The sequence below is a fragment of the Hevea brasiliensis genome, chromosome 5, assembly GCF_030052815.1.
Source record: "Hevea brasiliensis isolate MT/VB/25A 57/8 chromosome 5, ASM3005281v1, whole genome shotgun sequence".
Classification (NCBI taxonomy): domain Eukaryota; kingdom Viridiplantae; phylum Streptophyta; class Magnoliopsida; order Malpighiales; family Euphorbiaceae; genus Hevea; species Hevea brasiliensis.
Genome location: NC_079497.1, coordinates 102,818,993 through 102,891,081, shown reverse-complemented (window position 1 = coordinate 102,891,081; position 72,089 = coordinate 102,818,993). Strand labels below are relative to the sequence as shown.

General features: G+C 34.8%; 2 protein-coding genes and 1 long non-coding RNA gene across 3 annotated transcripts; 2 read left to right on the top strand and 1 right to left on the bottom strand.

The window, feature by feature from the left end:
- Nucleotides 1-32,880: 32,880 nt before the first annotated feature.
- Nucleotides 32,881-33,881, top strand: LOC131179947 (uncharacterized). The gene is made up of 2 exons (XR_009148948.1): nt 32,881-33,213; nt 33,289-33,881. It is a non-coding gene; the product is annotated as an uncharacterized LOC131179947 (long non-coding RNA).
- Nucleotides 33,882-34,151: 270 nt separating this feature from the next.
- LOC110653483 (probable pectinesterase/pectinesterase inhibitor 17) lies at nt 34,152-36,740 on the bottom strand. The gene is made up of 2 exons (XM_021809136.2): nt 35,836-36,740; nt 34,152-35,003 (listed from the first exon to the last, which is right to left on the bottom strand). The coding sequence occupies exons 1-2, from the start codon at nt 36,704-36,706 to the stop codon at nt 34,312-34,314; spliced, it is 1,563 nt and encodes a 520-aa protein (XP_021664828.2). The 5' UTR covers nt 36,707-36,740; the 3' UTR covers nt 34,152-34,311.
- A 23,803-nt stretch (nt 36,741-60,543) lies between these two features.
- Nucleotides 60,544-66,879, top strand: LOC110653482 (uncharacterized). Its single transcript, XM_021809134.2, has 4 exons — nt 60,544-60,810; nt 61,673-61,767; nt 64,348-64,619; nt 65,706-66,879. Exons 1-4 carry the CDS (start codon nt 60,781-60,783, stop codon nt 66,512-66,514), a joined length of 1,206 nt encoding a protein of 401 aa, XP_021664826.2. The 5' UTR covers nt 60,544-60,780; the 3' UTR covers nt 66,515-66,879.
- The last annotated feature ends 5,210 nt before the right edge of the window (nt 66,880-72,089 follow it).

The following is a 72,089-nucleotide window of genomic DNA, read 5'->3' as shown; positions in this document are numbered from 1 at the left end:
CTGATCTTAAGTGTTCAAGTCAAATTTCCAATTTTAATCAAGTCCCGTTCAACATTTCTTCCCTACCGATCTCATGCTTATTGTGCTTTCCGATCTCTTACGCTTAGATTAATAATTGCATTTAGTTCTTGTTTTGCTATGCTCAGACAATCAAATACTTAGGCAATTCAGAGATTTTCCAATCACATCCAATCATTGAACAAAGAGCGATTTCATTTCATACCAACATTTGTACAAGTCATTCGGCTGGGGGATCACCCCCAGCCTGATCTACATTTTGCTCATTTTCTCTCTCACCCTCGGCCTCCTCTTCGCTTTCCTCCTCGCCTCCGGGAGCCAGGTCGGCCATCCAAGAGAAGTCCTCCTCTGGGTAACGCTCGAGCTCACCAAGAGATCCTTGTGAGCGTTCACATAAGCACCGCTATTCTGTCACCATCTCTTCATCTTTTGCCTTAAGCTCCTCGAAGGTGAGCGACACGAGCAGCCGTTGGCCTGAGCGCTGGACTTCTCCAAGAGCATGATCCCTTTAAGCGAACATGAGTCTGTTCGCCACTTATCCTCATAGTACTTCATACGCCTCAATTTGAGATATGTAATCTCGAGCGGATGAGAGTTGGGATCGGAGGATGCCACTTCTTGACTCTTCTTCTCGACCTCCTTACCCAAAGCGGTGAGCCTTTTCCCGACTACGTGCTGGTTCACGGTGCACTCTACATTCGAACTCATGGATCGGGTCCGATGTCGTCAAGATTGTCCGGAAGCGATGCATCCCGATCCTCCCAAGGCGGATAGAAGACCCCAAGACTTTGGCAAACCGGGGTTCTCCAACGATCCGGTTATCCTCCGTGGAAGCGATCGACTTGAGCGCCATGAGAAGGGGGCCTCGCAGAAGGTCGAGAAGGACCCCCTTCTGTGCTTGGAGCAACTGGAGGAGGTCGAGGTGGCTCTTCTCGTCGAGGAGGAGATCGGACAGCTTCTGCGATCGGTGGTCCTGAAGGTCAGGGCGGGCCTCCTTGTGTCTCCCCAGGTTCATGACCGGGTGTTTGAAGCAGCTCCGAACGCTTCATCTCTTTCACCTTCCGGGAAACCTCTCTTTCTTTCTTTCGCTTCCTGGAACCCTCACCACCCTCCATACCTGCACAAAGAAGAGGTCAGTGAGATCGCTAAGGTCCTGAGATCTGAGATGTAGAAAATACCAATGCCGAGGTCAGAGAGCGGAAGTTCGCGATCTTGGCCGGTGATCAGCTGTATGGTCCAATGGTGCAGCTCGGCAGTCACCGCATCTAAACAGGAGAACTTTTGAGTGGCCGCCTGATTCTTCAGTTCCATCACTATTAGGCTTTCCTCCTTGTTCAGGGTAATACGCTTCGGGAATCGAGAGGAATTAATGCTTTGACCGGACCAGGGCTGATTAAGGGATCGGAATAATAGAGATTGGAAGATGGGAGATCAGCATGAGAGATCGGAATAGGAGCGTGTCAAGAAGATCGAAAAGGGGGAGGGATCGGAAGGCAAAAAGAATAAGACAAATCCCAAATAACCGTCGTCAGAATCAGAGCCGAGGTAGTTAAAGCGTTGCAGACGAGATCTCCATCACACGCCTAAGAATCGCCCGCAATGCTGACAGGTGCCACGGTATGTCATGACAGTCCTGTACATCCCAATCTCCACCGTTGATCTCACTTGTAAGGACGAACCCGGAACCCTTGGATCAAGAGAGAAGACGACAAGACCAGCGTCTTTCGCTCTTAGCCCTCAGATCGATCCGGATAAGAGGATTTGAGACCGTCAGATTAAAAGAAGAAAAGGACGAATATTCTGAAGAATAATCTCAGCCGTTCATTTTGGTTCTCTTTAATTCTCAAGCATCCGATCATGTCCTTCAAAATCCAGACCCTCCATCTCCCTCAAAATAAATCCTGACCCTTCATGGGGAGCACCCGATTCCTATAAATACCTGCCTGAAAACTGTTCAAGAGGACGGAAAAAAAAAAAAGACAAAAAGGCAGTGACCATAGTGGAAGAACTCTGAAAACTTAATTACTCTGCTATTTTAGCTTTCATAAGAAAAACTTTAGAAACCAGTTTTCTGAAGCGTTTTCTTGCAAAGGGATTCTTGAATACTGAAATTCTTCATTTTTAGTCCGTTCATTATCCTGTGACATTCTCACTTTCTGTCTTTGTTATCTCCTATTTCCATTCATATTGTCCAAGCTCAACTCCATTCAAGCTTGGTTATTTTGACCCGTTTACATTTTAACAAATAATCCTTCATTTCGAGGCGAACCTTAGTCCTCCAGCTATCAACCTACAGTCCTATTATTTTCTGTGATTCCATAGTTAGTTTAGTAGACTCGACTTCCTACAGGTGAGTGCTATATCGTTATTTTATCAAATGTTCTTCTTTATTCACGTATTTCATTTATTCTTTTTCTGTTTGTAATTTTCACCAAGTTTATACTGTATTTTAAGCACGAAGACGGTCATTTCTGAGTTTACTTCTTTGTTAACCAGTCTATTCTTTGATTAATCTTTATCGCTTCTTAGCACAGGAGTTTTGGTCCCGAATAGTGTAGAAGTAACTAAACAAAATGTAGGTAACGGCAACTTAAAAGTCCTTTTATAATGATAAAAGGTCTAAATAATAAGACAGGGAAATGGTGAAGCCGAATCACTAGGAAAATTCAATAGGTCATTAGGCAAGACGTCATAAGACAAAATGAAACCAAACCTTGGATAACTAAATAGAATAAATCGGGCATTTATAGGTATTGGTAAAGTGACCACTTGAGAGGTCGGTCTAGCATCCCCCGTCTAGTCATAAGGTACCAATTAGTTAAAAGAAGCCTTATCCCCAGCACCTTTGAACGCCAGAATCCTTAGCTTTAGGTCCTTATGACATGTAGCTGAAATTAAAATTCGGGAGATCGGAAAGGTCCCTTTCAGGCTCCTGTTAATTTAAAAGAGATCGGAGGAGAGTTCTTATCCGATTCTCAACTTAAAATTCCAATAGATATTTAAAAGAGATCGGAGGAGAGTTCTTATCCGATTCGCAGCTCAAAATTTTAATAAATACTTAAAAGAGATCGGAAGAGGGTTCTTATCCGTTTCTCGATCTAAAATTTCCATAAACATTTAAAAAAAGATCGGAGGAGAATTCTTATCCGATTCTCAATCCTAAATTTTAATAAATACTTAAAAGAGATCGGAGGAGAATTCTTATCCGATTCTCAATCCTAAATTTTAAATACTTCAAAAGAGACCGGAGGAGGTTTCTTATCCGATCTCCACTCAGAATTTAAGAGAGATCGGAGGAGAGTTCTTATCCGATTCTCACACCTAATTTTAACCTATACGCAAGACAATCCCAAAACCAAAAATGATATGCGACGTCAATTCACTAAGGTTGTCTCATTTACTGATGTATCTGGGTAATCCAAATTTAGTGAAAAATCAAATGTTCCTTTTGTCAAAAGGATTAACATGTCCATTCAAGCCCTCCTAACTAATGCAAAGTTAAATCTACTTACCCTTATTAAGGGACGAGGTGGGGTGCCTAACACCTTCCCCACCCATTTACGGACCCCAAACCTAGAATCTCTGCCTTGAAGTGGTTTCATTTCAATTTATCTTCATAAACGGTTTTCTTTAATTTCCCTCAAAATTAAAGTGGCGACTCCTCACTCTTTCCCACTTCGGTGAGGGTTCGTTCAGGCGACCGCAAAACACCTTGCGACAGCTTGGCGACTCCGCTGGGGAGTCAGAGTCCAAATTTAACCCCGGTCTAGAGGTCTAAAAAGTAGATTTAATTTTCCAATCAAATTATAGTTAGGTGGGCTCACCCGGAGATAGTTTACGTGTTAATTTTTGTTTATTCCTACTAATTGTTCCGCTTGTTTTGCTTGTTTTATCCTCCTACAGTGCTCTTCGTTTTGAAAAAAAGGGAAAAAGGAAAAGTGGGAAGAATAAAATCCCCCTGAATTGGGAAGAGGTAAAGGTGTCCCCTCACACACTGAACACTCACACGATGCCCTCACACACTTCGGTCCTATACCCGGGCTTTCTTACCCTTTTAGGAAAGTAGGAGGGGGTCATGTAGCGGTACCCGTGGGTTTTACCCCGTTAGTATCCGTGAAGGCTTCTGCTCAGATTGAAACTCGTTCTATCCACTGTGATACTCGTGGAATTTTCCCGATAATATCATGGTTATAGAACGGGCTCTTATTCTACATGAGGGGCAATTTGGGAACCTGTGGCTTTTAGAAAATTAGACCTTGAGCTAAACTATCACAATAGCTGAAAGCCGTAGTAAGCTACCTTATAAGATAGAACTATCCAATTAGGTAGCACTCATCCGGTATCAGGAGTCTCCCTATGCTAGGACAAAAGGGGCATACTTACTCTTACCCTATTCTGTTTATTTTACTTTGTTCTTATTTTTAAGGGTAATCTTGAATCATGTTGTTAAGAAAACCTGCACATTTTCCTACTTTGATAAATGTATAGGTACCACTCTGCCAACAATATAATACAAGATTACCTGAATTTATCCTGCTAACGAGTTTTTCCACAGGCATCACCAAACCAAAAGTCTGTAAAAAGGATAGGCATCATTTTTATCATGGCATCCTCGAGTCAGTCGGCAGAAGAAGTTCAGAATGCTAAACTTTGGTCCAAATCAACTCATACTCCAGTACCCCCGCAAAATGATGTTTCCAAGGCACATGCTAGCTTACTACCTTAATGGGATCCGAATAAAATTGAGGTCAGAATGAACAACCTCGAGGGTCTGTCTAATGGTTGGAGGTCGCTTCCCGATCAGGTCAAGGCACGATTTGAAAAGAAATACGGGAGAATTGCAATCCTAATGCGAGTTAAGGTCCAAATCCCGGCATTAAAGGCCATGCTGTCATTTTGAAGTCCTAAGTACGGGGTATTCTCTTTCAATGACATTGATACAGTTCCCACTATGGAAGAATATCAGGCATTACTAGAGATTCCTTACTCAACACAGAATCGGATCTACCTACACCTTGAGCATAGGTAGACCTGGAAATGATTAACACATTTGTTGGGTATTCCTTCGGAGGAGGCAAAGTCAAAAGAAACTGTAAAAGGGAACACGCATGGATGGTATTGGACCTACCTCGAGAAGCGATTAGATCAATACCTCCAAGAGAAACAGTGGGATCAAGCTTTAATAGCACTCGCATTGGGAATCTATGGCCTGATTTTGTTCCCGGGACCATTAGGAATCATAACCTGCAGCACGGTGGTAGTATTCTGGGCGGTAGAAAGGCAGGAGGTCAATCCGATACCGGCAATTCTTGCGGAGACCTTATTAACCCTTACCTACTGCAGACAACAGGGTAAAGGGTCCATCAAGTGTTGTTCTCAATTGTTATATCTCTGGATTATCAGTCACATATGCCCTGTGGAGACAAAGGGATTGACTTGGTACCTTGACCAGCCTCCCATCGAGAAGATGACCCGGTTAATAATCAGTCCGAAGAATGAACAGCAGTGGCGGGAACAGATTTTGAGTTTCAATAGCCATGATTATTGTTGGAGGAAGTCAGGGCGTCGTGCCAATCCGTTTTGATCAACACGGAGGTAATCGGTGTCCCTGATCGGAGTAACCGGATACACAAGTTACACTCCGGCATTGGTAATGAGGCAGTTTGGCTCAACACAGACCAGAATCGACATTGAAGAATACCACCAAGGTCATTTCTACCATGGGCTCAAGGAAGAGGAAGGGTTGAAAATGGCTCGCAGATCCTGGGAAAACATCTCTCTGATAGAAAGGTCGCCTAAAGGTCCAAGTGCCACACGCGATTATCTTGAATGGAGGGCTGACAGAGACCGAGAACACTCAACTGTAGAATTCGAAGACAGCGACCCTCGCCGAAACGTCCTATTAGAAGAAGCTGATAACCGTCTGGATGACTCATTACAAAAGGCAAATACCGAGAATTCACAATTGCAAGAACAAACAAAATAGTTGGAAGACCAACGGCAGCGCCTTAAAAGAAAGGTGAGAAGACTCAGGGAAGAGGCAAGGGCCGAAAAGATAAGGTTCGAAGAGCAGGAAGTACGGTGGGAAAAGGAAAGAGACTCTCTTCAAGCTGAGGTCAAAGAAATGAGAATGCAGAATAGTAAGCTTCAGGAAAAGATGAAATACCAAGAGGTACTCGTTGAAGAGTATAAACAAGAAAACAAAAAGAAGAAGCTCGAATTAAAAGAACAGGCACTACTCATCAACGATATCTTGAAAGAGTGTGCTAAGGAAAGGAAAGAGAAAGAAAAACAAGCTGCTCTCTATCAAGAGCTGAAAGAGAATGTTGACCAGCTGGAGAGAACGATAGCACAGGGAAAACAAGAGCTATTACCTGAATCCGAGTATGCTCTGAAAGCATTCAACCCTGCCAAACAAGAAGAAAGGACATATGAGTATCTCAGAAAATGCCATCTCATTATAAAGAACCTCCCAGAACCTAGGCCGATGTAAAGAATACGGTGTACGAATTATTCAGTTAATGAAATGATTTTTGGACCATTGTTTAGCAAATTTGTGAATGAATAATATGACTCCCGTAGGAACTTCCTCGCTAGGGTTATGTGAAAAATTGAGTGCGCTATATGGACAGGTATCATAAATGCGCATTCAATCTAGTCATTCACGGTCAGACTATCGAACGATGCCATGATAAAATTAATGCAATCATCCTTTCGCAGATTTCATTCTGGCTCCCAAATGCCACTGTATCCTTCGTCCAGACCAGGACTTTTAGTTTCTTTACAAAATTCAAAACTCATTAAAATTTTCTTTTATCCCTACAGGAAATCAACATTGCTTCAAATAAGGCAAGTCTGACCAAACACACGGTTCAACCCAAGCGAGTGTACTTAACAAGATCTCGGACAAGGAAAATAATGGAAGATCAGGAACAAGTACAGAACCTACAAGGGCAGGTTTCCGAATTGAAGGATCAGGTCTCAGAACTTATGAGACTAATGAGGGAAATGTCCCAGAATAAACCCACAGCAGAGCCTAGCCTACCGCTACCTCCTCCACCACCTCCAACAAATGATCCACACCAAGCTTCAACTTCTTTTACCTTTCATTCACCAATTCCGGACCCGACAATCACTGTCAATCCGGCTGCCATGAATAATGACTTACCTTACTCTCATTACCCAACCGTTTCAAACACCGACCCATACCCTTCCATTCTAATCCCTCCAGTTCACTCCACCCCTCATCTCCCAGCTGGCGGAGCATTTCATACAGTGGGAGGAGGAAATAAGACGAGAGAAAACGAGAAACTATCTGCTCTAGAAGAGAGATTGAGAGCGATAGAGGGGCTGAATATGTATGGCTCAGTTGATGTGGCATCACTTAGATTGGTTCCCGATGTGGTGGTGCCACCCAAGTTCAAGGTCCCTGATTTCGACAAGTACACAGGGAATTCAGATCCTCGCATTCACTTGGCCACCTATATCGCCAAGATGTCTGCTCTGACAGAGGATGACAGACTGCTGGTCCACTTCTTTCATGAGAGCCTCTCCGGGGCAGCTTTGAGGTGGTGTATTCAGTTGGACAGGAGCAAACTGCGCTCCTGGAAGGATTTAGCTGATGCCTTCTTAAAGCAGTACAAATTTAACTGCGATGTGGCCCCCACAAGGAGGGATCTTCAAAACACAGTGCAGAGGGACAGGAAAGCTTCAAGGAGTATGCCCAGATGGAGAGAAAAGGCGGTAAGTACACCCTCCAAAGGATCGACAATGAGTCAGGTTTCTATTCATTGAGACTTTGAAAGCCCCCTATTTCAATTTGATGATTGGGAACACTTCCAACAGCTTCTCTGACATCATACAGGCCGGTGAAAGAATAGAGGCCAATCTAAGAATGGGACGGTTGCAGGAGTTGGCTGAGAACCCTGCGAAAAAGACTGCCAGCTTTGGCAAGAAGAAGGAGGGTGATGTGCATTCACACCACAAACAATTATTCCCCATTCCCTCAAAACAATTATCGGCCATATCCTCCCCCTCATGGCCAAACAGTCACAAACATTCCACCTCCTTTCCCTAATTATCCACACCCGCGCCCACAATATCCCCCACCTACAAATTATCAACCAAGACCACCTCCTCCTCCTGCTCAACCAAGACCACCACAAAACAACCCAAGACCCCCAAGAAACCCTGATCCACCTCTTCCCCTCCCACTCAGTGAAATATACCGATACCTTGTCGGTATAAACCAAATTGTACCAGTTCCCCTAGATCCAATTCAGCCTCCATATCCCAGGTGGTATGATGCCACTGCCCGTTGTGAATATCATGGAGGAGCACAAGGGCATTCAACTGATAATTGTGGGGCACTTAGAGGGAGAGTGCACGCTTTAATCAGAAATGGGTGGTTGAAGATTGAGGGAAATAGTTCCCTCCCCAATGTCACCACAAACCCATTGCCCAACCATAATGCGGGTAATGGAGTAAATATGACGGAGCCGGATGAAGAGAGGTTGGCACCAGAGGTGGATGAGTTAGTTTCTCACTTTGAGGAAATTTTTGCCATGGCAATGAGGGAAGGTTATCTTTGCCTTCAGGTATCCGAATCAGGAAAAGGCACGGGATGTCCATACCATGGAAGGACAGGTGATCATAAGTTACAAGACTGTGCGGGATTCCGTCAAGAGGTACAGAATTTGCTGTCCCTCAAAATTTTAAGATGCCAAAGGAGATCGAAAGTGGAGGACGAAGTAAATACCGCCAGGTTTGGCCAAAATACCTCTACCCCCAAATTAACCTACTCTGTCCCCAATGCCCCAGTAACCTCGCCGCCAGTAACGGTTATCCGAGCCCCATCTCAGCTCCCTGTTACCAACACCCACGCCATACCTTAGAACTACAATTTCCAAGTCTTCACTCAAGGAGCGTCAAGCAGTACATCAGCTCCTAATCTTGCCTCACCTCCACCACCACCAAAACCATGTTTTACTCCTCATGAGCATTTTAGAATGACTTACGCCGGACCTACCACCAGTGCTACTCCCCAAGTTAATCCTCAACCTGTCACTACCACAAAATCCTCCTCGCATGAGCAAGAAGTTGAGTTCATAACTCGAAGTGGAAGGTGTTACAGGAACGAAGAGAAAGAAAAGAGAAAAGGGAAAGTAAAGATGGGAGAGTCACTGAAGAACATCGAAGAGGAGGTTGAAAAGACAGAGGAAGTAGAACCTACTGGACATAAAGAAGAGGAGGAGCTGCTGCTCCAAATAATGAAACAAAGTGAGTATGATGTGGTGGAACAGTTGAGGAAGACGCCTGCACGGATTTCACTGCTGTCACTGATCTTGAGCTCAGAGGTACACCGTCAAGCCCTGCAGAAAATTCTGGATCAGGCCTTTGTGAGCCCCGACATCACACCGGGGCAGTTTGAAAAGATAGTGGGACAAATCCAGGCATCCAGTTTTGTCACTTTCTCAGAAGAAGAGATAGACCCTACTGGCTTAACGCACACTAAAGCTCTGCATGTGACGGTGAAATGCAAAGGTTGTATAGTGGCCAAGGTCCTTATTGACAATGGATCAGCGCTCAATGTACTTCCTAATACCACCTTGGCCAGGCTGCCGATTAACCAATCTGATATACGTCAGAGTGCTATGGTAGTAAGAGCCTTTGACGGTACAAGGAGAGAAGTGCTGGGAGACATTGATCTGCCAATCCAAGTCGGTGCATGTACTTTCAACGTCACGTTTCAGGTGATGAACATTGAGCCCGCATATACTATGCTATTGGGAAGACCTTGGATTCATTCAGCAAATGCTGTCCCTTCAACTTTGCACCAAAAGATCAAATATATTATGGACGGCAAAATCATCACAGTGAAAGGAGAGGAGGCCTTGCTAGTCACCAAGCCACAATCACTCCCTTATGTGGAAGCGGCTGAGGAGTCGTTGGAAAGCTCCTTCCAGGCCCTTGAGTTACAAGAAACCAGAAATGGAGGGGCTATGGCTATGGTAGCCAAGATAATGACAAGGAGTGGGTATGAAGAAGGCAAAGGCCTAAGCGCCACATTGCAGGGAATCGTTGAACCCATACCAGCTATCCAGAAGGTAGGCCACTGCAGTTTGGGTTATGAGGAAGATGCCCTTATGGATGGGCATTTCTGGATGAGGAAAATGCTTCGGGATCAAAGGTTTGACCAGGAAATGGGAAAAAGGAAGGTAGTCCCTAGAATCACGGAGATCTTTACCAAACCGGTCATTGAAAATCCGGCAGAGGTAGAAGAATCGCCCGATGAACCATCCATTGGTGTCATCCACTTCGATTCCTTGTATAAAGCTCTAGTCTCACCGATAGCTGAGGGGCAAGAACTGGACAACTGAACGGCGGAGGACATCCCTGTACTCAATTTCGAGTAAAGTACCTTTGGTTATCTACACTTGATCATTTTGTCCATGGTGGCAAGTATAACTCTGTAAATGGACCTTTTTCTTATGGCATAAATATTAATGAATTAATAGCGCATTTTAAATCTTTCTTTGCTTTTGAATTCCATCCTTATAATATGTTCTATTTTCATTCATTCAGGACCATTCATTAATTAACACCTAATAATCCAATAGACTCAGAAATTCCTCTGGTTAATTTTGAAATCCCCATAACTGCCATTACTTCAAGTGATTCTGAGGAAGACCTTACACAAGAAAGCAGTGAAAAGGACGAGCCCTCCCTCGTGCCTTGTGGAGACAAAATGCACACCATAAACTTAGGCACAGAAGAAGTAAAAAGGGAACTTAAGGTAGTGGAGTGTGAAGAATTGGGAGATATGATCAGTTTGCTTAGAGAATTCCTCGACGTATTTTCCTGGAGCTATGATGATATGGTTGGTTTGGACCCCCAGATAGTGATGCACAAAATTCCCCTAATTCCGGGGACAATTCCGGTAAAGCAGAAGTTAAGAAGAATGAATCCCGACACACTGCTCAAAGTTCGGGATGAAGTCAAGAAACAGTATGACGCTGGGTTCCTGGAAGTGGTCAAATACCCCCAATGGGTGGCTAACATCGTCCCGGTAATGAAGAAGGACGGGAGAGTCAGGGTGTGTGTTGACTACAGGGACCTTAATAAAGCAAGCTTGAAAGACGATTTCCCTCTCCCTCACATTGATGTGTTAGTTGACAATGCTGCGAGATTGGGCAGGTGTTCGTGTATTGATGGGGTATCAGGGTACAATCAGATCCCAATGGACGAGGAAGACAAGGATAAAACTGCTTTCATCACTCAATGGGGAGTATTTTGCTATCGGGTCATGCCTTTCGGGTTGAAGAATGCTGGTGCTACCTACCAGCGCACAATGGTCACATTATTCCACGATATGATGCATAAAGAGGTGGAAGTGTATATGGATGATATGATCATTAAATCCAGGGGAAAGGAGAGCCACGTACAGGTGATGAGGAGGGTATTCGAAAGGCTCAGGAGATACCAGCTGAAACTGAATCCTGCCAAATGTATATTCGGAGCTAGATCTGGAAAGTTGTTGGGATTTATAGTAAGCGAGAACAGAATAGAAGTAGATCCAGACAAAGTTCGAGCTATTCAAGAAATGCCATCCCCAAAAACAGAAAGGGAGGTGCGCAGTTTTCTGGGAAAGTTGAACTACATTTCGAGATTTATTTCTAATCTCACTGCCAAAGCTGAGCCTATTTTCAGACTACTCCGGAAGAATAATTCCATCCAATGGGATTCAGTTTGCCAGGAGGCTTTTGAGAAAATTAAGCAATACTTGACCAACCCACCAGTGTTGGTTCCACCCGCAGAAGGGAGGCCTCTTATCCTGTATATGGCGGTCCAACAAAGCTCAATGGGATGTGTTTTGGGACAACATGATGATACTGGCCGAAAGGAGAGAGCCATTTATTACCTGAGCAAGAAATTCAACGATTGTGAGTCAAGATACTCTTTCTTAGAAAAGGCTTGCTGCGCATTAGCCTGGACAGCAAATCGCCTCAAGCACTACATGCTGAATCACAAGACATGGCTCATCTCCAGGATGGATCCTATCAAATATGTATTCGAAAGCCCATTCGTGCCAGGTCGGATAGCCAAGTGGCAGGTCATACTCTCCCAATATGACATAGTCTATATGACCCGGAAGGCAGTGAAAGGTAGCGTGATCGCTGACCTCCTAGCAGAAAATCCCATCCAGGATTATGAAGCTCTGGATTTTGAGTTCCCTGATGAGCATATTAATGAAGTAGACTGCGAAGAAGAGGGGCTAACCGATGTATGGGAAATGTATTTCGACGGAGCTGTCAATTTGTCCGGTAATGGAATTGGAGCTGTATTGATATCCCCAGATGGAAAACATTTCCCGATAGCTGTCAAGTTGAGGTTTGACTGCACCAACAACATCGCGGAATACGAAGCTTGTGTGATGGGTCTACAGGCTGCCATCGAAATGAAAATCAGGAAGTTGGAGGTATACGGAGACTCAGCCCTGATTATTTATCAAGTCAAGGGAGAATGGCAAACTAAGGATCCAAAGCTGATCCCATATCAGAAGTACTTACTGGAGCTGGTTAAGAAATTCGAAGAAATCTCTTTCACTCACCTTAGTAGAGACAAGAATCAATTTGCTGATGCTTTAGCTACTCTAGCCGTTATGGCTCAAATCGAAGAAGGGCAGATGACTCAGATATTGAAGATTAAGGCAAGGAATGAGCCAGCTTATTGCTTCATGATTGAGGAAGAACCCGACGGTAAACCTTGGTATCATGACATCCTGGTCTACTGCAAAACCAGAGAATTCCCTTCGGGGGCAAGCAAAAATGAAAAGAGGATGATTCAGAGATTAGCATTGGGATACTTCCCCAGTGGTGAAACCCTATACAAGAGAGGGTCCAACGGTGAACTGTTGAGATGTGTGGATGCAAAAGAGGCGAAGAAAATCCTTTTTGAGACTCATGAGGGAAATTGTGCAACCCATGCCAATGGGCACATGATGGCTAAGCAAATCATGCGACGGGGATATTTTTGGACTACAATGGAAAAGGATTGCATCGAGTATTTCCGAAAATGCCATAAGTGTCAAATCTATGCAGATCCGATAAATGTGCCGCCTCATAAATTGTTCAACCTCGCCTCACCATGGCCTTTCGCAATGTGGGGCATTGATGTGATTGGTCCCATCAACCCTAAGGCATCCAATGGGCACAGATTTATCCTAGTAGCTATTGACTATTTTTCTAAGTGGGTCGAGGCCACGTCATACGCCCATATCATGCAGAACACGTTTCTCAAATTCCTCAGAAACAATATCATCTGTCGGCATGGTCTCCCCAATAAAATCGTCACTGATAACGCTAAGAATCTGAATGGTCCAAGGATTCAAAAATTGTGTGATCAATACAAAATTCAACACCTCAATTCCTCCCCATACCGTCCCCAGATGAATGGAGCGGTGGAAGCTGCAAACAAAAACCTTAAGAGGATAATCCGGAAAATGACGGTCACGTATAGGGATTGGCATGATATGCTTCCTTACGCTCTTCATGCATACCGGACCGCTGTAAGAACCTCAACCGGGGCAACTCCATAGTCACTGGTTTTCGGGATGGAAGCGGTATCACCTATTGAAGTTGAAATTCCTTCCCTAAGGATTCTGAAGGAATCAGGGATTGATGAGTCAGAATGGATCCAGTCAAGGTTGGATCAGTTAAACTTGCTATATGAGAAAAGGTTAGCAGCAGTATGTCATGGGCAGTTATACCAGATGAGGGTGGCTAGAGCATTTGATAAAAGCGTTCGCCCACGCGAATTCCAACCCGGGGACCTAGTTCTGAAGAAAGTGCTGCCGAATGAAAACGATCCCCAGGGCAAATGGTCACCAACCTACGAGGGACCCTATGTGGTTAAAAAGGCATTTTCTGGAGGAGCCTTGATCTTGACCCACATGGACGGTAAAGAATTTCCGAGACCTGTGAATGCTGACACCGTCAAGAGATACTATGCCTAAAAAAAAAAAAAAAAAAAAAAGGGGAAAAGTAGGAGTGAAAACCCGAAAGGGCGCTCCTAGCAAAATGTGTGAAAGAAGGCGAAAACCCCGAAGGGGCTCTTTTCTGTAAAATGAGTGAAGGATGAAAACCCGAAAGGGCGTCCTGAAAGAGCACGTGAAAAAAAAAAAAAAAAAAAAAAAAAAAAACCTAGGGGTGAAAACCCGAAAGGGTATCCCACGAACCAAAAGGGAGAAATAAGGAACGGGGTATGAAACCGAGAATGGAGAGGCAACCGTCATGGCATGAGGCTTCAGAAAACTTGAAATAATGACAGTTAAGGGATTTCAAAATTAGCCACAGGGAATATGTGAGAGCTATCCTTGTACCCTTCTTCTTTGAAACTTCTTCTTTGAATTTATTAAAACCGTAATAAAATCACACTTCATTTCCCATGTTTCTATGTTTCCCTTATATTTATCTTTCTGCAATCTCGTTATTTAATGCGCTATCTAATCAGTTAAAATTTTTGCCATAAGATTAAGATTTGACAATTGATAACCTCACGTACTTTACTATGAGATTTGCAGGGAATGACAAAAAAAAAAAAAAACTAGAGGTGAAAACCCGGAAGGGCGCTTCTAGTCATATAGACGAAGGGGAAGTAAAAACCCGCAAGGGCGCTTTTTGGGAGAAAGAAAAAAACAGAAAAGGGGCATTTGAAGAAATGGGGTCATAGGTTAAGTCTTGCAACTCGTCATCCATTCATCATTGGTCTTCGGGATTCTGTTAAGTACACTTCATTGGGGAGGAACTTCTCGTGTCCGGATTAGGCTTGCTTTGTAAGTGCAATTTACATTTCCTGTTATCAACCTCTGGTTCCTTGATCTAAGTTGATTTTAATTTCCTGCAATTTAAATTTCCTGTTATCAACCTCTGGTTCCTTGATCTAAGTTGATTTTAATTTCCTGCAAATTAAATTTCCTGTTATCAACCTCTGGTTCCTTGATCTAAGTTGATTTTAATTTCCAGCAAATTAAATTTCCTGTTATCAACCTCTGGTTCCTTGATCTAAGTTGATTTTAATTACCTGCAATTTACATTTCCTGCTATCAACCTCTGGTTCCTTGATCTAAGTTGATCTTAATTTCCAGCAATTTACATTTCCTGTTATCAACCTCTGGTTCCTTGATCTAAGTTGATTTTAATTTCCTGCAATTTAAATTTCCTATTATCAACCTCTGGTTCCTTGATCTAAGTTGATTTTAATTTCCAGCAAATTAAATTTCCTGTTATCAACCTCTGGTCCCTTGATCTAAGTTGATTTTAATTTCCAGCAAATTAAATTTCCTGTTATCAACCTCTAGTTCCTTGATCTAAGTTGATCTTAATTTCCAGCAATTTACATTTCCTGTTATCAACCTCTGGTTCCTTGATATAAGTTGTTTTTAATTACCTGCAATTTACATTTCCTGCTATCAACCTCTGGTTCTTTGATCCAAGTTGATTTTAGTTCAACTTCTGTTGCCAATTTCTAGGTCACCAACTTAAGTGTACTTTAGCTCCCTAACTTCGAACACCTAATCGTCCAAAATATGAGTCTGAATCTTTACATAATTCCTACATGGGAAATTTTCCCTTTAATAGAAATTATGTAAAGAGGGGCAGCTGTTGACATCATATTTTGGCCAATCCCCAAAATCAATAAAACTTTGAAACCGACCCCCAGTACTAAGTCTCCTTTTGACAGCTAATCACATTTCCGATCCCTCTTTGATAGACAGTCACATTTCCGATCTCTCCTCACAAAGAATTGAATCAAAGCTAAGTCCTCACATCAGTCAAAGCCTTACCAGTCTATTAAATCGCTCACCGATCTCTCAAACCCATTGTCGAATCTCCGGACCAGTCAAGTATATTCCTGATCTCTGTTGACAAACGAAATGAACTGACACTAGATCTTTTCTTACCAGTTTTATTGCCGATCTCCCTTTCAAAAGTTTAAGAGCTAAGGTTTTGGTCCGGTTTAATGAGGATTCCGATCTTAAGTGTTCAAGTCAAATTTCCAATTTTAATCAAGTCCCGTTCAGCATTTCTTCCCTACCGATCTCATGCTTATTGTGCTTTCCGATCTCTTACGCTTAGATTAATAATTGCATTTAGTTCTTGTTTTGCTATGCTCAGACAATCAAATACTTAGGCAATTCAGAGATTTTCCAATCACATCCAATCATTGAACAAAGAGCGATTTCATTTCATACCAACATTTGTACAAGTCATTCGGTTGAGGGATCACCCCCAGCCTGATCTACATTTTGCTCATTTTCTCTCTCACCCTCGGCCTCCTCTTCACTTTCCTCCTCGCCTCCGGGAGCCAGGTCAGCCATCCAAGAGAAGTCCTCCTCTGGGTAACGCTTTTGGAGCTCAGCCAAGAGATCCTTGTGAGCGTTCACATAAGCACCGACTATTCCTGTCACCATCTCTTCATCTTTTGCCTTAAGCTCCTCAGTAAGGTGAGCGACCTGAACAGCTTCGTTGGCCCGGAGCGCCTGGACTTCTCCAAGAGCATGATCCCTTTCAGCCAGAACATGAGTCTGTTCGGCCAGCTTATCCTCATAGTACTTCATACGCCCCTCAATTTGAGATATGTAATCCTGAGCGGATGAGAGTTGGGATCGGAGGGATGCCACTTCTTGACTCTTCTTCTCGACCTCCTTACCCAGGCGGTGAGCCTTTTCCCGGACTACGTGCTGGTTCACCAGGCACTCTACATTCAGACTCATGGATCGAGTCAGGATGTCGTCAAGATTGTCTGGAGACAGTCTGTCCCGATCCTCCTGAAGGCAGATAGAAGACCCCAAGACTTTGGCAAAACCGGGGTTCTCCCGAACAGTTCGGTTATCCTCCAGGGAAGCGATCAGCACTTGAGCGCCACGAGAAGGGGGCCTCGCAGAAGGTCAAGAAGGACCCCCTTCTGTGCTTGGAGCAACTGGAGGAGGTCAAGGCGGCTCTTCTCGTCGAGGAGGAGATCGGACAGCTTCTGCGATCGGCGATCCCGAAGGTCGGGGCGGGCCTCCTTGTGTCTCCCCAGGTTCATGACCGGGTGTTTGAAGCAGCTCCAAACGCTTCATCTCTTTCACCTTCCGGGAAATCTCTCTTTCTTTCTTCCGCTTCCTGGAACCCTCACCACCCGCCATACCTGCACAAAGAAGAGGTCAGTGAAATCGCTAAGGTCCTGAGATCTGAGATGTAGAAAATACCAATGCCGAGGTCAGAGAGCGGAAGTTCGCGATCTTGGCTGGTGATCAGCTGTATGGTCCAATGGTGCAGCTCGGCAGTCACCGCATTTAAACAGGAGAACTTCTGAGTGGCCACCTGATTCTTCAGTTCCATCACTATTAGGCTTTCCTCCTTGTTCAGGGTAATACGCTTCGGGAATCGAGAGGAATTAATGCTTTGACCGGACCAGGGCTGATTAAGGGATCGGAATAATAGAGATCGGAAGATGGGAGATCAGCATGAGAGATCGAAATAGGAGCGTGTCAAGAAGATCGAAAAGGGGGAGGGATCGGAAGGCAAAAAGAATAAGATAAATCCCAAATAACCGTCGTCAGAATCAGAGCCGAGGTAGTTAAAGCGTTGCAGACGAGATCTCCACCGCACGCCTAAGAATCGCCCGCAATCTTGTGGTGCCGTGGTATGTCATGACGATCTGTACATCCCAATCTCCACCGTTGATCTCACTTGTAAGGACGAACCCGGAACCCTTGGATCAAGAGAGAAGACGACAAGACCAGCGTCTTTCGCTCTTAGCCCTCAGATCGATCCGGACAAGAGGATTTGAGACCGTCAGATTGAAAGAAGAAAAGGACGAATATTCTGAAGAATAATCTCAGCCGTTCATTTTGGTTCTCTTTAATTCTCAAGCATCCGATCATGTCCTTCAAAATCCAGACCCTCCATCTCCCTCAAAATAAATCCTGACCCTTCATGGGGAGCACCCGATTCCTATAAATACCTGCCTGAAAACTGTTCAAGAGGATGGAAAAAAAAAATAGACAAAAAGGCAGTGACCATAGTGGAAGAACTCTGAAAACTTAATTACTCTGCTATTTTAGCTTTCATAAGAAAAACTTTGGAAACTAGTTTTCTGAAGCGTTTTCTTGCAAAGGGATTCTTGAATACTGAAATTCTTCATTTTCAGTCCGTTCATTATCCTGTGACATTCTCACTTTCTGTCTTTGTTATCTCCTATTTCCATTCATATTGTCCAAGCTCAACTCCATTCAAGCTTGGTTATTTTGACCCGTTTACATTTTAACAAAGAATCCTTCATTTCGAGGCGAACTTTAGTACTCCAACTATCAACCTGCAGTCCTATTATTTTCTGTGATTCCATAGTTAGTTTAGTAGACTCGACTTCCTACAGGTGAGTGCTATATCGTTATTTTATCAAATGTTCTTCTTTATTCACGTATTTCATTTATTCTTTTTCTGTTTGTAATTTTCACCAAGTTTATACTGTATTTTAAGCACGAAGACGGTCATTTCCGAGTTTACTTCTTTGTTAACCAGTCTATTCTTTGATTAATCTTTATCGCTTCTTAGCACAGGAGTTTTGGTCCCGAATAGTGTAGAAGTAACTAAACAAAATGTAGGTAACGGCAACTTAAAAGTCCTTTTATAATGATAAAAGGTCTAAATAATAAGACAGGGAAATGGTGAAGCCGAATCACTAGGAAAATTCAATAGGTCATTAGGCAAGACGTCATAAGACAAAATGAAACCAAACCTTGGATAACTAAATAGAATAAATCGGACATTTATAGGTATTGGTAAAGTGACCACTTGAGAGGTCAGTCTAGCATCCCCCGTCTAGTCATAAGGTACCAATTAGTTAAAAGAAGCCTTATCCCCAGCACCTTTGAACGCCAGAATCCTTAGCTTTAGGTCCTTATGACATGTAGCTGAAATTAAAATTCGGGAGATCGGAAAGGTCCCTTTCAGGCTCCTGTTAATTTAAAAGAGATCGGAGGAGAGTTCTTATCCGATTCTCAACTTAAAATTCCAATAGATATTTAAAAGAGATCGGAGGAGAGTTCTTATCCGATTCGCAACTCAAAATTTTAATAAATACTTAAAAGAGATCGGAAGAGGGTTCTTATCCGTTTCTCGATCTAAAATTTCCATAAACATTTAAAAAGAGATCGGAGGAGAATTCTTATCCGATTCTCAATCCTAAATTTTAATAAATACTTAAAAGAGATCGGAGGAGAATTCTTATCCGATTCTCAATCCTAAATTTTAAATACTTCAAAAGAGACCGGAGGAGGATTCTTATCCGATCTCCACTCAGAATTTAAGAAAGATCGGAGGAGAGTTCTTATCCGATTCTCACACCTAATTTTAACCTATACGCAAGACAATCCCAAAACCAAAAATGATATGCGACGTCAATTCACTAAGGTTGTCTCATTTACTGATGTATCTGGGTAATCCAAATTTAGTGAAAAATCAAATGTTCCTTTTGTCAAAAGGATTAACATGTCCATTCAAGCCCTCCTAACTAATGCAAAGTTAAATCTACTTACCCTTATTAAGGGACGAGGTGGGGTGCCTAACACCTTCCCCACCCGTTTACGGACCCCGAACCTAGAATCTCTGCCTTGAAGTGGTTTCATTTCAATTTATCTTCATAAACGGTTTTCTTTAATTTCTCACAAAATTAAAGTGGCGACTCCTCACTCTTTCCCACTTCGGTGAGGGTTCGTTCAGGCGACCGCAAAACACCTTGCCACAGTGGTCATAATTTAGTCATGAATGAGCACATTTTTATCCATGCTTTTGTGGCATAAAATCTCTTATCAACGTGGAATCAATCAATAATAATTAATACTTATATAGCAACATCTGAAGTTGAGAATAGGGATGGCAATGGATCGGGGTTTTATAGGTAACCGATCCTATTAAATCTAATAGGACAGATTAGGATAGTACATAATCAGGTTCAGTTTGAAAAATAATACCGCAACGAGTTCGGGTTAGATTTTAATTTTACATGTTAGATATTCATTGTCCGAATCTATTTGTATAAGTATTTAATTAAATATAAAATATATTTTTATAATAATTTTTATTTTTTTATTTTAAATAAAATAGAATTTAAATAATTTATAAAATTTTTAAATTTTTAAAATATAAATTATTAATAAAAAAAATTATGTATATTATTAATTAAAATATATAAAATTAAATGGGTTTGGGTATTTTTTTGGTAATAATAATCGGGTTTGGGATGAGTTTGGATAGTTGATGATAAATATTAATCAGATTTAGGACATATTCAGATTTTGAAAATATTAATCAAATTTGGATAAGGTGATTTTCATACGTACCCTAATAATTTTCATGGCATAATTGCATGGGCCAAATTAATAATTATCATTTAAACTAAATCACCTTGCAAGTAAATTTAATTTAAAACTTTTGATATATAAAAATAAATTCTAGAAAATAAAGTAGTTTGTGGATTTTTTAAAAATAAATAATTTTTACTTAAAATAATTAAGCCGAGATTTATATAAATATAATTATTATAAAATTAAAAAAAAATAAATTAAGAATATGTCTCCACCCCCAATATAATTATTTTTAACTCCATCCTGGGATAAATCTAAGCTAAAACATATTTCCTGCAATTTCTTTTTTTTTTTTTTGAATCTCTACATCTAATTTTATCACTGATTTTTCTTCTCTATACATTTTTTTTAAACAGATTTATGTTTGTAGTTAGGGATGACGACGGATTGGAATTTTGTAGGTATTTGACATGATGAATTTGAGTAATGTATAAGTGAATTTAAAATGGGTTCGAATTTAAAGAATAATCCATAATGAGTTTGATTCTAATGTATTCTTTTTAATTAATTATGGTCTAGTTAATTATGGCCCAAGCAATTTCTGGTAACTACCTTTTTTAGCACATAATATACGTAATATCTAAATAGTGGTTTGGCTAATATATATATATATATATATATATATATATATATATATATATATATATATATATATATATATATATATATATATAGCTAATTCAATACACTTAAAATACAAGGGTACGTATCATTTAATGCATATTGTCATGCTTCGCTTGTTTTAGTCTAACGGATAACCTGTTTTATACCTTTATTTGTTAGACTAAAACAGGCGAAGCATGACAATATAGCATGATGAGATTTTATGCATTAAATGATATAAACCCTTGTATTTTAAGTGTGTATTGAATTGGGTCATTGTTGAGAAATTTTTGCCTAGACCTAGTCCACTATGGACTAAAAAGATAAATATGTGGAATTTATATATTTAATAGGTGAGTCCTATCATACATAGTATATCTTAAGTTCATGATAGATCAGGTCTAGGCGAAAAATCCTTAAATGTCATACCTCAAATAAGGGAAATTGACCTGATCCATCATAGACTCAAGATATAAATATGTGAGATCTATATTTTATGTTTTGGATCCATGGTGAATTAAAAGAAAGATTGAATGAGAAAATGACTTATATTTCTCCTTGAGATTATAAAGCTATATATATAGCTAGTGTTTCAAATTAGATCCTAAAATTTTCTAATTACAATCAATTGAGATTATACAGGATTAGCAAACTAAGGTAAGTCTTTAAAGTATACCTTAATTACTTCCCCTCAAGTTGGAGCATACAATTGCGAAATACCCAACTTGACCAGTAACTGATGAAAACGGTGGTGCCTAGGCGCTTTGGTGAAGATGTCCGCCAACTGATGAGTGGATGAAATTGTTGTTGGAGTGATGACTTTGGTTAGAATGTGTTGACGGATAAAGTGGCAATCGATTTCAATATGTTTTATGTGTTCATAAAATACTAGGTTAGTAGCAATGTGAATAAAAGCATGATTATCGCAAAACAAAGGGATTGATGAAATGTGAGACACATGGAGATCTTGTAATAAGCTTTTAAGCCATATAATTTCATTGGTGGTGGTGGCCATTGCTTGATATTCTGCCTTGGCCAAGGAGCGTGAAACTACTGTTTGCTTTTTTGAACGCTATGAGATAGGTAAGGAACCAAGAAAAATGATGTAACTAGCGATGGATTTTTGAGTTGTCAAATAACCTGCCCAATTAGCATCACAATATGCTTGTAATTCTAGTGAATTGTCAGAAGGGAGCAGTATTTGTAACACTCCTATTTGTATAGCCTAGTATATTTCACTATTCCAATGACCGATGTCGGTCCGGACAATTAAGAGGATTAGAACTACACTTAAGACAACTAGATAAGTCCTAAACACAAATAATTAGTAATTATCAATTAGTTAAGTATAAATAAGAAAAACAGAACATAAGAAGTTAAACGAGCCGAGAGTCACAGCGATGAGTGACCTTCTCGGGAGGGACTGCTAGGTCGATTTAAACTCAAATTTCGAATTGTAAAATGTGACATTACGGTCCTTAGGACTATTGCGAACACAGTGGAAAAGAGAAAATCACAAAAAAGAATTGGTAAGCCAGTCAAATAATTAGATCAGGATCCGGAAGAAAAATTGAATTATTTACAAACCGGGTTGAACCGGCAAGGGGCAATTTGATCAATTGACCTCGAGAGCTGACTCCTGACCTAACTGTCAAATAAAATCGAAGAAAAAAAAATTTCACAGTCGGAAATTAAATTAAAGAACTAATGGAAAAATAAATAGAAAAAAAAAAGAAAAAGAAAGTGAAAAGTGATGACATCATGCATGATGCAATAAACACTAATTAAAAAAAATTTTGGATAATTTATGGTCTTCCATAAAGGATAAATTAATAAAAGAAAAAGAAAAGAAAAAAAAAAAGAAGAAGAAGAGTCTTCTTCATTGCCATCCCTCTCTCTCTCACTCTCTCCCTCACCCATAAACCTCCATTAGAGCTCTTTTGTGAGCTTGAAAATAACAAAATCCCACCATAAAAAAATAGTCTACCATAGATAAAACTTATTTGGGCAACTAGAAAGGAAGGTGCAAGGGAAAGAAAGAAAAGAAAACTTGAAGGAAAGGAAGAAGAAAATTCTGCATTCAAGGTAGTAATTCAAACTTCAACCTTTTAGTTTAATTATTGTGTTTGTAGCTTAACTAACTTAGAAATATACTTAAAATGAAATTAAGATAATTGTTGGAGGACTAGAAGTAAATTCGGTTAGCTAGGGTTTGCTATGGTAATGTAGGAATTTACTTGAATTAATAGTGTAGATAAACTTGTATGAGTGTGGAAGTGATATTGATATGCTTTGATTTAGTTAAATGTAACAAAAATATAAATTAGGTTTTGGCATCTAAGGTTTAGAAGACAAAAATTTGGAGAAGTAGTCAAATGTTGTGTTTGACCTTGTTTGAGATGGAGAATGGTCATTTGTGACCAATTGATGTATGTTGGAAGTGTTAGAATTAGGTTTAGATTCAGATTGGATGTGGGCAGTATGCAGGCAGCATGACCAAGGTCCCTTTCAGGGACCAAACTGAAAATTTACCAACCTAATTGATGTGAGGCCAATTGGGAATGAAACTAGACATAAAATGACACATTTTTTATTTAGGAATCATGCCCAAAAAGTGACTACAACTAGTGAACAAATTGACCAAATTCGGATTAGGCAATCTGACCTGTACAAAAATGACCAAATAAACAGTGTTTGTTTATTTGGCCATAACTTGGGCTAGGCAAGTCCAAATGACCTGAAATTTTACCAGTAGAAAAATGAGATATAGCCTAAAACTTTCATGAAGAACATAAATCCAAATTATACCCTTAACCAAGTCATTTAGCCACCCAAAGTTGGTGACTTAAAACTGCCGAACCAATTTTGGTGCCCAGAAATCTGGGTTAGACTAATCCGGCAGCTATGATTCAAATGGCTATAACTTGAGCTATAAAACTCCAAATGGAGTGATTCAAAAAGAGAAATAAAGTTAAGATAATAAGGAAAAATTTCTATGAAAAAACTTAGCCAAATTCTAACAGCAACATAACCAATAGAATAGTGCAACATAAGACACCAAAACTGAAAATTTGCAATTTTGCCTAAAAGACTTAAAGTTTTGAGAAAACAAACAAAACCAACAAAATTAGTGACCAAAATGTGGTATGTGAGTATAGTTGGAATTCCCATACCTATTAAGCCTTAGAAAGTCAACAAATTGACTTGAATAGTGTAGTAAATAGTAACCCCGAAACACAAAATTTAAAGAACGTCAAGTTTAGCATATTAAAGCTAGGTAAAAGTAAATTTGAATTTATTTTTGGATTTATGATAAGTTATGATATTGAAACACTGTTAAACTGTGTGTTTCAGTTGAAAAGAATATCGAAAAAGAACCCAAGGTGTCGAGTCAAGGCCAAAAGGCGACTCGTATAAGGTTTGTGCACAACATAGAATTTCTGTAAATTTTCTTCTGAACATTATTTTGAATAAATTGAGATATTAAATTGTGACACAATTGGATTGAAATGTTTATTATGCTTTTGATTTAAATTGTTGAAAGATTAATTATTTGTGTTTGAAATGGCAATCAATATTTAGTAAATTGTTAAGATAGTTTTGAAACCACAGTGTCATGCCATATATTTGAATACCTCACTAGCATGATTAGTGGGGGAAATCAATTTCGAATTTTGATTCCTTCTCTGGCTGAAGTGTTGAGGTGTGTGCCAGTAGAAGAAGAAAAAGAATGGGTTCCCATATATTTGAGCTAGTTAGCCTTGTGATGTGACTTCTCCTTAGCCTCTGGCTATTAAGATGATATTTGTTTCGAATGGCATGATATAACTGTGTGATTTTATGAAATTTATTTTGAGACTTTTGAAATGAAATTGTTTGGATTAAAATCTTATAAATCATGTTTTGAATTTATATTTCATGTTCAGTTTAATTTTTGAATAAGTATGATTTAAATTTTGCATAAAGGTTATTTTAGTATGTTGTGCACCACTGAGTCCTAGTACTCAGCGATGGCTGTTATTGCTGTCGCAGATATAGAGACTAGAAGAGCAGCAGAGTGAGCTGTTGAGGATTGAGGAGCTACCTACTCTGAAGTTTATCGGGTATATTTTATACCCTGATTGTAAAAACTATTTTGATGTATGTAACTGTATGGACATGTAAAATTGGTTATGAGTAGTTGTATAAAGTTGTATAGAGTTGTATAAAGCTTGTAATAATGTAAATTTTTGGAATGATGTATATAAATTGTTTTATCTTTATTGAAATATGAATGGAAATATTTTGTTTTAGTTTTAATGAAATTGAATTATAGTATTTTGATGATATTGAATTTTGAAAATTGAGAAATGATGTTGAAATTGGTTGGGATGGATGTTGAAATGATGAAGTTGTTGAGATAAATCTTTGGAAGTGTTTTTTTCAAGTATTTAAAGAACTGTTTTCTCAAAATACAGATAGCACTCTGCCGAAATTTTTATAAAATTTGCAAAAAAATAAAATGAGACAAAAATCTTAACTAGTTTTCAAACTCTAATTAAATGTTTTGATACCTATTAGAGAATGCTCACCACTCATAAAAAGTAAGAAAATTTTTTTAAAATCCCTTGTAGGGTACTTAATGAGTTATCGGTAGGTGAAGTTCAGTAGTTCATTAGGTATTCTACGGGATCATGTTATGCCTTACAGAGGGGTAAGGTGTGACAGTATTCCTTGGCCAGGATTACCTTTCAAATATCATAACACACGATATGCTGCATCTAAGTGTGGTTTCCTTGGAGCATAAATAAACTGACTAAGAATGTGTACTGCAAACTAATATCTGGATGAGTAATGGTGAGGTAGAGCACTCGACCAACAAGTCGACGATATTGTTCTAGATTGGCACAAAAATCTGTGATTTCAAAAGAAAGCTTATGTTGCTGCTCCATGGGAGAGGAAACTGGTTTGCAACCTGTGAGTCCACTTTCGGCCAAGATGTCAAGAGCGTACTTGTGTTGACTCAAAGCAATTCCTTTTGGAGAAAAAGCCACTTCAATGCCAAGAAAATACTTGAGTATGCCTAGATCCTTGATATGAAATTTATCATCCAAATAACATTTTAATTTTGCAATTCGATCTAAATCAGTGCCCGTGACTATGACATCATCAACATAGATTAATATGATAACATAAGAGGATCCATGAGAAAAAATAAATAAGGAATGATTAGCTGTAGATTGTTGGAACCCAATAGTAAGTAAAGCAATGGTGAATTTTTTATACCAATTTCTGGATGCTTGTCGTAGACTGTATAGAGACTTTTGCAAGCGATAAACACAGTGCTCCCCCTATTTGGTAAACCCTTGAGGTATTTTCATGTACACTTCCTCCTCTAAGTGGCCATGCAAAAAGGCGTTATTGACGTATAGTTGATGCAACTCTTATTATTTGATCAAAGCAATTGTTAGTAAGCACCGGACAGTGACTAGTTTTGCAACGGGAGCAACAGTCTCATGAAAATCAACTCCCTCAATCTGAGTGTATTCTTTTGCAACCAAATGCACCTTATAGTGCTCAATGCTTCCGTCTGATCGATATTTGATTTTATAGACCCACTTGGAATCAATTGCTCTCTTTCCTAGTGGCAATGATTATAGGGTCTAAGTGCGATTAGCTTCCAAAGTAGAAAATTCTCTTATCATAGCATCCCTCCAATGTTGATGTTTGACTACCTGATGATATGTTTTTGGCTCATCATTTAACGAGATGGTTGATAAGAAAGCAGCATGAGTGGGTGAAAACTTGGAATAAGAAATACAGTGAGAGAGAGGATATACTGTCGAGTTGGTTAAAGGAGTGAGAGAGGCAGTCTGATCATCAGAAGGAGTGAGAGAGGGAGGTAAAGTATAATGATATCCTGATAGTAAATGAGAGACTTTTCTCTGCCTTTTACCCGAAGGATTCTGAGTATTATCATTTGAATTTTCTGATATGTGAGTAGCTGAAGATGGTATCACTGTGGACATAGATGCCATATGAGAATCTGATTCAGCATATGAAATGGACATTGATTCACTTAGAGCAACAGATTGAATATTAGTTGATTCAACTGCATCCAATGTGTAACACCCTCACTGTAACAATTCCGCACATTCTACTGTTCCGGTGACCGGTGTCGGTCCGGATAGCTAGAACGTCTGGAAAAATAATTAGACTAGAGTGAGGAGTCATAAATAACTCAAATATTAATAAGAAAAATTTAGAAAAAATTTTAGAAATAAAATACAATCAAGTCAAATGAGCCGGTGCCCAAGCGATGGGTAACCCAGAGAGAAGTTGCGGTTCTCGCAACTAGGAGCCCTAGACCCGGGGAAAAATTCATAAAATATTTTTTGGGACTCTAGAGAAGGGTCATTGAGGTTCCTATGGCATTAGAATGCCAAGAAAATATTTAGAAAAAATTTTTCAATCGGTACAGACAATTTTGACCCGTTAAGCCAAACGGAGGGCATTTTGGTCATTTCGCCTTCAGAGTTGATTTTTGACCGACTTGTCCAGTTAAGTAAATAATTATTATGATCTAAAATATGAATAAATATTGTTAAAAATTAAATTGAAAATGAGTAAAAAAGAAAAGAAAAGAAAAATGAAAGAAATTGGGAATTATGACATCACATGATGTCATTAACATGCCCCCACCCAATCACAACTTGACAAACTAATTAAAAGAGATAAAAACTAATTAAAAAGAGACAAAATGAAAGACCAAATCTGCACTCCCATCTTCATCCTTGGGCAGCCAAAACGTAGAGAGAGAGAGGAGAGGGTTTCCACCATAGTTCAAGCTTCCAAGCTTGGACCACCATAGTTCAAGCTTCCAAGCTTGGAAACCTTGCTTATCTTGCACCAAAAACCCTAGATCCCTTCAATAAAAATTACCCCCACACCTTGTAGGAGTATTTGGCAGCCAAGAAAAGCCAAGAAAGTGAAGGAATTGCTTGGGAAAATTCTGCTCAAAGAAAGGTTAGTGCTAATTTATGTAAGTATTTCATTTATTTCATGTTAGGAACTTGAAATTGTCATGAAATGGTAAATTAAATGGACTAAATTCATGTGTATGTATACCATGAATTTCAGCAGCCCTAAGGAAGGAATGAATTTGATTGTTTTGATGGACTTAGAGTGAACTAGAGAGTATGTTTAAAGTATATATATATATATATATAAGGAATGAAAGTGATTAATTAAGGTATGTTGTGAACATTTATAATGGGAATTAGGGTTTTGAGGAGTGAAATTTAGACTTGGCTTATGAAATTGTTAAAGAACATTATAATGGTCAATTAGTGACCATTTGAGGTAAGTTCACCATAATTTGAAGAGATTTAGAGTGATGCAAACTGAATTGGTGGGCTGCCTAATGAGTGCAGCAGGGTGGCTGTGAGTCCAGCTCACTTGGACTGCCATATCTTTGGCTGTGTAGGTTCAATTGGTGTTTGGCCAATTGGACATGAAACTAGACTTATAATGGCACAATTTTTCTGAAGAAACCATGCCCAAAAGACCAAAGCAAGTGGACCAAAAATTGGCCCCAATCCGGATACCCTGCAAACTGATTCTGCAGAATTACCAAATGAATAGTAACTGTTCATTTGGCCATAACTCACTGTAGAAATGGTCAATTGACCTGAAATTTTTACAGCAACAAGTTAAGACATAGACAAACAACTTTCATGAAGAAACCTACCCCAAATTATGACCAGAACCTAACCCAAATGGCAGTCACAGTCACTGTTCATTGTACTGTAGATTTGGTAATTCTGTAGTTTTTCCAATCCGGCCAGCTGTGGTTTTTGGACCATATCTGGGGCTACAAAACTCCAAATGGAGTGATTCAAAAAAAGAAATTCAACTAGACAAAATAAGGAACAACTTTCATGTTTACTATTTCCTCAAATTCCCACTGCAATAGTGCTTAATGGAACAGTAAAGTTAGGCTTCAAAAATTGAAAACTCTGCCCTCTTGTTTTAAGCTTAGAAATGGTAATGGTAATCAATTCTAACAAGTTTTAAATGTAAAATGTGGTGCATTGGGAGTGTTAAAACCAATGTACCTATTTTCTATCCAAAAGTCAACATTTTTGTTGATCAATGAGGTGAATAGTGACACCAAAACTTGAAATTCAAAATTTGAAATTAGAAATGCATCTAGGGGACTTTAAATTGCAATTGGCAATTAATACTAGCAAATGTAAAACTCAAAATGTGGGATCTTGGCATAATTAGAATTAATATATCCATTAAGTATAAAAAAGTCAACATTTTGGTTGACTAGTAAGGTGAATAGTAATCAAAATGATTAGTAAATTAAGACGAAGACCTAGAACCAATTCTAAGCTTAAATGCTTAGAATTGTATGACAAATGTGGACTATGCATCCTAGTCAAAATTGTTAAAAAAGAAATTAAGGCCATAAATTTGAAATCCATGAAATATTCATGGATTACTTGAAACATGAAAAATAAGTCACCTAATTGATGTGAATAGATAGTTAGGGCTTATATGCCCATCACAAATGGAATTCATAAAATATTAATAACTCAACTTGAAATATAAAATTTGTGACTACATAAGTAGATTCTTAAATGTATAAATGAGAAAGGAAAAATGTTTTGAATACAATGGTACATGTGAACCGTATTAATGTATGAATGAGACATTAGTTCTCATTATTGTAGAGAGGAGAAGTATTTTGAGTACAATGGTAAAAAAAGGATAATTGATGTGAATTGTGATCATATAAATGATCAAATGAATGTATGAATTATAATTGAAATTTATCATTAAATAATGAAGTCATAAAATACAATATATTAATATTTAATGATATTATGTGCCCTTGTATTGCCTAGACACATGTGTCAGATTGGATAGATTGGCATGCCAATAGGGTATTGTTTTAGCAGTACTGCGAAAGGCTTTATACCCGTTTTTAAGGCCTTATGCCCGTATTTATGGCTTTATGCCCGTATTCATGGCTTTATGCCCGTATTCATGGCTTTATGCCAACATTCATGGCTTTTATGCCCGATTATGTGTTATCATGGCTTTTTAGCCATACTGACTGCATACGTGGTTGATGTTCTGCGTCCCATGGTATGACGGCCCGAGGCACCGCAGTGTCCTGTGCCAACGACCTGTTATCCAGTTTAGTCAGCCTGTCATAGGTTACTTGGGCAGTGTAATTTATTGAAACAAATTAAGACTATTAGTAATTAAAAATGTTAGAAATCAAATAAATGAGTTAATAAGACTTCAAAAGAATTAGTTACAATTATGAAATGATCCAAACCACATAAAAATTGTTAAGTAAAATGATAAAAGAGTTGCAAAAATAGGTATAACTTAACTAAATATTTTAAATGTACCTTCTATTGCCATATAAATATAAACTGAGTATTTTTATTAATTCTGTATGTTGTACATCATCACTGTGAATTTCAGAATTTAACGCTTCCAAAGCGAAACAAATGAGAACAAAAGATAATTAATATTAGACACATTGTATTAAATTAAATTGATTCTTAAATATTCAAATTATGCTTCTTTCTTTCTTTATTTGTATATTTTATTTTCCTGTTATATTATTGCACCACTAAGCAGCAATGCTTAGCGCGATGGATTTGTTTCCTCGCGCAGGTACTTTGACTAAGATTTTTGGAGTCCAGATCTGCAGAAGTGTCTGAAGTATTCAAGGTTGTCACCTCCTCAGCAATGCATGTAGATAGGGCCCATATAGATCCTATTTTGTATTTTGTATAAAATGCTAGATATTGTATTATGATGTAAATTATGAAATTTTGTAATTATTTTGTAAATTATGTAAATTAAGGAAATTTGAAAATTTTGCTTATGTAATTTGAGAATATTTACATATGAATTGAGTATGAATGGAAATGATTATGAAATTAAAATGTATGAATGAGATTTGAAATATGAGAAAATTATGAGAATGATTGATGAGATAATTATGATTAGCATAGATGAGATATTTTTTTTTATTTAAAAATATTGTTGAACCTCAAACAGGTGAATATTGAAATACGCTAAACGATAATAAAATAGGGGAAACTCCACTGGTTTCTCCGTCAAAAAAAATTAATATTAAATTAAACAAATTCAAAATTATTAAAAAAATAAAGTAAGATAAGTTAGGGTGCTCCGGCACCGATTGTAGCACGTCTTGCTCGGCTACACTGTAGTCGAGTGAGGGGTGTTACACAATGGTTGATAAGTCCTAGTTATGTCATCTGCGTTGGATACACTACTAATAGAATTATATGTTTCCAATGCACTAAAAGAAGTATCAGCAACAACAGAAGAATTCATATTAACTAGAGAATCAATGGCTATTGTTGAAATATGATGGGTAATTTTCTTCTAAGAAATCAACATCTCAGGAGACATAAATCATCTTATTCTCCAAGTCAAAGATTTTGTATCCCTTCTTGTCATATGGATATCCAACAAAGATACATAGTCTAGCCCGAGGAGCAAATTTATCATTCACATTTTTATAACAAAGGCAATCGAAGCTCCTTAGGTGTGCATATGATGGCTTATTTCCACGTAACTTCTCATATGGCGTTTTGCTCCGCAAAACATTTAACGGCATGCGATTGATTAAATATGTAGCAGTTAGTACACATTCACCCCAAAACGTGTTAGGTAGACTTGCTTGGAACATCAGTGCATGTGCTACCTCTAAGAGATGTCTATATCTGCGTTCAACTATGCCATTTTGCTGTGGTGTATATGTGCAACTAGTCTGATGCTCCATTCCATTGTCAAAATAAAATTTTGGCAACTCTCCATGAGTAAACTCCAGACCATTATTTGTTCGCAAAATTTTAATTTTCACATTGAACTGGGTTGCAACCCAATTGAAAAATTGTAACAAATATCCCTTAGTTTCTGATTTGTGCTACATAAGAAACACACATGTTGCTTGATTGAAATCATTCACTAACGTCAGAAAATAATATGAACCAGAATGTGACCTGATTCTATATGGTCCCCAAATATCACAGTGAAGTAAATCAAAAGCATACATTGTTTTTTTTATACTAATAGGAAAAGATAATCTCGTTTGTTTTCTTTTGTAACAAGCTTCACAAATTGAGTTGTCCCCACTATCAAAAGAAACATGTAAATCTAGAACTAGAGATAATTTATTCATTAGTAGATGTCCCAAGCGACGATGCCATAAATTTGCAGTAGCAGTGTGCCTCGCCACTAATGCGTTCCCTCCTCTTAGTGGCTCCAAGTAATAAAGACTATTTTGCTCTCTACCTACTCCAATCAGCCTCCTCAAGTGTAAGTCCTATATGACAAAAGAATTTGGCTAGAAAGTTAATGAACAATTTAAATCTTTTATCAATCTGCTGACAGATAATAAATTGAAGCAAAAATTAGGCACTTCGAGTACTCATTCAAGAACCAATTCTTTATCAATAGCAACTCGTCCCAAGGCTTCTACTGTTACCATTTCTCCATTGGGAATTTGAATTGGTGGTATATTTAAGCCAGGAATCATATTTGACAAAGATTCAATTTTATTTGTTATATGATGTGTGGCTCCGGTATCACTTATCCATGCGTCTTTTGTCTTACTAGAAAAGCTTGATGAAGTGGCCATGTTTACTGATGGTTTGTTGAGTGCTGCATCTTGCCCACTTAATAGAGCCAATAATTGTTGATGTTATGCAGAAGTAAGCCCTAGAATTGTAAACTCACTTTCATCTACGATAGTGGTAAAAGCTACTTCTAAGGAGGTTGTCTTGTTCATTGTACCGCTGTCTCATTGTTATTGGGTATATCCACGATTTCCTTGCTTTCCTTGTCTGTTATTTCACTTTCCAGGTTGGCACCAATCCGAAGGATATCCAATTGCCTTGTAATAGAAATCCTTACTGTAATTTGTTTTTCCACAATGTACACAAGGTGGGAATTGATTGCGATTCTCATCTTCAACTTTCTTGGATCGAGTATCACTTCTTTTATATAATAAGGCTGCCACTTCAATGATAGGAGCCCGATTTGTAGCAACTAAATGCTGTTTCTATTCTTGTACAACAATAGCATATTTCCTTCCAGGATTCGGCAATGGATCAATGCTTAATATTTGAGATCGCACTATGGTATATTCTTCATCAAGTCCCATTAGAAAATCAAAGACCTTTTTTTCTTCTCACTGTCCTGCATCTGTTTTGCAGCTCCACATGTACAACCACAAGTGCAGACAGGTACTGGACTGAGTCCTTGCAACTTTCCCCAAACGGCTTTCAATTTTCTGTAATAGGAGGAAACAGATAATTTTTCTTGCTACAACAGTGCTATAACACATCTCAACTCATAGGCTTTTGGAGCTATTCCTTGCGTGAATCTTTCCTCTAAATCCTGTCATAAATCCCTTGCTGTTTCTACATGGACAACATTTCCTTGAAGCTGTTTCACTAAAGCAGTAGTGAGCCAAGAGAGAACAATAGCATTGCACTGGATCCATGACTACAAATATGGAGAATCAGCATCTGGTTTCTTGAATTTTCCATCCACAAAGCCTCCTTTGTTTTTGGAATAGAGTGCATTCAAAAAGCTACGTCTCCATGTAAAATAATTATCCCCATTTTCACTAAGGGGTTGAGCGACGAAAATCGATCCTGGGTGATCAAATGGATGTAGGTAGTAAGGAGAAGTGGTATTAAGTGCTTTGTTTTGATTGACACTCGTGACCAACTCTCCAGTACCTCCTGTATTTTTATTGTTCAGATCATCTCCTGCCATGGTTCAACAAGCTAAGATTTTACAACCTGCTTTGATACCATGAAAAGAAAGATTAAATGAGAAAATTGACTTATATTTCTCCTTGAGATTACAAAGCTATATATACAACTAGCGTATCAAATCAGATCCTAAAATTATGCTAGTTAAAATCAATTGAGATTGTACAGGATCAGCAAATTAAGGTAAGTTTTTAAAGTATACTTTCATTAGTGAACCATATCTAGGCAAGAAAAATCTCTCAAATAAATAGTAATTAAAAAAATTGAAAATATTCATCAATGCATGGCAAGTCCTATAATCTGGAAACAGGGTAACTTCTTTTTATTTCCACATTTTACAGGAATTTACCAGAAATTGATTCCTTCTTTCTTATTAGAAATCTTAAAAGAAATTGTGGTGAACCCACTAAATACAATAAAAAATATATTTTCAAAAAATTAAAGAACAAACATATATCAAAGACCCGAAGTGAAAGGAACGCCAGTGGCCGGCAACCATGAACGGCCAGCAATGAAGTTAGCCGCCGTGAACTTGGATGCTTCAGTTGCGCTAGTTATAACCCTATAACCACGCCACTTAACTCTCCCACTGGTTGAAGCTGCAGGACCCATATTCTTATACTCACCATAATACAGAGTACTTAGGGCAAAATCACCATCCCATTCAAGCCAGCCTGCAGGATCCACCAAAGAATCAAGGTAAGTTTGGAGAAAAACAGTTCTTGAATACTTCTTCCATGGTCTCCCCAAGTAAGTCTTGAATGAGCTAAGCACTGGTTTAAGGTCTGAAGCAGCCATGACTCGAGAATTGTGGATTGAAATTCCAGTATTTTGATTAGGATCAGTTCTCCCTTGTGCAGTGATCGTGTTCTTTTGCTTGTCCATAGGTCGTCTTGCATATATCATGCAGTTTTGAAATGCTACAGCTGCATTGCCAAATATGAAATCTACTGTGCCATAAATGTAACATTCTTTGTAGAATTGTCTTTGGGAGTGGGCGTATAAGGTGTCTTGGTATCCTTCAAAACCACAGCGGTAGAAGACTGAGAGATCAGAGCCTGATCGGAGAGCCACTGCTTGGTGGTTTTCAGGGCCGGCCGTGTTGCGGAATGTTATGCCTCGTGCAATGAATCCTTCTCCGGTCACCGCTGAAATTCAATTAATTGTTCACATTATTAATCTTGAATTAAAAACAGACACGTTCAATCATATATCTTTTCCAACCTTTCACATCGTATATACATCATAATCAAAATGCCATTTTTTCAAACTGAAGTTTTCTTTACGTCTCATGACCGGAGCTCAATTATCTATCACTATAGGAGAAAATGATCTTTCTGAAGGGATTAAAATGGATATCATCAACTAACTGTAACTCAGTACTATTAAAATTGTTTCTAAAACAGTAGAGTCTCGAATTTGATTCTCGGAATCAGTTAAAAAAAATTGATACTGAGATTTCATTAGTCATGCTTTAATATTGTATGAAATTAAAAAAAAAAAAGATTTTTTAAAAATGACTGAAATCAATACCTTAATTATACCAATAAACTTTAACGTAATTTTTAGGACTGTAAAATTTCAAATTCAATTCATGTATGAACCAATTATATAAAAATCGATATCAAAGCTTTATTAGTCATGCTTCAGTATTGCACGAAATCAATAAAGATAAAGGTAAAGTCAATTACTTTTATTATGTTGCAAGCTATACAGAGGATTAAGAAATTAATTAGCTAGCTAACTTTAATTTTCTTATAAAATAATTTTTAAAAAAAAAAAATCTAGCAGGCTTTGAAATTTCAAATGATCACTACTATTATACAGTATTAATTATAAGAAAGCGAAGGTCAAGAAAACCATTGGTTGAATTCATTATTGTATCTATTAATTAAAATAGACTTTCAACAACTATGCTGATTAATTTTCTAATTGCATTAATGCTAAACAATCAAGAAAAGGAGGGTTAAACTTGCTTACCAACAGTTGCAGAGTTGAAAGTAGTAGAACCTCCTCGAACACTCCGGCTACCGGTGATAATAGTATTTCTCAACCCATCTCCGACCAACATAATATTCTTCATTTTGTTACCAATCTCCAGATTCTCTCTGTAAATCCCACTCTTAATATGTATCACAAATCTCCCACTTCCACTCCTCTTTGCTGCTTCATCAAGGGCCTGCTTTATAGTCCGGTAATTCCCTGAACCATCTTGAGCCACCACAAGATTCACAGCCGGTGATGATGACTGCAAGAGCTTTCTATCACCTGCTGTGACCCAGCTAGGAAAACCATCTTGATATGTTTGTGGTAAAGCCGCCGATGAACCATTGCTTAGAGCCAAAGTGTTGCATATTAGCTTAGAAACATTGTTGGACATGAGCGGCAACATGAAATCTGAAACTCCAAGCTCAACGAACCCAGCTCGACAAGTTTCAAGATTGGTTAAAGCAGTGCTGAGCCAAGTCTGGACATCGTAATCGGTGCATTTTCTGTTGGGGTCAATGGTATGGTTGAGTTGCGTAATGGTGTTCTCATAGAGGTTTAAGCAGTCAGCCCATGCAGCCTTCTCTTTCTCATTGCGACACTTTGAGCCTAGCCATTTGTTATGTGACTGAGCAGTGAGAGCTCGTTGGATGGCTAAGTCAATTGCCAACTTACGAAACTCAGAATTATGCTTTGGATGAAAATGGTTTGGGTTTTGCTTCATGAAATATTTGCAAGGTTCAGGATATGGGGTTTTGTTGCACCACCAATCTAAGTCATCAGAGGCAACAGATGATGAAAGTGTTGATGAGTATAATGAGAAAAGAGAAATGACTAACACAGAGAAGCCTAGCTTTGTCGCCATCTCAGTTGGGCAAATGTTTGATATATCTCAAGCTGAGGAATATGCCAGTCTTTATATAGAGATCATAATATATATTAATCTTAACTAAAGGACTAATTCCGTACCTAATTAAAATTTAATTTTAATTAATTTTTCCAATACTGGGATGCAATGCAATCTAGCAATTAGAATCTATCTGTAGCTGCAAAATTTTGAAAAAACAAAAGAGAAACTTGGTCAGAAAAGAAAGTCGCATCTTGCATTTACACCACACAGGGACATGTTAACATCTGGCTGCCATTAATTCCAATTGCTTGAAGTTTCCATGCATTTAATCTCAAAGCCAAAGTCTATTCGCCATGTGATTGGATGATTAGTATACCCGGTGATTGGTGGGAGATTTTTTGTGTAGAGGCCGTCCACTGAATAGGCAATATGTATAACGAGATTTATCTATTAAATATTTAATTTTTATATATTTATATTTTGAGTTCATAATAGATTTAGTATAGATAAGAATTTTTTCATATTAAAAAGGTGAAACCCATATATTTATATCTTAAACTACGGTGGACTAGGTCTAAATAATTTTTATGGTTGAATTGAATTAATGAGAAAATTTTACCTCCACCTAATCTATTAGACTTAAGATACAAATATGTAGACTCTACTTATTTTACATATAAATTTTATTATACATTATGTATCTTGAGAATTCAATAAGGCAAAAATAATTTCCTGATCTAATATATATTAATTAGAAATTGAGTTTAAAGTCTTTACATCTCTTTCTACTCAAAACAATTTCTAAAACATCAAAATGAAAAAAAAAAAAATCTATCCTCAGTCTTAAAGAAAATTCTTACTTGCAAAATCTAGTAGACTAGATCATTATATATATATATATATATATTTCAGTAATTAGAATTAAAATTAAAAGATTATATATATTAAAATAACAAAAAATAGTGAAATGAAATTTAAAATCCCACAAGATCATTGTTTGTTCTATATATTTCAAAATAGTTTTTAAATAATTATTTAGCTAATGTGGCTTAGTTGTGTTTAGCAAAAGTATGTTATTATATGAAACTTTAATATTTTTAATTATTTAATAAACTTAAATATACAAAGTTACATCTTTTTGTTAAAAATTTATCAACATTGATCCATTAATATTACACACTATATACATGTATGGGAAATTTTTAACTAAATCTAGTCTATTATGAAAATTTTTATTTGATATAATCTTATATAAACAATACTTTAATTATAATCATTGATCATAGTAAAATTCACGTGGGATCTACTACAATAAACGGTTACAATAAAACCATTATATATATATTGATTTCATTATATAATTCTTTTCATTTATGAACTCAAGACAAAAATATATATGGGTTCATATATTTAATAAACAGATTTCATTATATATTTTATATTTTAAATTTATAATAAATCAAATTTGGAAAGGAAAATTTTATATAAAAGTAAATGTAATTATCTATTAATTAAGAGAGAAAATAAATCAATGAGCTTTAGATTAATAGTATTAAGTTGTTTTTAACTCTGCAAAGTCTCGGTTTCGATTTGTAATCAATGCGAATTGTACCAAAAATTAAAAAAAAAAAATCCATATACCGTATTCTATTCATGGGTATAGGCATTCTCATATTGTGGGCGTTGCCGCCTTCCTCTACTGTTCATGTTCGCCCTTACTTTTGTGGTACAAATCAAAACGGCTGCACGTTTTAATGAATGGCCATCCCAATTGAACTTTTCATAAAATTTTGACCCAATTACATGAAATATATATTTATGCTTCACTGGACATATAGAAAAAAAAACTAATGTACAGCATGCATGCCAGCTCTGTTCTCTCTATCAATATATATATATATATATATATATATATATGGAGATGCACGGTTGACTTTTCTATGCCGTTGACCTTGAAACTTTAACATACGTTATTAACTAATATCCAATCAAAACGCGTTATTGTTGCAAAATAAAATAGAAATCCATCGTAAGCTCCAGGATTGATCGTTTCAACAAGGGAAATGATAATTGCCAGCTTTCCAGTTGGCTTCTTTATAATTCAACACTCTTTTGCCTATTGTCTTTATTTAAGAAGTTTCAAGAGGAAAACGTCTTTTTACTTTGAACTTTACATGAAAAATCAGTTAAAACTCTTACCCTTAATTATATGCCATTTCGAGGGTGTTTGGATTGGTTATTGACTTTTAATTTTTTTAATTTAAAATATAGTTTTTAACTTATAAGTTAATTTAAAAATAAGTAATTAATTGTTTAATAAAATGACTTAAAATAAACTTTTAAATTGTTTAAGTATTTGATTAAAATACGTTTAAAAGTAACTTAATTTATTAAAATGACCAAAAATGATATATTATTGAGTGTTGTGATTGTCAAAATAAGGACAGTATTGATATTTTAAAAAATTATTAGAATAATAGTCTTTTATTTGATTAAAATATAATTTTAAAATAAATAGATAAGTCATAAGTAAATGGTACTTTACTTATTACTTCTCACTTATTTTAAGTAGTTTTTTTTTAATTTATAAGTCAAATCAAATACTAATCTACTTATAATTTTTTACTTATAAATAGATTTGACCGACTTATAAGCCAAACTAAATACCATCTTAATATCTGTATTTTACAAAATGTAATTATTAAATTTGTGAATTTATAAAAGTGTAACGAAAAGTCAACGTGCATGCAATTAAGTCAATGCACATGCAATTCACGTTTGCACGTGCACCAATCGCAGGGGTTAAATAGTTATCCTTTTATAAAGTTCAAATATCAAATAGGGTGCAACTAAAAGTGTCACAACCTGATTGCACAGGTCGGATCAGCACTAAGACCTGGGTTGACTTAAAACCCCCGAGGTCCGTAGTAAGCCTCACTATTTTCAAACTCATAATCAGGACCAAAATCAAGACCCAACATGCAAACAAAATGAAATAAAATATTATAAATTTATTTAGACCAACCTAACCCGAGTTATCAGAAATCCACTACTAGCCGAATATAACATACATCCATTAATACAATAATGAATCTTTTGAACTGGTAGGCCTAATGCCTGGACCAATTTCTTTGTACTATAGAAGTTTTTAGTCATTAAATTATCATCTGATAACACCTTCTTCATAAGTTGGCAGATGTCATAAAAACACCTCTTTGACAAATGATGTTCTACCTTGATGTTCAACATCTGTGAATTGGTTTCACAACCCTGCCACACCTCTTGATTAGCATCTTGTTACGTGTCATACAATTTTCAAGTCGATGTATTTGGAGGTTCCTCCATTACGTCCTAAAAAGAAAGCAAGACCTGCTACATCCATTACCATTTGCTCGTATGTATTATTTGTGCTACTCTCAACCTCTTGAACTGTCTGTAATAACTTTTATGTTTTGACCAGCAATACTACTTGTGTGGGGTTCACCATGCAAAACCCATTTATAATAATACGACACAAATCCATGCTTCATCAAATGCAACCTAACTGTATTCTCGTCAGCATAGTTACGGTTCTAACATTTTCGATGATTACATGGACACTTCAATTTATCCCCATCCATTCACTCTGGATGTTGCTTAGCAAATGTGATGAATTGTTCAATGCCTTCTATGAGTTTTGGAGTCAGTAGGCCGTCTTTTAACCTAGCATAAATAATGAAATTAGAAACCACCCGTATTCAGTTTCTAATTTGAGTTCAAATTTCATAATATTTCCTTAGTTTTTGAAATAGAAAATATTTAGTTTCTAAATAAATGATTAGAAACCGCATACATTCAGTTTCTAATATGAATCTCAAATTTAGTAAAACCACCTTAGTGTTTGAAACTGAATGTAATCAGTTTCTAAATTCAGTTTAGAAACCGAATATCGTCAGTTTCCAAATTAAAATCAAATTTATTAGAACTACCTTAGATTTTGAAACTGAAAAATTGGTTTCTAACTAAGGAAATTAGAAGCCGACAACTATCGATTTCTAATTTGAGCTTCAAATTCAATAATACTACAGTATATTTAGAAACCAAAAAAAAAATCAATTTCTAAATAATGATTAGATACCAAATGTTTGCGGTTTCTAACATGAACTTTCAATTTATGAAAACTACCATAGGAAGAAATCGGTTTCTAAAGAAGGAAAGTAGGAACAGAAATATTTCAGTTCCTAACTCAAGTTTCAAATTGAATGATACTACCTCAAATTTTGAAACCAAAAAGAATTGGTTTCTAAACAAAGAATTAGAAACCAAAAATTTTGGTTTCTAATCTGAACATTAAATTTATTAAGACAACCATAGTGTTTGAAACCAAAATTTTCAGTTTCTAAAGATTGGAATTAGAAACCAATACTTTTCTATTTCTAAAGTTGCGATTCAAATTTAATTATAGCACCTTAGAATTTGAAACAGAAAGTAATAGGTTTCTAAATATAGAATTAGAAATCGAAAAGTATTAGTTTCTAATATGATTCTTAAAATTAATAATAATAATAAAGATTTTGAAACCAAAACCATCGGTTTCTAACTAATGAAATCAGAAATCGACATATATTGGTTTCTATAATGAGTTTTAGATTTTATATAACAAAAATTAGGATTCCAAATTAGAAACATAACTTTTTGATTTCAAAATTCAGTTTCAATTCAGTTTCTAATCCGTTTCTAAACCGATGCAAAAACTGGTGCCAAATTTTGGCACGTATATTTGGAAACCGATGATTTTCCATTTCTAATGTCGGTTTCAAATCAGTTTCTAATTGGTTTCTAATTTGTATCATCCAACTCAATTTTCTTTTCAAAACCCATTTCCAATTACAAATTGATAGAAGTTTGTTTCTAAATTCGGTTTCTATTTTGACAGATTCTTGTAGTGCTTGTTCTCTCTCACTCTCTTTGTTGTGTGTTGAGAGGTCTATCATTCCTTTTCTATATCTCTTTTTTCTTTTTTCAACTAATGTTGTTTCTGTGTATGTTGATATCTCCGGTTGTTAATTTGGGAATTTGTGGGAATGTAGCTAATTTTTTGGGTTTGGGTTTGGGTTTGGGTTTGGGCTAGATTGTGGGCATTTCTTTGTTGTGTGCAGGTTGCTTCCTATGGTTGTAATTTTGGGTTTTTGTGAGGGCTAGATTGTTATAGTCCTTGGTTGTGTTGTGGTTTGTTATTTTATGATTGTGATTTTGGGTTTTTTGGATGAATTATTTAGTAACTAATTACTTAGCATGAAGTTATTGCTATCTCAAAAAATATGATTCAATTCCTTAGTCACTTGAAATAGTTCATGATTCATGGTCCCACATTTAGCTTGTAAGTTATCTACAGCTGTCACAACCTTAGGATTCCTAAACCAAAAAAGTAGAAAATGCGTGCTAGGTGCAAATGTGAGGAATAATTAACTATGTTCATCCTAGGTATATGGCCATTATGTTAACTGCATGGTTGCTAAAAAACCAAGGTACCCATGGCAAGAATGCTTGCATGAATACTCATAGTTTGTTTAGTGCTCGTTAGGTTAAGCAATTGAGAATCAACTTTTAGCTTTTTAAACTTCATTTTATAAATGGCAATCATTCACTTAAATGGCTCCTTTGGATGAATCATTTTCACATGGAACCTAGTGTTCTGGAGACTTGATCCTATTAATATCGTTAGTAATTGATTTATTAAAATAAAAAAAAATACCGATGACATAGTTTCATTAATATTAATTTATTTTATTTTATATCAAACCAATCAAATACCAACTAATCCTTTTTTGTTGGTACTTACCAACGTATATTTCGTCAGAAAATTCATAGTTACTCCCCTCACGTCCTATGATCTACCCACAATAATAACAATCGCAAAGCCACAATTTAAGATAACATTTATGGTCGGTAAAATTAACAATGAAAAGAAAATTGCTCAGTAATTATTACATGCGCCCTAATTATAAGCAAAACCATTTTGGTCAATAATTCATCAGTAATATCAATTACCAATGAAAATTCCCTTATTATGGTTAATAATTGTCATCACAAATAATTTTTATTTTCTTGTAGTCAATTGAGTTTATGAATTTAATTAGGATGGGAATGAGCTTTTGTGACACCCTTTACCCGTTTACAATGTAGCCAAGCGAGGCATGTCACACTTGGTGCCGGAGCGCCTTAACTTATCTTATTTCAATTCTCAGTAATTACATTTTTTGTTATTAATTTAGGGTCAATTTATTAACCGGAGAAACTGACAGAGTTTCTCCTGAATTATTCATAATTTTGACGATTGCCACCTATTAAAAATTTCAACAATGATTTCAATTATATGTATTTCTTCACAATCTCAAATTTCATCTCAATATTCTCAAACTCAAATTTTTATTCATCCCATGCATAAATAAATAAATGCTCACATTCATAAAGAAAATACCCCAATTTCATTAATTTACATAATTTACAAATGATTACATAAGTTCATAATTACATGACAAATGAATGTCTAACTACAAAATACAAAAATTTCAGATGAAGCCTAATAGTCCTACCAAAATGCACTGCAGAGGATGTGACATCGGACTCAATGCAGATCTGGACTCTCACAGTGATCCCAGTCTAGGTCTACTGGGCTCTCACTCCTAGTCTCCAGTACCTACGTGTGGCAAAAAGCGACGCGCTAAGCATAAAGTTTAGTAGTGCCAATATAATATAAAAATAAACTAAATAATTAAATATGCATAAATTATGCTATTATTTCATGTAGACTAAATTTTTAGTAATTATTTATAATATCCTTAATTTAGGGATTTTTATATTCATTGTTTAGTTATAAATTTTCAAGATTTATTTTAATTATCCAAGTAACCTACACCAACTGACTGGATTGGATAAATGGGTAAACTAGCACTGGGTACCAAGTACCTTGGGTCGTCACACCATCAGTCACAGAGTATCTCCAAGTATGCAACAGAATGGCTAACAAACCATATTAATCATCGGGCATAAAGCCAAATATGTCAAAAATAGTAAAATAGCCAAAAGCCATAATATCACAAAGCGGCACTAAAGCCATAAATCATGAAATGGCACGAAGCTATAGGCAGTACTACAATCGAAACCCTATTGGCATGACAACCTATCCAAACCAATCATACCAGGTATACTAGGGCATATTAACAAAGTTAGGTTTTGATTCTTTGTATTTAATGTTATAGTGGTTGGTTACTATTCACATTATTATTCATGCAAAATGTTGACTTTTTCAATAATAATAGGTATACAAATTTTTAACATATGGTCATACCACATTTCGGGTCATAAATTTGTTGGCATTGGTTGCCAATTGCAATTCAAAGCTTATTAGAAGTAATTCCAAAATTTTAGATTTCATTACCTATATTTACTATTCCATTGGATCATTCTACAGTGAGAATTTGGCTAAACTTTTTTCATCAAAATTGTTTCTTAATGTCTCTAGTTTAATTCTCTTTTTGAATTAGTCCATTTGGAGTTTTGTAGCTCAAGTTATGATATTTTTAACATAACTGGCTAGATTAGTCCATGTCCAGAATTTTTGGGCAATTTTGGTTCTGACAATTTTTGTGAGCTAATTTTAGTTAGCAATTTGAATAGGTTATGGTCAGAATTTGGATTTTTGTTCCCCATGAAAGTTGTTCTAATATGTCTAAGCTTTCCATGGGTTCAAGAATCAGGTCATTTAGACCTCTCTACACAATGTTATGGCCATTTGAACAAATACTGTTCATATAGTCATTTTTCCAGGTCCAGATTTTGGTTACCCGAATTCAAGCAATTTTTAGGTCACTTTAGGTTGATTTTCTGGATAGGGTCTCTTCATAAAAAATGTGGCATTATGTTCCTAGTTTCACCTCTAATTGGCCTTACACTATTTGAAGCTACACACTTCAACTTATGGCTGCCCAAACCTACTGAACTCAAGTTCAGAATTTCTAGCTCCTAGGGCATCACACTTAATTCAATGTTCAATGCCACAATTAATTCCAAGTTAATGTCAAACCTCCTAAAATGGTCACTAATTGACCATTAGAACACTAATTCATCAACAATTTGATAAAACCCTAATTTTGCCTCAAACCCTAATTCCCAAAGTTTCATTTTAGCACCACACCTAAAATTTAATGTTCTAATTCTTATATTCTCATCAAAGGCAATCAATACACCACTTTAATTCAATTAAAATCATCAAAACCCTAGCATACTCATTGTAACACCCCTCACCCGACTACAGTGTAGCCGAGCAAAGTGTGCTACATTCGGTGCCAGAGCACCCTATCTTGTCTTACTTTATTATTTTAGTAATTTTGAATTCGTTTAATTTAATATCAATTATTTTTCTATGGAAAAACCAGCGGAGTTTCCCCTATTTTATTTCTATTTGGCGCATTTCATTATTCACCTGCTTGAAAATTCAACAATATTTTCATAATAAAATCTTATCCATACTAATCATAATTATCTCATCAATTCGAATATCCTCTATATAATTCAATTTCATATTCATTTCCATTCATTCTCAACTCATATATGATAATTTTCAATCTTTATTAATTTACATGATATATGATATACATGGGACCTAGCTACATGCATTGCTGAGGAGGTGACAACCTTTGACACTCTGCAGATCTGGACTCCCAAAATTCTCAGTCAAACGTGCATTGGGTTCTAGCTTCAGTACCTGCGCGAAGGAAACAATTCCATCGCACTAAGCATTGCTGCTTAGTGGTGCAATAATATAACAAGGAAATAATATACAAATAAATATAGAAACAAAATTCGGATAATTAAGATTTATTTATACTTCACATGCGGTTTCTAAAATTTAATATGTTTTATCCTAATTTAGTATTCTTTGGAAGTGTTTATTTCGCCAATGTACAGTAATAATGTACAAAAAAAATGATCTAAAAATAATAAATTTATGCTTATATTATTATATAAGTCACATTTGCAATATTTATTTATGTTATAATTTTCTTTCCTAATCTTTTAGCATTTTCTCAATACTTGCTAGGTTGTCTTAGATTATCTCATAATAAGTAAATTTTAATATCGGTTCAGTTCATTTCGATCCTTTCTAATAAATAACTATTCTAATTTATTTTAGGTCATCTTACTCATTTATTTTATTTAATTTCTAATATTTTTAATTGCTAATATTCTTAACTTATTTCAATAAATTTCACTGCCCAAGTAACCTATGACAGGCTGACTAAACTGGATAACGGGTCGTTGACACTGGATACAACAGTGCCTCGGGCCGTCGGCACTGGATACAACAGTGCCTCGGGCCGTCATACCATGGGACACGGAACGTCAACCACGTATGTAGTCAGTATGGCTAAAAAGCCATGATAACACATAATCAGGCATAAAAGCCATGAATGTTGGCATAAAGCCATGAATGCGGGCATAAAGCCATGAGTGCGGGCATAAAGCCATGAATATAAGCATAAAGCCTTTCGCAGTACTGCTAAAACAATACCCTATTAGTATGCCAATCTATCGAATCTGACATACATGTCTAGGCAATACAAGGGAACATAATATCATTAAATATTAATATATTGTATTTTATGACTTCATTATTTGATAACAAATTCCATAACTTATACATTCATCATAATATTCATACATTCCTTACATCATTCATATTGATCACAATTCACAACAATGGTGTTTATGTACCATTGTACTCAAAACATTCTTCCTTTCTCTTATAAAGAAAACTAATGTTCCATTCATATTTTCATGTGATTTATTTATTCATTACAATATTTATATGAATTCATAACTCATACAAGGTGTTATTATCTTATTTGTAATGGAAACATAAATCCTAATGTAAACCTCATCCCATTTATACTTAACAATCCATCTAGGTTAATTTCATTTCATATTCAAGTGGTATTACTTATGTTTTATTAGACCTACTAGTAATGGGAATACAAATCTTAACTATATACTTACATAACTTAAATGTTCATTAAGTCATTTAGGTGAATTACTATTTCTATTCCAAGTAATCCATGAATGTTTCATGGATTCCAAATTTCATACCTTAATTTTCTCTACCAATTTAGTTATTACACTTTATGTCTTTGTATTACTATTCACATTACTATGCACTCAAATTGTTGACTTTTTAATACATAATAAATTTATTGAACCTAAGTTCACCAAGATACCACATTTTGCATTCTAAAGTTGTTGGCATTGGTTGCCAATACCATTTCAAAGCTTAGTGTTGGTTACTTTACAATTTTCAGATTTTAAGCACTAAGTTTACTGTTCCATTGGTCATTTGTACAGTAGGAATTTGATAAAATTATCTTCATGAAAGTTGTTCCTTATTGTGTCTAGTTACATTTCTTTTTTTGAATCACTCCATTTGGAGTTTTGTATCTCAAGTTATGGCCTAAACACCATAACTGGCCGGATTGAAATTTTCTAGATTTTCTGGGCAGAATCAATTCTATAGTTTTTGTACACTGACTGCAGGTCAGTTTTTGGACATGTTATGGTTAAAATTTGGGTTTGTTTTCTTCATGAAAGTTGTAGGGCTATGTCTTAGCTTTCTGTTGGTAAAATTTCAAATCAATTGAACTTTTCTACACTAAGTTATGACATTTGAACAAATACTATTCATTTGGTCATTTTCCAGGGATAGCATGTCGATCACCCAGATTAGGGTAATTTTTAGGTCAACTTGGTTTGGTTTTCTGGGTAGAGTTTCTTCACCAAAGTTGTGCCATTATGTGTCTAGTTTCATGTCCAATTGGCCTTGCACCAATTGAACCTATACAACTCCAGTTATAGCTGCCCAAACCTGTTGGACTCACACCCAGTCCTACAGGTCACCAAGGGCAGCATGCCTAAGTTCAACTCCATTATCCTTACCCACTTCAATTCCTCCTCACACACATTCAAATGGTTACTAATTGACCATTACAATGTTAATATACCATTACATAAGCAAAACTCTAATTTTTCACAAACCCTAATTTCCAAAGTGTCCATTTTATGCTATCCATGCCAACTAACACATCCAATCACAAATACCTACTAAGAAACTCCAATAAACACATTTTATTTCATTTAAATTCATCAATTCCCATAGGTACACATGCAGACCAAAATTCTTCTTCCACCAAACATGAATAATTTCTCAATTTTTTTCTTGTAATTCTTTCCATTTTCATGCTCAAATTTAAGTTTACTAAAAGAATATGGAAGAAAATAGCACTAACCTCTTTTAAACACTTTCTTGGCTTGTTAAAACTTCAATCTCTCTTCAATTTTCTACTACTTAAAGCTTCCTCAAGGTTTAGGGATAATTTTTTGTGAAGGAAGTTTAGGGTTTTGGGGTGGAAATCTTAGGGAAAATTAAGCTTAAGCAAGAGCTTTCATGGAGGTCTTTTGTTCTCTCTCTCTCTTGGTTCAGCTCATATGAAGAAGAAATTGCTGGTTTCTTTTGTTTTTTTATCTTATTTTAAGTTCATTTTTATCTCTTTTTATTAGTTTTTCAAATGGTGATTGGGTGGGAGCATGTTAATGACATCATGTGATGTCATAATTCTCAATTTCTTTCATTTTTCTTTTCTTTTCTTTTCTACTTATTTTTAATTAAATTTTTAGCAATATTTATTCATATTTTATGTCATAATAATTATTTACTTAACTGGACAAATTGGTCAAAAATTATCTCTGAAGACGAAATGACCAAAATGCCATCTGTTTGGCTTATTAAGCCAAAATTGTCTGTACCGATCGAAAAAAATTTTTAAACCTTTTCTTAGCATTCTAATGCCATAGAAACCTCAATGAGTTTTCTCTAGAGTCCCAAAAATTATTTCACGAATTTTCTCCTGGGTTTAAGGCTTCTAGTTGCAAAGACCACAACTTTCCACTGGGTTACCCATCGCTAGGGCACTGGCTCATTTAACTTGGTTGTATTTTATTTCAAAAATTTTTCCTAAATTTTTCTTATTATTACTTGAGTTATTTATGACTCCTCACTCTAGTCTAAATATTTTTTCAGAAGTTCTAGCTATCCGGACCGACACCGGTTATCGGAACAGTAGAATGTATGGAATTGTTACAGTGAGGGTGTTACACTCATGGCTGTCGAAAATTTGTGGGTGCCCTATCATGCACTTTTTGGTTCAATTTCAACAATTTCTAACTTAGCTTAAGTCCCTAACAATAAATAAAGAAAGAGAGAGGTAAGATTGGTCACTAACCTTGAAGTGAAGTAAATCCAAACTTGTTAAATCTCTTTTTTTTCTACTTCTTTTTGCTGCCTAGTGCTTGCTCAAGGTGTAAGGTCAATTTTTTGTAAAGGAATCAAGAGGTTTTATGGTGAAATTGGGTAGGAATTGAAGCTTTGTTTAGTAACAATGGTGGAAGCCCTCTAGATGAATTTCGGCCAAGCAAGAAAGAGGAAGAAGATGGCTGATTTTTCTTTTAAATTTTGACTTCTTTTTATCTCTTTTATATGTAGTTGTCTTAGGTTAATTGGTGGAAATTTATAATGACATCATTATTGCATAATGCTTATATGTCATAATTACCTTTTTAATTTCATTTTATTTTCTTTTCTTCTTTTTTTCTCATTTTTAATTAAATTTTTAGCAATATTTATTCATATTTTAGGACATAAACTTCATTTACTTAAATGGACAAGTTGGCCAAAAATCATCTCCGAAGGTGAAATGACCAAAATGCCCTTCGTTTTGTTTAATGAGCTAAAATTGTCTGTACCGATTTACATAATTTTCCTTGTATTTTCTTAGCAATCTATTGTTATCTAAACCACAATAATCCTTCACTTGAGTCCCAAAAATTATTTCACAGGGTTCTCCACGGGTTTAGGGTCGCTAATTGTCTTCACGGCCACTTCCTGTTAGGGTTACCCATCGCCGTAGCTTCGGCTCATTTAACCTTGTTGCATTTCTTTTCTTAAATTTTTCTTTAATTTTTATTATCATTATTTGGCTTATTTATGACTCCTCACTCTAGTTTATATATAATTTAGACATTCTGGCTATCCGGATAGACATTTTTCACCGGAACAGTAGAATGTACGGACTACCTAAAGTGAGGGCATTACAGCTCTTCCCCTCTAACAAAAATTTTAGCCTCGAAATTTACCTGATGCAAAGCTACAAGGCCCTAAAGTAGTGCCCTAGTGATTTCGTTGGACACGGCGAAAAGCTCCCTGAAAGATAGGAAACACGTCCCACATTGGAATGGGAGTGGAAAGTAATGATATATAAAATGAAAGAACTAATCACTAGAGGTGCCTTTTGGTGGAATGGCCTGGAGAGTTGGAAGAACTCCAGGGTTAAGCGTGCTCGCTTGATAGAAATCCTAGGATGGGTGACCTCCTGGGAAGTTCTTCATTCCACCTATGGGACAAAACCGTGAGGTTTACGGCCAAAGCGGACAATTCCTCTAGTGGTTGAAGCCTGACCGTTACAATTGGTATCAGAGCTGAAAGCTCCCTCATTAAGATGCGACAAGTGAGGACACTTGTGGCGGAAGCTGGTGGGCCACAAGGCCCTAGGGCAGTGCCCCAGTGATTCCGTTGGATGAGGCAAAAAGCTCCCTGAAAGATGGAAAACACGTCCCACATCGGAATTGGAGTGAAAAGTAATGATATATAAAATGGGGGAATCACTAGAGGCGTCTTTTGGTGGAATGGCCTGGAGAGTTAGAAGAACTCCAAGGTTAAGCGTGCTCGCTTGAGAGAAATCCTAGGATGGGTGACCTCCTGGGAAGTTCTCTATTCCACCTATGGGACAAAACCGTGAGGCTTACGGCCAAAGCGGATAATTCCTCTAGTAATTGGAGCCTGACCATTACAGCTTTAGTCCTTAACTTTCATCTATGACAAATTAAGAAATTTTGCCCAATCATTAATAGTGTTAATCCGTTAGAAGACCCCAGACTCTAAATTGCTTTGTGATGTATATTTCCTCACTTTCTCTTTAAACTTTCTTGAGAAAATCCTCCTCCATAATTTTTTAAAAAACTAAGAGAGTATTTGATTTGGCTACTTACTTTTAGTTTTTGAATTAAAATATATATTTTTAGCTCATGAGTCAAACTAAAAATAAGTAATATTGTTTGGCAAAATTACTTAAAAATAACTTTTAAATACTTTAAGTGTTTGGTTAAAATGTGCTTAAAAAAATAATTTAATTTATTGAAATTAGCAAAAAGTATATGTAATTAGGTGTTGTGATTGTTAAAATGAAGATAATGTTAATATTTTTAAAAATTATTAGGATAATATAATCTTTTACTTGCTCAAATAATAGTTTTAAAATAAGTAAATAAGTCATAAGTAATATGTGACTTATTTTAAGTAGTTTTTTTAACTTATAATGCAAACCAAACACTAATCTACTTACGACTTTCTACTTATAAGTAAATTTAACTAACTTACAAGTCAAATCAAATACCTTCTAAATCATGCAGAGAATAAAAATCATTAATCTAAGAGATTATGATTTAGCCATGAATTCTTTGGACGAAATTGAAAAACCTCATATCTATTTTAAGGAAATCAAATGATTATGATAAGAATTGAATTCATAAATAAAGATTGTGAGGCGATCTATACTACTTATATTAAGTGGGATTAGACCAGAAAGTGCAATCAAGAGGAAAACCAGAGTTTGCAACTGCGTATGGTTGCCAAAGGAAAAAAGAAGCTACCTAGATAAGCCTATAATATATCATTGTAACTAAATAATAACCCATGAGCAAAGGACTATTGAAATGATTCTAGAGGAGCAATCAAAACACTGACTACCTTTCACAGAGCATTGAGGGAAACCCTATTTGATGTTAGATCTAAGTCCATGATGGGAAGGATTGCTTGCAAAATCCCAAGGCAATGATGAGAAGTCTGTTTTATTCTACATCAGTGGGACATCGAAAATATTATGGGCCTATATACAACTAGGCCTAACTATTATAATAACTTCGGTTAATAATTTTGAGTTAAGTAATGTAACACCCCTCACCCAACTACAGTGTAGTCGAGCAAGACATATCACACTTGGTGCCAGAGCACCCTAACTTATCTTACTTTATTTCTTTAATAATTTTGATTTCTTTTAATTTAATATCAATTATTTTTCAACGGAGAAACTAACGGAGTTTCCCCTATTTTACTTAATATTGACGTGATTCGCTATTCACCTGCTTCAAATTTTCAATAATATTTTACAATAAAAATCTCATCAATAATTCTCATAATCATCTCATCATTTCATGCATCATATATATATTTCAATTCTGTCTTCAAACCCATGCAATCTCAATGATGCTCAAATTACATAATTTATAAAATAATTATATAATTTCGTAATTTACATAATATATAAATTAATTACATATGAAAAAGCTAATTTATTAGTTTACATCACATTCCTATTAATTGCCTTTTCATAATCTACATTACAATACAATAACTTAACATTTTATACAAAATACAAAAGATGATCCATATGGGCCCTATCTACATGCATTGCTGAGGAGGTGATAACTTTATACACTTCTGACACTTCTGCAGATCTGGACTCCAAAATCCCAGTCTGTGGTCTACTGGGTTCTCTGGCCAAATCTTCAGTACCTACGCGTTGCAAACAGTGACGCGCTAAGCAAAAAGTTTAGTGGTGCCAATAATACAAGAAAATATAATATACAAATAAAAATAATAATTTCTTAGTTATTGTGCTTATAAGAATAATAAATAATTTCTAAGTTTTTGTTTTGTTTAAGGCTAATTAAATCTTATGATATTAACTCTTCCTAGCATGTTATTAATCGATCTCATAATGATTTTAAACCTCATATATTTATTTATCTTCATTTTCTGACCCTTAAGAACACTTATTTTTATTGGAATCATTCTTGTTTCTTAACTTAATATTTCATCAATTTGTTGCCTTTAAACTTAATTTAATTTCATTAATACTTTTCCATGCCCAAGTAACTTATACAAATTGACCGGACTGAATAAACGGGTAAACTAGCACTGGGTACCAGGTACCTCGGGCCATCACACCATCGGTCACAATGTGTCTCTCAGTGTGCAAACAGAATGGCTAATAAGCCATAAAAGCAATAAGGCATAAAGCCAAGTATAACATCACCATCAGTATAGTCATAGGCTATCATATCACAGAATGGCATGAAGCTATATGCAGTACTGCTATCAGAACCCTATTGGCATGCCAACCTATCCAAACCAATCACACTAGGCCTACTAGGGCATTTAACACTTTTAATTTATGTAATTCTTTGAAATTGAAATTTTATGGCTACTATTCATTTCATTAATTAATTAAAATATTGAATTTTTCATAGACAATAGGTATATTGGTTCTAATATCACCAACATACCACATTTTGCATTCTAAAGTTGTTGGCATTGGTTGCCAATTCCATTTCAAAGCTTAGGGTTGGTTATTTAAAATTTTCAGATTTTAAGTACTTAGTTTACTGTTCCATTAGTCAACTTTTCGGTAAGAATTTGGCAATATTGTCATCATGAAAGTTGTTCCTTTATGTGTCTTCTTTAATTCCCTTTTTGAATTACTCCATTTGGAGTTTTCTAGCTCAAGATATGCCACTTTGAGCAAGGCTGGCAGGATTGGTATCTACCCAGAAATTCTGGTATTCTGCTAGATTTGATAGTTCAACTTTGGCCAATAATTTCATTTGGTTAAGTCTAGAATTAGAGTTTATGTTAAACATAAAAGTTGTTCTAAATTGCCTCAACTTTCCATTGATATAAATTTCAAGTCAATTGAACCTTCCTACACTGAGTTATGACCAAATGAATAAACACTGTTCATTTGGTCATTTTGCCCAGGCAGATTGTAAGTTACCCGGATTTGGTTAATTTTTAGGGCATCCTAAGTTTGTTTTTTGGACTGGGTTCCTTCATCAACGTTGTGCCATTATGTGTCTAATTTCATGTCCAATTGGCTTTGCACCAATTGAACCTACACAACTCAAGTTATAGATGCCCAAACATGCTAGACTCACATCCAGACCTGCGGCACATTGGACAGCATGCCTAACCTCCATTCCCTTGGCACTATTCACTCAATTTCCTACTCAAACATGACCAAATGGTCACTAATCGACCATTACAACTTCTTTTCATCAATACATAAACAAAATCTCAAATTTGTGCTCAAACCCTAACTCTACCATTTCAATTCTCCATATACAAGCAATCAATGAATCAAAGCATCTAATTTATGTTCAATGGCAGTCATGTACAACTATAACTCAATCTAATCAATGAAACCCTAATGTATCCTAAGGTTGCCGAAATTGGTGGAATTTATTCATGCAAAACTTGTTTCAATTCTCTTAATTTCACCCTCATTTTATACTCTACATGATATATATACAAAGTTTTAAGGATGATCATAATCAATTATAACTTCACTTTCCCAAATTAAATATCCAATAAAAATTCAACAACATTTTCCCTTAAATTGGACTAAACTCTTATCATAAATCTTAAATCCACAAACCATTAATACCCAAATCTGGTAGCTTGTGCATTCAAATTTATATATAATGATCTAACCGCCAGATAAATCCCAAATTTTAACCATATATTCAAGACATCCCTATACAATATCAGTAAAAATTTTAGCATCAAATCATCTCTATATCATGAGATATCAAAATATTCATTCAACCCTTCAAAATCTGAATTTTTGCAGAAATCAATCTTACTCAGACAGCTCATGCAAAACAATTTATATCTCATAAACCACAAGTCTAAAATTCACCAAATTTTAACACAACAGCCTCAACATCGCAAATATCATTTTTACCAAATTTCATAATTTTATAAGCATCCTTACTATTTATTTTTCTCAAATTTCAGTAGCCAAAATTCAGAATTCAACTTGTAGACAGCCTGTGTTCAACAATATATCTCTCCAAATCCAACCGTTGAACAACCACCAAATTTTAAACATAACTTTTTCACATACATACATCAAACATATCCAAAAATCAACGGTATAAGTTGAGCAAAACTCACCTGGAAGGAAAAGAAACATGCTGCCCCTGCTGAACCCCTATTTCTGCTACTGTTCATCTCCTTCTCCTTCTTCCTTTCTTTCTTTCTTTTCCTTTCTTTTTCCTTCTCTCCTCTTTCCTGATTCTACTGTCCTCTTCTTCTCTTTTATAAGTTTATTTGTTTCTTATCCCTTAGTAATTATTTGTTAACATTTAATTGGTTTCCCATTTTTATGATGTCATCCTTGTGTAATAATTAACTTAAATTTCATTTTTGTTTTTACTTTCTTGTTTTTCTTTCTTTTATCATTTTTAATTTAAGTTTCCTCTCTATTAATTCATATTTTAAGCCATATAATTTATTTACTTAAATGGACAAGTTGGTCAAAAATCGTCTCTGAAGGCGAAATGACTAAAATGCCCTCCGTTTGGCTTATTGAGCCAAAATCATCTGTACCAATCTAAAAATTTTCTTAAGTATTTTCTTGGCATTCTAATGCCATCGAAACCTCAATGACTCTTCTCTGGAGTTCCAAAAATTATTTTATGAATTTTCTCCCGGGTTTAGGGCTCCTAACTGCGAAGATTACAACTTCCCGCTGGGTTACCCATCGCTAGGACACCGGCTCATTTAACTTGGTTGTATTTTATTTCTAAAATTTTACCTAAATTTTTCTTATTATTATTTGAGTTATTTAAGACTCCTCACTCTAGTCTAAATATTTTTCTAGATATTCTAGCTGTCCGGACCGACACCGGTCACCGAAACAGTAGAATGTACGGAATTGCTATAGTGAGGGTGTTACAACTCTTCCCCTCTAACAAAAATTTCGTCCTCGAAATTTACCCGGTGTAAATAGTCGAGGAGTTGCTACTTCCTTATTTCTTCACCTTACCAGAGAAAACAGATCTGCATTAGTGTCACATCGACTTATATGAATGCAATGCATATTATGCACACTATCCCTTTCTATCTATTTATGCCTAGGAATGCCTAAACCGTGCTCTGATACCAATAAATGTAACACCTCTCACCCGACTATAGTGTAGCCGAGCAAGGCATGTCACACTCGGTGCTGGAGCACCCTAACTTATCTTACTTTATTTCTTTAATAATTTTGATTTCGTTTAATTTAATATCAATTATTTTTCGACGGAGAAACTAACAGAGTTTTTCCTATTTTATTTAATATTAACGTGATTCACTATTCACCTACTTCAAATTTTCAATAATATTTTACAATAAAAATCTCATCAATAATTCTCATAATCATCTCATCATTTCATGTATCATCTATATATTTCAATTCTGTCTTCAAACCCATGCAATCTCATTGATGCTCAAATTTCATAATTTATAAAATAATTACATAATTTCGTAATTTACATAATATATAAATTAATTACATATGAAAAAGCTAATTTATTAGTTTACATCACATTCCTATTAATTATCTTTTCATAATCTATATTACAATACAATAACTAAACATTTTATATAAAATACAAAAGATGATCTATATGGGCCCTATCTACATGCATTGCTGAGGAGGTGACAACCTTATATACTTTTGACACTTCTGCAGATCTGGACTCCAAAATCTCAGTCTGTGGTCTACTGGGTTCTCTAGCCAAATCTTCAGTACCTACACGTTGCAAACAGTGACACGCTAAGCATAAAGCTTAGTGGTGCCGATAATACAAGAAAATATAATATACAAATAAAAATAATAATTTCTTAGTTATTGTGCTTATAAGAATAATAAATAATTTCTAAATTTTTGTTTTGTTTAAGGCTAATTAAATCTTATGATATTAACTCTTCCTAGCATGTTATTAATCGATCTCATAATGATTTTAAACCTCATATATTTATTTATCTTCATTTTCTGATCCTTAAGAACATTTATTTTTATTGGAATCATTCTTGTTTCTTAACTTAATATTTCATCAATTTGTTGCCTTTAAACTTAATTTAATTTCATTAATACTTTTCCATGCCCAAGTAACCTATACAAATTGACCGGACTGGATAAACGGGTAAACTAGCACTGGGTACCAAGTACCTCGGGCCGTCACACCATCGGTCACAATGTGTCTCCCAGTGTGCAAACAGAATGTCTCATAAGCCATAAAAGCAATAAGGCATAAAGCCAAGTATAACATCACTATCAGTATAGCCATAGGCTATCACATCACAGAATGGCATAAAGCCATACACAGTACTGCTATTAGAACCCTATTGGCATGCCAACCTATCCAAACTAATCACACTAGGCCTACTAGGGCATTTAACACTTTTAATTTATGTAATTCTTTGAAATTGAAATTTTATGGCTACTATTCATTTCATTAGTCAACTAAAATGTAGACTTTTGCATAGACAATAGGTATATTGATTCTAATATCACCAACATACCACATTTTGCATTCTAAAGTTGTTGGCATTGGTTGCCAATTCCATTTCAAAGCTTAGGGTTGGTTATTTAAAATTTTCAGATTTCAAGTACTTGGTTTACTGTTCCATTGGTCAATTTTTCAGTAAGAATTTGGCAATATTGTCTTCATGAAAGTTGTTCCTTTATATGTCTTCTTTAATTTCCTTTTTGAATAACTCAATTTGGAGTTTTCTAGCTCAAGATATGCCACTTTGAGCAAGGCTGGCCGGATTGGTATCTACCCAGAAATTCTGGGCAGAATACCATTCTGCCAGATTTGGTAGTTCAACTTTGGCCAATAATTTCATTTGGTTATGTCTAGAATTAGAGTTTGTGTTAAACATAAAAGTTGTTCTAAATTGCCTCAGCTTTCCATTGATATAAATTTTAGGTCAATTGGACCTTCCTACACTGAGTTATGACTAAATGAATAAACACTGTTCATTTGGTCATTTTGCCCAGGCAGATTGTAAGTTACTCAGATTTGGTCAATTTTTAGGGCATCCTAAGTTTGTTTTCTGGATAGGGTTCCTTCATCAACATTATGCCATTATGTGTCTAATTTCATGTCCAATTGGCTTTGCACCAAACCTACACAACTCAAGTTATAGATGCCCAAACATGCTGGACTCACATCCAGACCTACAGGGCACATTGGACAGCATGCCTAACCTCCATTCCCTTGGCTCCATTCACTCAATTTCCTACTCAAACATGACCAAATGGTCACTAATCAACCATTACAACTTCTTTTCATCAATACATAAACAAAATCTCAAATTTGTGCCCAAACCCTAACTCTATTATTTCAATTCTCCATATACAAGCAATTAATGAATCAAAGCATCTAATCTATGTTCAATGGCAGTCATGTACAACTATAACTCAATCTAATCAATGAAACCCTAATGTATCCTAAGGCTGTCGAAATTGTTGGAATTTATTCATGCAAAACTTGTTTCAATTCTCTTAATTTCACCCTCATTTCATACTCCACATGATATATATACAAAGTTTTACGGATGAATTAGCACTAACTTTTTTGAACTAAACTTGAGCTTGTTATTCTTCAAGATTTCTCTTAGAATTATAATAATCATAATCAATTATAACTTCACTTTTCCAAATTAAATTCCAATAAAAATTCAACAGCATTTTCCCTTAAATTGGACTAAACTCCTATCATAAATCTCAAATCCACAAACCATTAATACCCAAATCTGACAGCTTGTGCATTCAAATTTATATATAATGATCTAACCGTCAGATAAATCCCAAATTTTAACTATATATTCAAGACATCCCTATACAATATCAGTAAAAATTTTAGCATCAAACAATCTCTATATCATGAGATATCAAAATATTCATTCAACCCTTCAAAATCTGAATTTTTGCAGAAATCAGTCTTACTCAGACAGCTCATGCAAAACAATTTATATCTCATAAACCACAAGTCTAAAATTCACCAAATTTTAACACAATAGCCTCAACATCGTAAATATCATTTGTACCAAATTTCATAATTTTATAAGTATCCTAACTATTTATTTTTCTCAAATTTTAGTAGCTAAAATTCAGAATTCAACTTGCAGACAGCCTGTGTTCAACAATATATCTCTCCAAATTCAACCGTTAAACAATTACCAAATTTTAACCATAACGTTTTCACATACATACCTCAAACATATCCAAAAATCAACGGTAGAAGTTGAGCCAAACTCACCTGGAAGGAAGAGAAACATGCTGTCCCTGCTGAACCCCTGTTTCTGCTACTGTTCATCTCCTTCTCCTTCTTCCTTTCTTTCTTTCTTCTCCTTTCTTTTTCCTCCTCTCCTCTTTCCCGATTCTGCTGTCCTCTTCTTCTCTTTTATATATTTATTTGTTTCTTATCCCTTAGTAATTATTTGTTAACATTTAGTTGATTACCCATTTTTATGATGTCATCCTTGTGTAATAATTAACTTAAATTTCATTTTTGTTTTTACTTTCTTGTTTTTCTTTCTTTTATCATTTTTAATTTAAGATTCCTCTCTGTTAATTCATATTTTAAGCCATATAATTTATTTACTTAAATGGACAAGTTGGTAAAAAATCATCTCTGAAGGCGAAATGATCAAAATGTCCTCCGTTTGGCGTATTGGGCTAAAATCGTCTGTATCGACCTAAAAATTTTCTTAAGCATTTTCTTGACATTCTAATGCTATTGAAACCTCAATGACTCTTCTCTGGAGTTCTAAAAATTATTTTATGAATTTTCTCCCTGGTTTAGGGCTCATAGCTGCGAAGACTGCAACTTTCCACTGGGTTATCCATCGTTAGGGCACCGGCTCATTTAACTTGATTGTATTTTATTTCTAAAATTTTTCTTATTATTATTTGAGTTATTTATGACTCTTCACTCTAGTCTAAATATTTTTCTAAACGTTCTAGCTGTCCGGACCGACACCGATCACCGAAACAATAGAACATAATAAAATTACTACAGTGAGATATTACAAATAATTTAGGTCTAAAAGTTATTTAGGCGATTTAGACTTGGCTATTACAATTGACAGTAGAACCATATTATGAATATGATACTAGAGGTTTGATCTTGGACTAGGACTGAGATTTGTTGTAACGAGCACGTCATGAATTTAAGGGAAAAGATTGTTATATCCCACATTAGTAGTATATGGAAAAGATTATGGGCTTCAATCTCAAAGCCCTATTAAAATAACTTGAATTAACCATTTTGAGGTAAGAGAGTGTTTCCCATGCCTTATGAATATTAAATTATAAATACTTTTAAATTTATAAATATTTAAAATTTTAAATGATTACATATTGAAATAAAATACTTATATAAGTAATTGATACTTGATAAAAATTATTTTATAAGTATATTTATTATTAAAATATCTAAAAAATATTAAATTCAAATAATAAATTATATCAACTCAATATTTTGTTATAATATTATCAAAATATATTTCAATCATATTATAATATAATATAATTTTAAATTAAATAAATAAATATTTTATATATAAATATTTATTAAAATTAATATAAATAATTTATTTAAATTATTATAAAAAATAAATTTTTTATGTAAATATGAGAATAAATACAATAAAATATATAATAAAATTATAAAATAAAATAAAAATAATATAATAAAATATTTGATAAAATTAACTCATAAACAAAAAAAGAAAAAATCCTTTACCCAACTTATTATTTTAACTTATACTCCAAAAAAAATTCAATGTAAATTTTCTCAAATATTTTGGTAAACCCTCCTCACCAGAGAAAAGAAAGGGGGAAAGATCCCTTTGCAGTTTTGTTCTCAACCCTTCAGCTACGCTCTCTCCTCGTCCAACTTCCACGCAGCCACCCCAACGCGGGCGACGAGCGATGCTTGAAGGACGCTATTCTTAAATTGGGGAAGTCCATTTCCTTTGGCAACTCAGTGCATTGAGCTGTTAGAGAACACGGAGAAGACGGTTTTCTCAGCTGCTGAATTTTGCAATGGCTTTTCTGTTTAACAAATTTCTAGAGGTATAAACAGAAAGCTCTCTCTTTTAGCATAATTTGTCTATATTGGTTAGTTTGATTCAATTTCATAGTAACTAAATGCATAAGAACATAACGATTGTTTTGGTTTATGTATTTTGGGCAAATGAGTAGATTTTGTTCAACTTAGGATCATATTGGAGAGAAGGAAAATTTTGTAATTGCACAAGCAAATCTTTATGGACGTAAGGGCTATTGAACTAATAAGATAGAAGGAATATGCGAGTGGAAGAAGCAGAAGATAGATTCTAATGCTATGTTTGCTAGGATGTAATTTAATTGCATTACAGTCTACCAAACAGAGCCTAAGTTCAGTGAGTGATTAATTGGCTTGTTAAGCTTCAAGAGAAATAAGCTGTTGGATATTTCTTGTGGTGTTGGTCTAGCATATTCACTTTGAATTGTCTGAAAAGGGATTTGGGATTGGATTACATTTATACCTTTAAAGGGTGGAAAGGTTACTGTCGATTGTGTAACCTTGCCAATAGACCCTGAGAAAGGAAAACAAAACATGGAGGCAGTATACTAAAAGGATTTCATCTTTTCTTTTGTGAAGGAGTTATATGATGCCATGTGTTTACAATAAAAAAACATGTTTATTCATGTGTTATTCTTTAGAGCTGGGCTAGCTGGCTAGGAAAGGCGAAGGCTCGATCTTGTATGAACTCTAGTTCTCAACCATTAAATTCTAAAAAAATTTTAAATTATTGGTGAATCACTTGTCTAAGGATTCCTCAAATTATTTAATCCAATAGCTAAAAGGTTGGTGAGCTAATTTGAGCTCGAGCCTTTTTTAGCACTTTCCTCTTCTTGATGACTATTTGTGGTTTCTCCTTTGTAATTCCAGGCTGTGAAAGTTCTTGCAAAAAGTCCTACATTTGCCAGAGATCCAAGGCAACTACAATTTGAAGCAGACATAAATCGCCTTTTCCTATATACCAGGTAAGTGTCTATTTGTTGTTTAAATAATCGCTGGTTATAATTTGCCACAATGAATGTAAACTCTGTGTTGGCAATGGAAACTTCATTCATATTATCCTTTACTATTTGCCCTAGCTTGGCTTTGAGATTTATTTTAGAGACCTTTTAATTCATTGAGATTTCACATGTCATTTTTCCAACTATTGTTCATTATGTTATTTAGCTTTTTTATGCTTGCTTAAGTCTTGAGCTTGGTAATAACAAATAACCAACTCAACAGTTCAACTAGTCCTGGCACATTTAGGATGTGCTGCTTAATTGTTATTTTCCTGTTTCTCTTATTCTAAGGCCTCAATTCTTTTAGTATTGTAGTCATTTATCTTTGTTGTACAAATTTGATCAGACTCCCTACATCGCACATTTGATGTTGATGCTTCTCTTGACAATATTATCTCTTCTCCTACACTGATTTTACCACTTGCAACCAAATAAAGTACTAACCTTGAAACCTCTTCTTTTAGTTTCAGTTAATTTGTTCATGATTAAGTGAAAAAGTAGTTCCTAAATAAGTATCTAATGATGCCAAGTTTGAAATGTATTCATTAGTGATGAAAATGTAATTGTCGTTGGTTTGATATATCACAGTTTTATCGGAACACCATGTTATTTACTGTGTGAAGTATAGCAGTTTCTAAGTAAGTTAAAGAAGCTAATATAATATATCTTTACCCTAGGACCCACCATGTGTGTTTTTATAGTAAAAAAGATCATGTGATTGTGGGTTTTGGGCATTTTGGCTAGCTTAGTTGGTAAAGTCTGTTGGAACTTCTACTGAACACATGACACAAAATCTCACCCACACCAGGTTTTCGGGCAAGGTGGTTAAAACTGGGGAAGCCCAATGCTTTATCAATTTTAGCCAATTGTTTTAAGTTTATCACTTCTGTTTTCAATTAAAATATAAATTTTTTCCTTCGCATGTTAACAAAATACCCTGTTTCTCTGCATGCCTCCTCTCATTTTTGTCAAACAACTAAAATGGAAATCCGAACATGCTCTACACTTTTTGGATGCAATTAAAACAAAGTCAATAGCTCATGAATCAAATTGATTAAATTAAAAGAATTAAAAGAAGAAGAGAAGAAGAAGCTGCAGCTGCTGCATGCTTCTCAATCTCAAAGACGCTGCTGCATGCTTCTCAATCACGAAGATCTACTCTTTAGTTTTTTTTTTCTCTCTCTCCTCTTCTCAAAGATCTGCTCTCTAGGTTTTTTTTCCTTTTCTTTCTCTTCTCTTCCTTCACTCCTCATCTCTCTCCAACCCTGGTTCATGCTTTTTTTTTTCAGGGTCTTTAAACTTGTCAGTAGCTTGGTGCTGGATTTTTTTTTTTTTACAATCTTCTTGCTGCTCTCTCTCTCTAGCCATGGGTTTATTTTATTTATTTTATTTTTTTATTTTTTGCTCTGGATTTTTTTTTTCTCCAGGCCACTTTGACTGATTTCTGCTATTATGTTCCCCACTTTGAGCCTTATGGTTTTGCTTATTGAGCTAAATTCAATGGGCGGATGGTTCATGTTCGAGACTTTAAAGTGTTTGAACAATAAATTGGAAGAAAAATCAATAATTAATTATGTAAAATATTTATTAATTTTCTTGTGAGATGGTTTTCAATACAATTATGAAGCATTTCATTTTCATCAAATGATACAAGTAATGATTTCATAGACTTTTAATGTATTATAATGTGAATAAAAATAAGTTTAAGCAAATGTAATGATTTCATAAATCATAGTACGATTTCATATAACTTTCATGTAATGATTTTATGCAAGCGCAAGTATATTAATAACAGAGGCAAGTTTAAGTATTTATATTTAGTAAAATTGAATATTAATATCAATATGATATGGTTAATTCCATCCAAGGTCGTGAATTTTCATTTTTTTTATCACTTTAATGCTTATTAGTTATTATTATGTTTAATTTTATGTTAATTGAAGTGTGATGGAGTATTTCACTTATTAATTTTTAATTTTTTTTTAATTTTTGTGCCTTACCTCGCTCGGGCGCACCTACACCTATGCTTCAGAACCCTTTGGTGCCTTGGTTTGCCTTGAGCCTTTAATAACTGTGGTTACACGATTAGTCCTACATAATTGGTATTCTTGAGGAAGGGAGGAAAATGATCAGCAATATGGGAACTAGAGCATTATCAAAAACCAGAGACATTATTTGAAGATTATGATGACCCCTAATAAATGTAAATGTTGTTTCCTTAAATTCTTTCAGTTTTTTCTCTCCTTTTTTCAATAAAGTAGTAATATCACATTGTACTTAAATTCATATTAACACCAAAGTCCAAAAATATTGAAAAGGCTGCTTTATCTTGTAATTTTTATATTACACTCAAATTTCATGTTAGTACAATTTTTTTTTCAACAAGATGAAATCAAAGATTTTATTATTCTATTACCATTTCTTTCTTTTATAATATTATCAGTTCCCTCCAAATGTCATGTGGTTTTGTGACAACTAGATGCCGACTTTGTCACCTAAATGTTTCCAAGTAACTCGTTTTTCTTGAAATTGTAAATTCTTTAGCTACAATCGTTTGGGGAGGAAAGTTGAAGAGGCAGATGCAGAAGAGATCATTGAAATGGCTAGTAAAGCTTCTGTTGCTGATCAGCAGAAGCTAGTCCAAGAAAACATCCATTCTCAAATTGAAAATTTCTGCACAGCTATGGATGAAATTTTTCTTCCTGATATGAATAAGAAAAATGAGCCAGGTGAAGCACTTGGACAGTCAGATACTGCTCGTAAAAGTGGCCTTAGTTGGGCGGTTGGAAAGAGTGGTCCGCCTACTGTTTCTCCAGGTGAATTTACATTCATAATCATATGTACAAGTTACTACTAGTTTTATTAGCTTTCAGGAAGCCTTTAACTGTTATTATTATTATTATTATTATTATTATTATTATTTTAAACTCTTTTCCCATGTTTGTTGATTAATAGAAAGTTGTATCTGTCACACTTTTGGATGAATATTTAACTATCTGACTTGTCCTGCTATTGTGTTTGACATACATGATTATTGACATTTTGATGGAATATGAATGGTCATTTTGATATCTAATAATATGCTCCCCCCTGCCTATCCCAACTTTCTTCTTCTACTTTTATTTTGTTATCTTGATTGTGTTCTCAGAAAATATTTTGGTGAATAAAATACTTTTTTTGTTCAATATGTATTATTGAATATTATAGTTTTTACTCCTGTATCTGATTAATATACTTTAAACACAGCATGGATTTGTTATTTTTATTTTCATTAGTTTAATTATTACAAGTGTGGATTTAATTTATTTAACATTTTTTGCTTCTTCTAATCCCTACACATGGATATAGTGTGTATTTTCTTGACAACTGAGTTAAAATAGATCTGCCTTCATCTCTAATTTCTTTAATTATACCAAACCTAGCCCTAATTCTAATCTATCAAGTTTTTCACTGTTGATCTATGTCAGTAGTGAACATAAAACAAAATAAAATGGCAAAGCAGATGTGCGTCACGTTCTATAAAGTACCTGATGCATTATAACTTAGATCGTTAGGATGATTGTGTATCACCCTACTCATATATTTGCTGCTTTCTAATGTTATTTCATTTTTGGATTCTGGAGTTACAACTCACAAACAACCACTTTCTATGTATTTATGTCTTTCTGGTTCTTATTTGCGTCTGATTCTGAGATGAGTCAGCTAGAGCCGAAAAATAATCCATAGTAAATTGTTCACCAAATAACTGGTAACTATGTGTTGCCTAATCTGTTGTGCAATTGTGAGGAATGCCATTGTGGCTATGAGTTTGTATCAAAATTTCTTATAGATATAAAACTCCAAGCCATTCATTATTTTGACTGAACTTCTATCCTTCTGATCACTGATGTTTTTCAGCACAGCTATACCTGAGACAAGGCCATTGAAGAGTGCTGAAGTTTCATGGAGGTTGAAAGATCTCATTGGCTACACACTTAGTCTAAAACCATCTCGGATACCCCACAAAGAAGCTGGACAAGGCTTATTTGTAGATGGTGAAGCTGATGTTGGCACTGTGATTGCCTTGTACCCTGGCGTAATATACACCCCAGCTTATTATCGCTATATCCCTGGATACCCAAGAGTTGATGCCCATAACACATACTTGACCGCAAGGTATGATGGTACTGTAATCAATGCCCGGCCCTGGGGTTCTGGAGGTGAAGCCCGTGAAGTGTGGAATGGATTACTTGTACCAGAAATCAGTCCTAATGTGCAAAGTCGAGAGAAAGGTTCGGATCGGTTCTGGAAAATGCTTAATAAGCCTTTAGAAGGGATACGAGTTGGTTGTACTAGTGAGGTCATAGAGCGGAGGAACCCATTAGCTTTGGCTCATTTTGCCAATCACCCAGCAAAAGGTATGGCTCCAAATGTTATGATATGCCCTTATGACTTCCCATTGACTGAGAAGGACATGAGAACCTATATACCAAATATACCATTTGGCAACTCAGAAGAAGTGAATATGAGAAGATTTGGCAGCTTTTGGTTTAGATCTAGGTCAAAAAAAAGTGGGGCCGATGTTCCTGTTCTGAAGACTCTTGTCTTGGTTGCTACTAGGACACTTTGTGAAGAAGAAGTACTGTTGAACTACAGGTTGAGCAACTCAAAGCGAAGGCCAGAGTGGTATATTCCAGTGGATGAAGAGGAAGAGCGAAGGAGATGGAGCTAAGTAACGAGTGAATGTTGACCTTCAAAAGTGTTGTTTATGCAGGGTTTAGGCCTCTCATGGAGCATGCTTATGTTGCACCAGGGATCTGGCTTGAAGTTTACCTCATTTTCTTTAATTTCAAGGAATTGAACTCACTTTTCAGCCTCTTAAAAGCTACAATGTCTAGGTTTGATAGGTTGTACTATCAATTAGAATAACAGGATTAGATTTAGCAAAAATTTTTAGGGGTTGATAATTTTGAATTACTTGGTTTTTAATCACTTGTTGATACTCAAGTGGTTTAACTAAATTAAAAACGTTGAATCTTTGATATGTTGGAATAGAAGCTTGCTACTGTAATTGCAGTGCAATTGATGTTGACGACATCTCAGCGTGTTTAAATTATTTTTTAATATTTTTTAATTAATATATTTAAAAAAATATTTTTCTTATTAATAACTTTAATAATATTGCCAAACAGATTTATAATAGTCCTATAATGCTTAGAAGAGTGAAGATCATTACTGGCATAGTATAACAAGAGTACATTGCCATTTTATGTTACGAATTGGCATAATTTCTTGTTTGTGAATGTATAAGACAATTTTTTTTTTCAGTTCATATCATGGTAAGCTGTTTTTTCTTTTCTGCATTATACTGAGTTCACAATAATGAAAGAAGGGTTAATACTATTGAGAAAAATGAAAAAAACTTGCTTAAATTTAATTTATTATGAATTAAAATATAACTATGTAGATTTTACTTATTTTATATGTAAATTTCATTATATATGTTGTCTTAGGCTTATATATATATATATAAAAGTTCAATTACATTCTTGGGAAAATTCAATTTAATCATTTTCAACTTTTTGTTCAAAAATTTCAATTTAAATTCAATTTAACTTAAAAATCAAGAGAATCAAGAAATTGAGAGTATATTCGATATCATTTAAGTTTTTTGTTTTTTATTTTTTAAAAACTGAAAACAATTTATAGTTTTTTATTTTTTGTTTTTCTAAAACTGTTTTTAAAGAATCTTGCAAGTCTTTTTGTCATTATAGAATAAATAAAAATACTCACTTATGTTTTATACATTTTAAAAAAATAAATTTTACAATTAAAAATTATATTAACGATAATAATATATCAATTTATTATATTTAAAAGTATTCTTAAAAATAAAGAATTGATAAAAAAAATTAATCAATGAACTATGTTGATGATCTTCATAAGAGTTAAATAGAAATCATTATTGAATTTGATGCATTCAAATAAACCTTATTATTGTAAGATATATATGTGTTTATAGAAATCTAATAAAAAAAAATATTTTAGAAAAAATAACTGCTTAAATACTAGAGTAGAAGGTTAGTGGGTAATGGACATGCCCTGCACTCGTGGACAAATCCAAAATATAAAAGAGTAATTATTAGATATATCAGGTATACATGAATCATCTTTTAAAATTATGTTGGACTCATTATTCATATTATAAAGAGGGCTTCCTTTTTATGAAAGAAGAAATTCTATTTTTTAGAGCTCTTGCTATATCTAACAATTAGCCAATAGAAAATTGCTTTGATATATATATATAAAGTTTGCAATTTAATTAAATATAATAAAGCTCATTCAAAGGCTTCATTGAGTTGGAAGAAGCAACCAGTTAATAAATAAAATTAAACATTAAATGTCAAGGTTCTTTTATATAAGATTAATTATTAATTTTACTTTAATAATATAATTTTTCATTTTAATGATAACAATTAAAATTTTTTAAATATTTTAAAATAATTAAAAATATTTTAAATATAAAACAGATTAAAGATTACCATTTAAAAAAATTAAAATTTTTATAAGTTTTTATTCAATAAAATTTTATTTTTAATGGTTAGTTTTAATTTGTTATTAATTTTTATTTTAATTCAAAGGGAAATAGAAGGAAAAGAGGGGAAAAAATAATCTTATTTTGGCAATTGAAATCTATTATAGAAGGTCATGATGATTTTTTTTTAAAAATATAAATTAAAATTAAGTGTTATTATTTAATAAATTAAAATTAAGTAAATGAAATGAAATAATTCCTCAAATTAAGAGATAATTGGCATAATTTATAAATCTTCTATGTCTACCTGGATTTGTCTAAAGTTCAAGAAGCGGCACCAGAAGACATTCTTGAATGGTTAGAACTCGAATTTAATTAATATTTATAATATTTAAATTCAACTTAAATTTAATTAAAATTTATATTAAATTATTAAAATTTATTTTAAATTTAATTATTATCACGAAAAAGTGTCGATGCTATTTAGATTTATATATTTTTATTAATAATTTATAAAATATTTAAATTTTATTTATTTAAAGTATATTACTAAAATTTTATAAATATTATTATAAAAATATATATATTTTATATTTAATTAATTATTTATATTAACATATTTAAATAATGTGTGCCGATGCAGAATATCTAAACCCAATATTGATATTATTCACTAAAGGCCTATTTTGTTTACACAGAAATTGAAATCAATACTAAAAACGAAATTGACCAGAATAAAAATAAAATGATAAATTTTCATTTAGTTTTAATTTATTACAGAATTAAAATCAAATTACTTTTTAAGTTGTTTGATTCACATATATAAATTAAAAATTAAAATCAAATTTATTTTGTACTTAATAAAAAAAATTAAAATTTATTTTTTTAATATTTTATATTTTTTATAATTTTAATTAATTATGTAAAAATATAAAAAATATTTTTTATATTAATTAATTATAAAGGTTCTATTTTATTTAATTATAAGAAAATATAAAAAGAATATCTTTGAATTTTTAATTTTAATAATTAAAATTAATAATAATAATAATAAAATTCTAATTTTAATTATTTATATGAAAATATAAAAATAATATTTTTTGTATTTTAATTATTATGTTTTTTATTTTGATTAATTATATGAAAATATAAAATATTATTTTAAAATTTTTTAATTAATAATAAGAAAATATAAAAATTGAAACATCAAATATGTACATGGGTGAAATTGAGCATTTAGCTTTCAATAATATAATAATTTTCATTTATTTATTTTGATTCCTTAAATTGGAAAGGGAAACGGTGATTCCATTTAATTGTAGAAATCAGATTTCTTATGAGAAAGTGAATAAAAAAAAAATAATAATAAATTTTCATATATTTATAAATAGAACCAATTTCATTCATTTTCATTTTTGGATAATTTTTGGTGAACTAAACATGGTAAAGATTTCAATACATTCTAAATCTAATTATATAATAAAATTTCATTGAATCAAGTACAAAGAAAAAATTAGGACTCGCTGCCATCCTTAATCTTGTTGGTATATATATATATATATATATATATATATATATATATATATATATATATATTTATCAAGAAGTGTAAAACTATTATTCATGATCAGCATAATTCAAATACATCCTATGCTTCAAAATAAGGTCAGCTAAAGGAGGAGGAGGAACAGATAACCACCCAGAATACAATGTCCCTAATCTCACTGATTTTGCTACCCAATCTACATAAGAATTGGCTAATCTATGAGCAAAATGAACAGTGAAAGAAGAATGAGACTTGGATATCATGAATAATAGCATCTAGTTCCCGAGGGATGGAGACTAGAGGGGATTGAACAAGCTTGATCAGCTGAAAATATTCAAATTCAAAAATAGTAGAAACAACACCATACTAAGAGCAAAGCACAAAGCTTCTTTAAGAGCTAGTCTTTTCGCAGCTGTAGACATCATATTTTGGTCTGGTAAATGAATTTTTTCTAATTTGCTTAATGAAAATAGCAATTAAAGTTTAATGCAATTTGTTTTTTTTTTTTTTTTTTTTTTTTATAGTTTTGAGTTTTAATTATATGCCTAATTTTCCACTTAGTAAGTTTAATGCAATTTGTTTTTTTTTTTTTTAGTTTTAAATTTTAATTATATGCCTAATTTTCCACTTAGTAAGTAAGACTCAATTAAATTTTCTCCGGAAATTCTAATCTTTTATATATATCCCAATATTCTAATCTTTTATATACTCATTTAAGTTTTAATTTTGTTTAAGTTTTAATCGAAGTTCAATCTCTTTATGCTAGTTATCCGATCTCAATAAAGCTTAATTTTATATACTCGTTTAAGTTCTAATTTTGCTTTAAGTTCTAATCGAAGTTCAATCTCTTTATGCTAGCTATCCGATCTCAACAAGGCTCAATTTTATATGCTCGTTTGAGTTTCAATTTTGCTTTAAGTTTTAATCGAAGTTCAATCTCTCTGTGCTAGCTATCCGATCTCAATAAAGCTAAATTTTATATACTGGTTTAAGTTTCAATTTTGTTTTTAGGTTTTAATCGAAGTCCGATCTTAAAATTATCCGCTCTCAATAAATTCTAATGCTAAAAAGTTAGAACGTGAAAATGTTGAAAAGATTGATATTAAAAGAGGTTTTATATTTCAAAGGAAAAATTACAAGTTAGTGCATGGATCTCCCCCAGCTCGAGCTTCAGTTACATTGTTATCCTCTCACTCACTCTCGCTCTTAGCCTTTACACCTGGGGTGAGCTTCTCAAGCCAGGAGAAGTCTTCCTAAGGATAGCGTTTAAGCAATTCAACAAAGAGATCATCGTTGTAACAACCAGGAAAAAAAAAAATGATGATGAGATTTGACTTTGGCGTGTGACAGTGGATTTCCACTGTCACTGCCAAAGTTTTTATAAAAAAAAAAAGGGGGTTCAAAAAAAAAACAGGAGGAGGACCCCCCCCCCCCCCAATTTCCTCTTCTCTCCTCTCCTTCCCTCTCTTCTTCTTCTTTCTTTTTCCGATGACCGGCCGGCGACCTCCTGAGCAGCTCCCCACCCGGCCGGCGACCCTGCGGCAACGGCCAGAACCACCAGAAACGACGGCAAGAGAGGGAGAAGAGAGAGAAAACGCGCGCACAGTGGGTAGCGGCTTTCCGACGCAATTCCTGCTTCATCCGACGTCCGATCGAGGTGATTCAGGTGGCGTTGGAAAGCTTGTTTCAAGAGCTTTCTTTTGATACCAATTTTGAAGCAAATGGAGGTCGGATGAGTGAGATATGGAGGAGAGAAGTTTCGGGTTTTTCAAGCTTTTTCGTCAGATCTACGACGATCCGACCGTTAGATCGACGATCCGAGACCACCTATGAACTGAGAAAGAGGAGAGGAACATGGTGGTATGATCAGATCCGGCAAATGTCGCAGGCGACCGGCGGCAGGCCACCATGCGCGGTGATTCCAGCGGTGGCTCCGGTGGGCTATGGAGATGATTCAACTTCCAGAGGCTTCCTCATAAATTTTTGGAATTTTTGAGACACAGATAAACTTCGGGTAAGAGAATTTTTATTATTTCTCTGTTTGTGGAGCATAAATACAGTGTTCCTTAAACAGGAAAAATTGGAGAAAAATTCTAAGAAAAATATATGATGAAAGTAAAATTATTTGGAGATATTCTATGGTGTTTGTTGAATTTTTGAGTGATTGTAGAATATTTTTGAAAAATATAGATGGATTTTAGTTAGATTTTTAGCATATGGGCATAT

Coding starts and splice junctions, on each gene's coding strand:
- LOC110653483 (XM_021809136.2), bottom strand. CDS start 36,706: ATGGCGACAAAGCTAGGCTTCTCTGTGTTAGTCATTTCTCTTTTCTCA. Junction 35,004..35,835: donor TTTCAACTCTGCAACTGTTG/GTAAGCAAGTTT, acceptor ATTGAATTTCAG/CGGTGACCGGAGAAGGATTC.
- LOC110653482 (XM_021809134.2), top strand. CDS start 60,781: ATGGCTTTTCTGTTTAACAAATTTCTAGAG. Junction 61,768..64,347: donor CGCCTTTTCCTATATACCAG/GTAAGTGTCTAT, acceptor TAAATTCTTTAG/CTACAATCGTTTGGGGAGGA. Junction 64,620..65,705: donor TCCGCCTACTGTTTCTCCAG/GTGAATTTACAT, acceptor TTTTCAGCACAG/CTATACCTGAGACAAGGCCA.